Source organism: Aythya fuligula, chromosome 2 (genome assembly GCF_009819795.1).
Source record: "Aythya fuligula isolate bAytFul2 chromosome 2, bAytFul2.pri, whole genome shotgun sequence".
Classification (NCBI taxonomy): domain Eukaryota; kingdom Metazoa; phylum Chordata; class Aves; order Anseriformes; family Anatidae; genus Aythya; species Aythya fuligula.
Genome location: NC_045560.1, coordinates 100,847,823 through 100,919,911, shown reverse-complemented (window position 1 = coordinate 100,919,911; position 72,089 = coordinate 100,847,823). Strand labels below are relative to the sequence as shown.

Here is a 72,089-nt window from a genome sequence, read left to right as displayed (position 1 = left end):
TCAAGAGAATTTAGATGAGTAATTCCCCAGCTGAGAAAATTCTCTCTTTATATTAACCATCCTCTCTATTGCACCCTCTGTTGCTGCATATCTACTGCACCCTCAGCAAGTTTGCCAGTAACACCAAGCTGTGTGGTGCAGTAGACACACTGGACAGAAAGGGATGCCATCCAGAGGGATCTTGACAGGCTTGAGACATGAGCCTGTGCAAACCTCATGAGGTTCAACAGGGCCAAGGGCAAGGTGCTGTGTGTGGATCAGGGCAATCCGAAACACGGTTATGGGCTGGGCAGAGAATGGATTGAGAGAAGCCCTGATGAGAAGGACCTGTTAGTGTTGGTAGATGGGAAGTTTGACATGAGCCAGCAGGATGCACTTCCAGCTCAGAAAGCCAGCCATATCATGGGCTGCATCAAAAGAAGTGTGGCCAGCAGGTCAAGGGAGGTGATTCTCCCCCTCTACTCTGCTCTCATGAGACCCCACCAGGAGTACTGCATTCAGCTCTGGGGCCTTCAGCACAAGAAGGACATGGAAGTATTAGAACGAGTCCAGAGGAGGATGATCAAAGGGCTGGAGCATCTCTCCTATGAAGACAGGCAGAGAGAACTAGGGTTCAACCTGGAGAAGAGAAGGCTCCAGGGAAACCTTATAGTGGCCTTCCAGTACTTAAAGATAGCCTACAGAAAAGCTGGGGAGGGACTCTTTATCAGGGAGTGTAGTGATAGGACAAGGAGTAATGGCTAACTTAAAATGGAAAAGGGTAGATTTAGGTTAGATATTAGGAAGAAGTTCTTCACTCAGAGGGTGGTGAGGCACTGGCACAGGCTGCCCAGAGAAACTGTGAATGCCCCATCTCTGGAAGTGTTCAAGGCCAGGCTGGCTGGGGCTTGGAGCAGCCTGATCTGGTGGGAGGTGTCCCAGCACCATGGCAGGAGGATTGGAACTAGGTGATCTTTAAAGTCCCTTCCAACCCAAACCATGCTATGATTCTATTAATTCCAGAGCCAATTTAAAAGAATCCTTTCCTATTCTGGAGGCCTGCTGCCACCCACAGATTTCTCATCCTTCTCTATTTGCTAGCTGCTATTGGTAAAAGAGTATGCCAGTATAGAAAATTAAAAAATATATATATATAATAATAATAATTGCTTGCCTATCTGCAGTCCATAGTGAACCTACTGCACATATACTGTAAATACAACATATGCAGAACTGTGTGTTTATCACTTTAAATGACTACCAGATTCCTGAAATCAGCATTCAAAATCAGTAGGGTGATAGCAGACTTCTAAAGGTTTCCTGTTAACATCAGTGATGCTGCATATATAAAAACCCTTTCCTTTGTGCTTTTTACAGCCAGGACCAGGTTTTCATTACTGCATTATATTAAAGCTTGTGACAAGATCTCAACAGGTGCTTTATTGTAGATTCTTGAATTTTTATGCTTCCAAATCAGGTACATAGTACCCAACCTAAATGCATGTTACAAATGTTTGTGTTTTCAGCAGTTCAGGTGCAGATTTGGAAGAAGCTCATTTATGAGATTATTAATTTATTGTTTATTATATATTTTCTTCCCTACTGAGACTTTGTAATTTCCTTTGTTTTTCCCTTAACTGGATCTTTTGTGCTAAATTGCATATGCACATATGCAACTGACTTACAGAGTGGTGCAGAAAAACTACTTGTGTATATATAATAGCTAGAAAATTTAATTTCATACAGATTATTGTATTTGGTGAGTCAGTCAATATAAATATAAATATCTACCATGAAAGAGCAAAACAAAAGGAATTAAAAAAAAAAAAAAACACAAAAACATAAGTGAGAAAATCTTTATCATGATGTTTGCTAAAAACATATAAAAGTATGTTTTTTCCATTGCAGGTAATGAACTTCTGCAATTTCATGGCACACAAGGTTGTCAATGCAAATAGTAAAAGTAAGTTCAAAAAAAAAGTAGATGAATCAGTGGAGAACATGCCTGTCCATAGCTGTGGTTTCTGGTCAGGATGAGGCATAAACAGATCAGAGAAAATAGCTTTCCTTAAGCAGTGCCTCAGGTTGTCGCTCAGATACAGAATACTGCACTAGAGTAGCCTCCCCCAGTAAGGCACTCTTATTTTCTTCTGATGTGTGAATTTAGATCCTATCAAAGGAAACATACCAAGGAGAGAAAGGGAGCACAACACAGAGAATTCAGATGAATAAACTGATTAGCCTTTACAATTCTGAAAAGGTCCTCTTACACCACATCAGCTTTCAGCATTTTGTCAGATTCCAAACCCTTCAAATAGGAGATGTAGTACGCAGGTTTTTAGTGACCTTTAGTAAGTATTTATTCCCTCAGAAATGGCTTTAAACTAAAAGAGGAGAGATTTAGATTAGAGGTTAGGAGGAAATTCTTCATGGTAAGGCACTGGAACAGGTTGTCCAGAGAAGCTGTGGATGCCCCATCCCTGGAGGTGTTCAAGGCCAGGTTGGATGAGGCCCTGGGCAACCTGATGTGGTGGGTGGCAACCCTGCCCATGGCAGGGGTGTTGGAACTGGATGATCTTTAAGGTCCCTTCCAACCCAAACCATTCTGTGATGTTATTCTATGATATGAAACATAAAGCCGACTTAGATTGAATGTTGGCATGTTTCTTTTACCAAAATAAAAATACTGAATTAAACTGCTGTATGTCGTATCTTCATCCACTTCACTGATAGGGCTGGCAAGGTGCTGCCTAACATATGTAACTGGATTGCTTTATTTGAGGGCTCAGTGCCTTACATATGATTTCCGGCTCTGGATGTATAATTGCCATGTATATCTTCCCTTTTAAAAACAAATTCTAGTTGCATCATTTAAAATCAATAAACTTCTCTGATGAACCTCTGAATGTTATTAAAACATTGAACATTTTGATTTGTATCACTGAACTTCTTTACTGTTTTCCAATATTCTGACGTAGTGGTTAGCGCACTTAATAAAAATGGTTTATTTTAAAGGGAGCTCTTTCTGCAGTTTATTGATCAAGATGGTCCGCAATTATTGAAAACATTAATTTTTGATAACCATTAAATTGTCATGTAGGTTATCCTTTCTTTATAATATTAATGCTGCACGTCATTGCAAAGGATAAAAACATTACAATAATCAGTTCTTGAATTTGGCAGATACTCCCATTTTAGTCAACATTATGACATTTTTATTTTTGTTATGATGTAACTGTAATTAAATTGCCAAGTCTAGGTCAAAACAGGAAATAATTCCTCTTAAATACTCATAGAGTAATCATGTTATGTCATATTAATTTATACACTAGGAAACACTTTGGGTTGCATTAATAGAACTGGAACAATTTTTGAATATTATTACTGTTAATTAATAAAAATGTTATCTGCAAATGGTACTATACTCTTCATGTGCCTAGGAAAGTGACTTTTCTAGACTCACATCATTACCCACACACAAGTAGGCCACATAGTCGTATTCACAGGTCTGACCTTTAACTAACCATTGCATTTACTTCAGAGTCTCTGGGTTACAGAAGGAAAGACAAGATAGTTGACTGACTGCTTCCCATTTAATTCCTTTCTCAAATGTTACCCTTTCCTTAGAATTAATAAATAACTAAAACCAATTCCAAAGATAAAGGAAAAGTGAGTCTGTTTCCATTCTGTCTATTTGAAAATATACAAAGTTTCTCAAAATTATGGTTCTAATCACACAGGTAGGAGGTGGACTGCTGTTAACACACAGGGCTTGCATCTTGCAAACATAGATTCACGCAATTACCTGAGGCAGAAAGGACATGATGGAGAAAATTACTGAGGCAAGTATTCTAGTGCAAATTGTAGCCTGTCTTAAGTAGGGCACTATTTCTAAAGAGAAAGAAATACTCTCACAGTAGTGATTTAACTTGAGAAGCAGTTGGAATTGTATATTTTATATTCTTAACCTTTTTAGCTTTTAAACAAATGCTGAAAATATAGTGATGTCTGAAATATTTGACTCTGGAATTAGATGCTCTTTATCTCAGGTGGAAGAAATATATTATGAACATTTTCTGTTGCCAAGATCCTTAAAATTATCAAAATACATGTATTTTCATTTCTAATTTGAACACAACTTCAAAATTGTATATGTATGAATTCCAGGTTTAGACTTGATTTTTATATGGATTGTCCTTAATACAGATCTGATTTCTTTTATTTCTCCCCCAAACTTCCTAGACTTTCAAACAGAATATTGGAAACCAGGTATCCTGTGCTATCATTTGTTGTACTCCAACTACTGCTGCTGCTATTGTTATTGGATTTGTTACTGCACATTTTTATAAAGGCACAGTAACTCTCAGTGATTCTAGTACTGCATATTTCTCAGTTGCTGTCTGTGAAGGCAGCAGAAATCCACATGGCTAATCATTGCCCACAAATGTGACATCATGACATCTGCAAGATCTGTAATTGCCTGAATGCTTTTGGGCAGTAATGTGAACAATGTGAGACTCAATTTTTGGCAAGCTTTCAGAGCTTGTTAAAACACTTAAATGGTCCTGGAAAAACGTTTCCCTGGTATTACAAATTAAATGAAAATGAAAAACAAAATGGCTTTGAAAGAAGGTTCAGATCCATCATTGCTTAAAGTATTTTGGGCTCCACAAAGCTAACTGTCAATGCTGTGAATCAGGAGGTTCACAGCTGTGTTGTGATGGGTCACCTCCTCATGGGCCCTTACCAAGATCTGGGCATGAGCCAGAGGCTGGCAATGCCTGAGGCCTGGCGCAGAAGGAGCTCTGCCCACAGTGGTTTCTTGGAGACATTTGAATTCCCTCTTTCCCCAAGCAGGAGGAAAAAAATATGCCTCAGTACAAAGGCAGATTCTCATAGTTTGCCTATTTTCCCACTCAGCCTTTTATCTTCCTCTGAACTGCTAAAAACTGCGGAGTGTCAGCTGGCATGTTTTGAATGTCAACTCTTACTTTTTTTTTGATCCCATAAGCACTTTTTTGAAAGCATCTTACCCAAATTCACCTGCAATACTTGTGAGAGTTGTAGTGTATGCATGAGACCAATTTTGCATACAAAACTTCAGTTCTGTCCTTAAAAACAGGCATTTTTCCAAATATCCTGAGAATATTTTTCAGAAGTCAATTTGAAAATGTAACCATATGTATGCCTTCACATAGCCATATTTTCTTAGTTAACAGACAAAAATAAGTTTTTGTTAATGTCACCCTGCTAAGTTGGGGTAGATGCTGAGCAGTGAGCAGGATGGGTTATATTCTGCCTCCAGAATTAGCTGTAAGGCATTATTAGCAATGAATGACATACAGAAGAGAAAGGCCATGGTCCATTTTCAGGTAGCTGAATATATAGCGTTCATCTACTGACATGTCGCCTAGGAGAATAAATGAGATGCTGATGGAGAGCCACCTCACATGGCTGCCGACTTGTCATTTCACAATTTTTTTCTGATCATAATTTCATTTGGTTAACAAACTAAATATATAACACAGACACTTCAGTCACACTTGGTCATGTGTTAGAATACTGAAGCTTCGATGTTAGTGCTACTTAAAAAGGCAAAACAAACCAAACACCTATGTTTCTCTAGCACTGTGGGTTTATATATATATGTGTGTGTGTAAGTAACATGAGAAGATTTCCACACAGTCTCTCTTCACCTCTCTCTGATTTCCACCTACTGTTGCCTCAATAATCTGAAGTATTGAGAAGCACTAAAATATGGTAAGCACTCTGCCATTATTAATGAGTCAGTTGTGGCTGGTTTTCAAAGTATAAATGACAAAAATATATGTATTTTTGCAATGCCCAGCAATGTCTTTTTCTAGTTTCATATAGGAAAACTTTATTAATAGCAACCTAAAGATACCAGACATATGACACATGCTGGGCTAAAAATATTTTTATTCAGTACTGAAATCCTTACCATCTTGGTTCTCACATTTGTCTTAATCTACCTACTAGCAAATTTTATACAAAATATGCATATTTGGATTTAACAGTGATAAAATTATACAATGTTTTAATTTGCATGTTTTCATGGAAAGACAATTAGTTTACAGTTAGTATCTAAACATTCCAAAGATCTATATTTAGTGAAGAAAAATACACTTTTTAAAATAAGTGATATTATGGTGGCTACTGCTGTTTGTTGGACAGTGCTTCTATTCTTCAGTTTACAGGACAGAAATCTGTATTCCCTAATATAATGGTACTTTTTAAGGTTTTATTTTCAAATTATTGTTATTGTTAGATCGTTTACAATTTCAATCCTATATGTTGAATATAGGCCAGCTTAGCCATATATGCCTTCCAATTCTTAATGTCAGAGGAAGGAGTAACCCAGTATCTATCTATGGCTCTGTTCACTGCCTAAAGGAAGCAGATATATACTCGTCTCTAAGAAAGCAATTTATTATAGAAATGTTCCTTGAAATTGTCTCTTGGTCTGCACTAAGCAAATTTTCTCAGCTGATACGGGAAGAAACCAGGGTTAGACAGCTATAAAAGAGGTCCAGCCAACCTAAAGCAGTTCAACAGCTCTTTTAATAAGAAGGCTCTAGCAGAAGAATGGGAGGACTGTTTCCAGAGCCAGCACATTTCTCTTTACAATTTAATTAGCTTTGCAATTAGAAAATAACTAATTTCATTAAGAATCCATTTGAGCTATGTGACCCTTTCAGAAAGCAGCATGTGGATTCTCCCTTGCTAGTGCTAGATAATCATTTGTCCAATATGAAGCACAAATCACTTTGTTAGGTCTAAATCTTTTCATTCTCTCGAGTCAGAGGTCTGTTGCTGTCTCGCAGCTTAGTAAAAAAATAACTGAGGTTTCATATCACCTCACTATGTACAGATTAAACAACATTTAGCTGGTGATGTTTCAAGATCAGACATTTGGTCCCAGATTGTGCCTCCCCAGATGCCTTCTTTAGCTCCAGGCCACCCATTTAACTATCCAAAACCTGTATCACTGCATAGACGTCTTTCAGCAAAATGACAAGCTGTTAGATAGCATTTCTCTGTAAGTGTGTGCATAGGAATGAGGATAAAGAATAGCATAGTCTTCTGTTTCCTTTTTTTGCTCTTTTCAGAAGTTGATGTATTTCATCAGGACCTGTCAAAAGTGATGACAGAAACCTCATTAGTGGCCAGCAGTAGCCTTGACACTGTTCAAGCAATGATGCTGTTGATGCACAGATGTCCGCAGAACAGGATGGGTACAGAAGAAGGCATGCTCATCTCTCCATAAGGGGAGCAGCAGCAGCTGCTTCATCTGCCCTCCCAGCACAACAGGGAGCCTCACTCGAAACTGTTATTAGTGTACAGTTCATCTTCCTCACTACTAGCCTGAGGACACAGCTACAATCTAGCCCCAGATTACTGCCCGATAGGTTGTACGGTCTAAAATGCCATGATCCTTCTCTCTTCAACTGCAGCATGTTGCTGTATGAAGATCAGCTGCAGCCTCACTCTTTTGTGTTTGTAGACACCCAGTGCTTGATATACTGTTTATGATGTGTAACAACTAATGCAACTAATGAAGAGGGGGGTTAATTCAATGTTTATTTATTTATTATTATTTTTTTTGATAACAGAGAGTGGTCTGGTTTTAAAGGAAACGTTCTAAAAATGGAAGACACGTGAGCCACCCTATATGTTTTGTATAGCTACCTTACAAGAGACTGGTGATGCAGACAATTTTTTTTTTTTTGCTTACCCTGAGGACAGAAGTGCAGCAGAAGCACAACCTGGGAAAATGGGAAACTCTGAGATATGTATGACAGATAGAAGCATGATTGAGCAGTGACTCCAGGAGATATCCAGAAGCAGAGGAATATTCATCAACTTCTATTTGGCCACTAGGTATGTGTCCCTGAAAGACATTTTTCAGATCTCATATATTAAGCCAGCAATCATAGTGAATTCATCCTGCAACATTTCAAAACTGCATTTCCAGATACTTAATGAGTACTCTGGAGCTTGCTGGATTCCTCTTTCTACGCCTAGGCATCACTGTCCCAAGTGACAGCAGTGTCTGGGACACCTGGTAAAGAGCACAACAGACTTTACTTACAGTCAGTAGGTCAGAAGGAAAGCTGATTTCCTTCATGTCCCTTTGAGGAACATTAAGGGAAAATTTAATGAAGTAAATGACTTCGGTGGTATAGTAACTGTCTTAAGACAAATTACTAAAGAAAACAATGCGTGACCTGCATCGCTATCAAAAGAGAGGACAGAACTATCCTTTAGCTCCTCAAAGACTGTAGACTATTTACAAAATCTCCTTTTAACCATGCAATAATGGATTAGGGCTCAGAGTTTTCATGAGCAGCTAAAAGAGCTAGATACCCCATTCCTGTTAACAGTAATGGAAACTGGGCATTCATTGTTGCTAGGCAGTTTTGCAACATCCACATTTAGAAATTACAAATGAACAAAGAAAAAAAGTGTAGAAAGTCTTAGTCTTCCAGTTCATTTTTGCATTAAATGGAAGAATGATCTCTGCAGTACTGATGAAGGATTTAGTCTATATTGACTGTTTCTAATGATTTCTTACTTTATCTCCATGTAATTATTCTGAACTCTTTTTTTTTTTTTTTTTTTTTTTTTTACTTAATATATATTTGACTAAATATTAATCTTGTTTTTCTGTATTGTTTTGCATGCTTACATTTTCATTCCTGACAGACAATAGACTCTTTATTCCCATCTTTGATTCTAACACCCTTTGTACATTTATCAATAGGTAGCATGTTGTTTGTCTCAAATTTTGTTTCTTGATGCAATTCAATGCATATTCATTGTTATTAATTTTCTTAATTCATTAGTTTCCACAAGCTTTTCCTTCTATGAAGGATTTTGTCTTCAGATTTTATCAATGTGATTTAGAAACTATAGTACATAAAAATGGAAGCCCCCGACAGCACTTCTGATTGCACACAGAGCTTGAAAAATTTGGTCTATGTTATTTTCTCTGACTTAGGGCATAGTCAAGTCAAACTGTAATTTTAAATTGTTGTCAAATCACCAACCTAAGACATATATATTGGATTGTTCAAAAACAACCTAGTTCCTTACTCTTAAGAATTTAGATTCTCTCTTAACTATTTTGCTGGCCATTTGGAAAAATAAGAAATGTCAAATCCTGATATCAAAATACTACCAGGATTCAGGACAGCAGGAGAAAAATGTCTCTACAAGTCTCAACACTACTCAGTCCCAAAATATTTCTGTTCCATATTTTATTCAGAGCAAGTGAGAGATGATTTAAGCAATGTTTTACAACTAATTTTTTAAATGTTTTCCAAACCTTAGGCCATATATGATAAACATTCATGCTGAAATTGTGTGACAATTGCTAGCTTCAAAAAATAGAGCTTAACGTGGTGACCCTGCGATAACCCCAACAATTCGGCTGCTTTTAAGACAAAATGATATATTAGAGTAAAATATATAGACATACTTAAAAAATTCCTTCTGAGAAAATGAGCAGTAATTCACTACTGAAGAAATTCCACTGACTTCATAAGCTGTGAAAGTGTGAATACTCTGCAAAAGAATGCCAATATAAATCCACAAAGATCCTGTTACTTAAATATTTCATCAGAATTTATTTGTTATTGACGTGACAGTTTTCATAGTTAGCACAGCAAGCTACCTCATACAGCAGCCATAAAATGTCCTTTTCTAGCAGAAACTCTGTCCTCGTGTGTAAAGGATATTTCAGTAAAATGCACAGGCATGAGGGCATGCACACACATACAGTCACTGGCATTTTTAGTATCAGCCCTCTCCTTCTCTTCCAGTTTCAAGTCTGGCTTTTTATTTAACTGTCTCTGTCTATTTTTCACTTTTTTAAAATAACTGTTTCCGTAGTTCCCATTGGTTTAAATTTGTTGAGAAGAGTCAAATACAGCTGTAGACTGAGACATGCATTTGAGGGGGAGGAAGTGCACAAAGATGCCAAGGATCCAGGCAAAACAAGCTGATTATGGTCTTGCACAGAGTCCTGTGAATTAAGGAAGCCTAGGGGCTCAGCTTATTGTTTGAACAATTTAGGAAGCAGTTGCATCTTCTAATCTCTCAACAGTATTATACAATTATTTTGGAATTTGAAAGAGTAGCCAGACTTCCTTTTTAGATGAAGCATCCCACGCAAAGCTTTAGATAGATTACCAGGTCTAGATAGGATGTTAATCCAGATGTTGATCAGGTATGATAAATCCTGTATTTGTATTTTTCTATGGCACAAATAAAGTTAATGTTTTTCTCTCTATGCTACTCTTTGTTTAATCTGAAATCTTAACATTGCAAAAGTTTTACTTTGAAAGATTCTAAATATTTTTGAAGTTTCAGGCTTCAGTTGTAAAATAGAGGTTTCTAAAGAAGACACTTATTCTTTTGATAACAGATGAGTCAGAGAACAACGTAGACACGGGCTTCTTGTCTGTAAACTTATATTAATAGAACTTCCTTGTTTGAGAAAATTGTTCATAACTTCAAAAGAAGATACCGGCCCAGTTAAAGTAAACACTCCTAAGTGCCCGGATATGACTAGTTTTGGAAAGAAAAGGTATTGATATCAGAGATAATTTGTCTCAGCAGTAGAGCAGAAGACTTGCAATGAACTTCACTTCACAGCATTTCACTTTAGTGCTTATTCCTGGCAAATGGCATGGAAACAACTCTTGTGAAATGTGGAAAGATACAATAAGGTGCTCTGGATTGCCAGATAAGTGATCGCTATGGGCTAACTTTTTGTTTGTCTGGAATGATATGATAATGAAAGCAAAAATAAAAAACCTTCTTAAGGAATTATGAGCTATCTAATCATAACTACAACAGATAGAAAATGTCTACACTGAAATTTCTACTATACTTGCATACAAAGGAGTAGGTCAAACTTTAAAAGAAGGTCTGATTCTTGGCTGGGGTAAAGATCCTTGATACCTTCACTCAAGGAAAAAAAATAATATCTTTTTTACAGATTTATATTTTACCAAAACACTCAGGTGGGTTCATAATTGTATGGAGAGTTTTATCCCCATGCATCTCTGAAATCAATGGGACTAAATCTCATAATGCTAGATGGGCTGGCCTGGCACTACAGCTAAAAAGCAGGAAGAAGAGGTATATATACAAATAAGCATTCTCTACACGCTTTCTTACATTATTGGGAATACGTTATTGAAAGACTGAACATCCCAGTACCTGTGCTTCCCATTTTCTTCTTTTTCTTTCTTTCTCTTTTTTTCCCTTCCTTTATTCCTCCCTCCTTCCTTCCTTCCTTCCTTCCTTCCTTCCTTCCTTCCTTCCTTCCTTCCTTCCTTCCTTCCTTCCTTCCTTCCTTCCTTCCTTCCTTCCTTCCTTCCTTCCTTCCTTCCTTCCTTCCTTCCTTCTTTCTTTTTGAAAGGAATGAATACTCAATTTTGTGGTATCCCACATTATTTCATGGCTTGTGAAATCTCTGTTGGAAATCCTAAACATATGAGAAGGTCTTAAATAGAAAGTCCTAATGACTATATTTAACTACATTTATATAACTGACACGGGAAAATGTTACTTGGGATTTTCAAATCAAACTTTTAAAGCCAAAGAAAAAGGGAGATAAAAGTATTGTAATGAAGGACATTGATTATCTGTTTTTCATCAGAGACATTATCTGTCCTCAACTGTCTATTACAATATTATGTCAATATTTCCCATGCACATACAGTGAAAAAACAATAGAACATAAGGACAAGAAGAACTAGGAAAACAGAAAAAGTTATCTTTGTTATTTTATGTATTTCATTTCTCATTTGCTATGCCAAAATTTTGCATGTCCCACATACACATATCAATGTATGTGGGATCATAATCATAAAATTTAGGACTTTTTTCAATATTATTAACAGCAGAAAATAGATAATTTTTACATGGAAGTGACTGTAATCAAAAGTCAAATTCCACAGGACATATGCTACAAACAATTTTGGCTCAGAGTTCATTAAGTTCTGTATAATGCAAACGTACTTTGTAAACAACTGTTGAGTCACAAATTATGTAAATTATAAACGCAACAAATTTATAAGATCAAACAGCCTATCTCTTTGCTGTTACAGGATTGTTCTTTACACTCACCACTACAGTCCACCTCGTTATCATTAGAAAAAGAGATTAACGTATACTGAGTTCCCAGTATTACACATTTTGCATTTGAATTATCTGTCATGGCTAAATGTTTTGCTATTTTAGGTCAGCCCAGAAATGACTAGTGCCCTCCTCCCTGCTTTTCCCAAGTTAATAATATAGCTTAAAGGGGCATCTTCAGGGGATAACATATTCCCTTTTTGAGGATTCTGACACTTGACTTTCTGGGTGGTCCTGTGCAGACCCAGGAGTTGGACTTGATGATCCTTTTGTCTCCCCATCCAACTCAGGATATTCTGTGATCCCATGATTGACAGCAATTGCCTGCACCAAAATACTCTACAGGATATGCTACACTGAAATCAATCAATGCTGTTAATTCAGCCATATTTAATGCTGTTAAAATATGCCTTACATTAAAATTAAACATGAATCTAAGAACATTTACAGATTCAAATACATTTCCTTTTCAATGTAAAATTTAAATTCCTGCTCCCTCACCCCCAGGATTTTAACAGTTCTGAGCCTTCTGATGGATTCACACCTTTTGTCCCTTCTCCACTACATTTTTCCACTTCATTTTTCCATGGCTCTGAGACCCTTATTCCTCCAAAATGGATTGGCTCACTTATTTTTAGATATTCTTCATATTAATGCCAACAGATATAGAATAACTGGGGAAAATTAATGCTAACTTCTCGTTTCTTTCTTTGCATCTTTGTCTATTTGTTATTTGCATATGTTGTCATATATCTTGGGTTACAACAATAACTGTCCTAAATAGCACGTTGCAGGAGATTTGCATAGATAACAATGAGAAGCAGTAAAGGCTCACAAATGGCTTTGTTTGTTAATTTGTAATGTGGAGGTCAGATATAATGGAATCTGACCTTTGAGGGTAAGAGGAATTGCCTATGTGCTGTTCCCAGATCCAGAAACAAAAGCTCTACACATAAAGTGAAACTATTGTTAAACTGCTGTTACATGGAGAACACTTGATTCTTTATTTCTTTGTTTATTCTGTAAGACATTTTCTCAAAACTTGGTTACATTGGTGCAAATTGTAAGCAAGATCTACTTTAACTTGGGAGCTCATTATCAGCTGAGACAAAAAAATGACAAAGTTTTTGTAGGAAATTCCAGCTGTTTATTTTTTATTTATTTATGTATTTATTTTTCGGGAAGGTGGAAGTCCACAATATAAAATGTAATTTATCCAAGATAAAATTAGGGGAATAATTAAATAAATATAAAATGCCCTTATAAATTATTAGGGCATTATATTTTACCCATTTTCTTCAAAGTATATAGTCCAGTACTGTTTCATTAGATGAGAATACTTTCATTAGTACTGTTTCATTAATAGAGCAAAAGAAAGATTGCCCATTTAAATTATTAATAAAAGTGGTAAGAGTACAGCTGCATAAAATTGTCTTGTTTTCTACAGACAGGCTTTGTGAAAATATTTTTTTGTTTGTTTGAATTTATATTATTTGCAAGCCTGAGGCTCAAAATAAACCAGAGCCAACCAGCTGTTGATTATAGGCTTGTGGATTTGAACATCAGAAATATTATGGCTAGTAAAATAACTGTTATTACCAAACTGTATTAGTACTGAAGAAAAGACAAATTATTTTCAAATGTTTTCCAAAGCTAACTATAAGCTAGTTAACACCAAACTTTACTGAGTCACTTAAAATTCAAGATAATACTAATAAAGATGTAGATTTCCAAATATTTGTGAACTTGTTGGTACAATAACTTAAAGTCATAAGTCTTGATTTTGTGGAGTAGCTAAGCTGCTTAATTTTGTTACAGTTCTTTCGATGTATCTTGAAATTGATTTTTTTTTTTTAATATATATATATTTGTTAATGATCACAATTGACAACTCCTAAACATTATACAGGCTATTATTTTGGTTGTTAGTATGGAATAACTAGATATAAAAAATTGATTTAGAATATCAAGACTTTTATTACAAATGACATCATTAAATTTTAACAGAGTCAATTTCATCTTTTTTCTTTTTCTTCTTTTTTTTTGTTTTCTTTTTTTTTTCTTTTCCTTTTTTTTTTTTTTTTTTTTTTTTAATTGGTGAAAAATACCATTTGAACTCTTGTTTGAGTTCTTATATAGATTAGGTTTTGGATATAATTTAATAAATGCAGAACTCTGTTTCATATGGACAGAATTGATTTTGTACATTACTAGTACATAGATTTTTCCATGACATGTGACTTAGCTTTTCATATGATATACACGTACGTTAATGTGTGTGGACACTCCTTTCCCTCGTATACTTTCTACAGGGAATACAGACTGGTCAAGTAGAGAGAGAGTAAACTTGTCATATCTGTCCAGCATTTGGATCACTTTATGTGAAAACTGATTACTCCAAAAAGCTTCTAAATTTAATTTAAATGTGTGGAGGGTAATAATATGGAAGTCCTAACTCAATCTAATGTGTTAAATTTGATTGGGCAGATATTGACTACTAGCAGCCAGTTTGATATTGACATTAAATAAATCATTGTTTAGTAATTAAAATAATACCTGGACCATACATAATGGTTCTTTGGGAGAAGGTTTCTTACTTCTGTTATGCATCTGCTCAAGCAGGTGCATAACAGTGAATGGAATTATGAATGGGATAAATTTGCTGCCATTTCTAACTACGTTGCACAACAGTCCTGAGAGACAGAAAGGGATATGAATGAATTATTTTACATACGTGCAATGGAAAACAAGCTGGTTAAAGGCAAAAGCAGACTCAGACTTAGTCTTGATGGGAGGATGGCACAGCCTCCTGCCTTCTTCTCTGTCACATCAAGTTGGCAGACATGCACCATGGCAGATGGAGGTATGGCTAGAGTCTCCTTTGTGTTGCTTTTTCATACATAACCGAAAGCAGCATTTTTATGAGTACCTTCAAATGAGAAGCACATGTTTGAGTGATTATCCTTGCTTTCCCTAGGTCTGATTTTCAGGTGTTAAGTACTTCTTGTCTTTGGCTAAGTTTGGAGATGCTCGGGGATCTCTCAAGAATAATTCACAAACATTTAAATCTGAAAATGGTAATGACCAAAATTAGAAGTTTAGTTTCTTCTTTGAGATCTGTAGAGCTGACACCAGGAACAGTTTTTTTGTTGTTGTTCTGTTTTCAGTTTTACTAAAAGCATTTACTTGTAGATGTACCATGTTGAAACACATTTTCCCCCTGCAGTCCACAAAGGACTATGCTGGAGCAAATATCCATGTCTCTGTAGAGGACCCCAAGCTGCCACAGGTGTCCTGTGGCATAGATGTGTCCTGAAGGAAGCTGCAGCTCATGAAGGACCATGCTGGAGCAGTTTGTGAAGGACCCCACTCTGGAGCAGGAGACCAGTGTGAGGAGCATCAGAAAGGGGCTGTATTCCAAATACTGAAACTGTTCAGAGATAGATGAATTGTCCTACCTAGTTTATAGCTCCTCTTTTTGGATTCTTCCAAAGATCCGTTGTCAGTTTACATCTTAGGCACTTCATCAGTGTGACAAACAAGAAATTAAGAAAGTTTTTGAAAGCTATTATCCTTATGCTGCAAGATAGTTCTTTCAGTTATTTTCAAATAACAGAGAAAAGTAGATATATATCTAAGAGCCTAAAGCTTCTGCTTTCTGGTAGCATTCAGCCATCAGTACATCTTGATCTGGTGTCCAAACATCAGACTGTAACAGATAGTTTTTACCCTACCAAACACTATACCTTTAGAAGATAAGCTTAGTAGATGTGAAAGATGGGATTTGCCCATGTGATGACACAGTTTCATTTTACAAGCTGTGTGTCACCTATCTTAAGTTACAGTAGGTGATACAGCAACCTATAGAAAGATTCATACTTCTGAAAACATGTAAGAACAGCAAACATTTCTGCCATTTTTTAAAGACAGCAAAAGCTTTTAGACATATAAAGAACTTCAGCATTTTTTTTTTAATGTTGGACTGTCAGACAAGATGTCACTTCAGTTGAGAACAATTTTCTGTGGCAATTTGAAGAAGCCATGAGAAGTTTTGATAAAAAAGGAAAAAAATAATAATAAAAAAAAAAAGCTATGAAATGGCCTTCTGATGAGATGGTCTCCAGGTAACTACAAATGCCTACTCAGCCAAGATTTCTTTCCTGTTCTGTGTTACTGCTTGAATTCACTTCCATGCCTAGTGGGAAGTATTGCTATTGTTCTTCCTGGCTTTCAATTTTACTCTGATGTACTTTCTCCAGATGCCACTCATCACAATGCTCAATACAAAATGATCATCTCTGAAATAAAAACCTCTGCTCTGTGGAATAAATATGTGAAATAATATGTGAAATAAAAACCACTGCCATGCAATGAGAAAACACCGAGATGAACTTGCCAGAGTAGGAACAAGGCAACTTATTCCATGACACAGTGTCATCTAACAGAAAATGACCTTTGCCAGAAAGCAGGCTGAGGTTGCTTTCTCTTCTATTTATTACTATATTGACAACAAGAAAGTTGAACTACAAATGTGATCTTGAGCCTAGCAAGATAACAATGCACTTAATTCTTAATAAAGAGTATTAACTTTTCTAACTACAGAAATTCAGCAATGAAATCAACATCATTTCCAAATAGATGGCAAAAATGCACGATTTTGCAGAAAGTTTTCTGGCTGTGAAATTTTGCAATTATATACTTCACAGTTTTGCACTATCTGCTTTCTTATGCTGTACATTTATTCAAGATGTATGACATAAATTAATTGGGAACTTAAAGTAGAGTTACTGTAAGCTCTGAATACTGACACCCCCCCCCCCCCCCCCCCCCCCCCCGGAAAGCCCCCAAACACTTGGTTTCTCAGCCTACATATGACTTAACTGCAGATCTTGAAAGAATCTGTTGTGAGGAAAGCAGCTTTAGTTATTTAGAGACTAAAGAGCTGACTAGCTTGTATCTATATTTGATTCTGTGCTTCTAGACAGTTAAAAAAAATCCAAGCCTGATGCTTACACTGTTAAACCTTTCTCACAGTTTTACAAGAACTGACAAGGTCAGAGCCTGAGGTAGTATGGTTGCCAGATGTCACACCATTAGTTACAATTTTAGACAGAATAGGTGTAAGTAGGGAAAAGCAAGACTTAAAATAACCGTTCATGTAATGTTTTTCCTGCTGATGCACTTCTAACAATGTAAGCACTGCTTCTTATTCTATAGTATTAGGTGGATCTTACTATTTCTATTTAACAGACGCTATTTCTACTTATCAGAAGTGAGCTCAAATTATAATGAAGTGGAAATAACTGTAGCAGCTTCTCCTGTACTGTGTTTTTAATTATCAAGCTTTTCATTGGAAAAAATCCCTTGAATACATCAGATCCTACTGGTGACCTAAGATCTCTTTGAACCGAACATTTCCACAATCACTTTCAGATATATTTGTTATCTATTTCACTTTAATATATTGTGTTCAATAGAAAACATAGGGCTTAGTTTTGTCTTGTTTTGTTTTGAAGCAGAGGCAATATTTTTTCAAAACACCCCTCCTAGCTTTGAAAGTCACTTTCTCATACTGGGGTGCACATAAATAAATCATTGCCTCACTTCATTGGCTTTTGATGCTAGTTTTCTGCAGTCCATTCTTCACTGAATGAAAGCTATATATCTTTAGTAGCAAGCTTGGTAATGTCAAGCTGATGGTGGTTAGTTGTTCTGAAACTTCCTGACAGAAGCTGGAAAATTGCAAGTCATTTTCTGTACTTTTGCTTTTGTTCAGCCTGTCTCTCCTGGACAATGCATTCTTACTTCTTAAATAAGATTTAATACAGGGAACTATTTTACCTGCTGAAAATTTTATAGAAATTACTCATCATTGTAAAAAAGAAAAGGAAAAAATGGTACAACTACCAAAACAAGTATATCAATTTTTCTTCTATAAGTAAATTAGCAATTCAGAAAGAAGAAAATAACTTGTACAAAGAAATAAATGTGTGAAAATGTGTGTATATGTCTGTACCTGTATTCTGTTTGCACAAAAATGCTGTTTTGTATAGTGTTATGTACAACCCATTGCATATACCTGCACAGATATGAAAAGTGATGCAAAACATTTAACAGTATCCCACCATCCTACCAGGTGCCATTTCAAAGCAGAATGAGAGAGACCAACGTCTAATATATTCTGCATCATTGCTAGTGCTGCTTCATGACCAATGGACTTGGGAACATATATACTGACTGGTATGGATCCAGTACAGATGCTAGACTGGAAATCACCAAAATCACATCCAAGGTCTGTAAGAATATCCATTCTTCTTCCAACATGTTCTCTAAACCATCCCTAACCAGGCAAATGAGAAAATTCCAGTACAGGGAGTAACAAAAATGGTGGTATTACTGAATGGTAAATCTGAACTTTGAAATAAGGAAATGAGCAAGGCTGACTTAGAAACATTTAAAACTGTTAAATGCTATTGCTCTTTGATGTGTTTAAATCTGGTAAACTATGTATTACAGTATCTATTAACAGAGCAACACCATTAAAAATTACAGTCAGGGTACTATGTAAATTATTGTATGGAGAAAAAAAAATATGCACAAGCCCTGTACATAGACTGACCAATGTAATTTCACTAGCATGTGTTCTGAGGCATGGCAAAGGGACTACTCCATGCATGAAAACATAGTAGACCACTGCATGTAAGTAAATAGTTGTTCTATGCCTGTTTTCATATGGTGGTCATTAGAAAAACAAAAGAAGTGCCTCCAGCAGTTTTTCGTTACAAGCAGACAATGCAGCTTTTGTCTTTTGAATCTGTATAAGAGAGTTACAGACTGGAGAAACATTTAGGTTTTCCCTGTGAATTAATGATATCTTTTTAAAAAAATGCATGAAATAAGTTTTGATTAGTAGATGAATGTTAAAGTGTAAGTAATGCTCTATTAAATTTTATTCTTAGAGAAAAATGACCCTTTCAGATGCTTTGCCTATTTGCTTAGGGCAATCTTACTAAGAAATGTAACAGTAAATTATCATACACAAATTAAGCTTTGATATGAAGGGTGTCCTTAGAGAGCTGGTGAGAACTACCTGCATATAAATAATCACAATATGATACTGATGAATCTAATGACTTACAGGGTAGTGACAGGAAAAGCAGTATAAACTACTATAGAGAAATAAAGTCATCATAGTGATTATCTTATGTGCCAGTAACCTAAAAGTTTTCACTGCAAGGCTCCCATTTACTTTCTACTGCACCAGTGACTGATTAGTAAATGGCTAAAAAACAGACTCTCTGCTAATGTCAGTTACTGTATTTTCACTGAAATGAATTGGTTTTCATCAAAGATCAGTCATTTAGTTTATATCAACATGCAGACTGGAAAAACTGAAATTTCATTCTCAGAAGAGTCCTTCCATGGCATAAAGTAAGTAGTTAAAATTATTCTGATGTTTATGAATTGTGTCCCTTCTGGAGCCTTTTTAGCAAAACCAGGATTTTTCCCACTAAATGCTTTACAGCTCTTACCTGTTAAGGAAGATAAATTCTGGAACCAGAACAGCAGTAGTCAGCTGAAATAAAAAATAAAATCTCTGGAAAGCTGTGTGCTCGTTGCTGCTGAAGTGCTGTTTAACCTTGGTCAAAACACAGCAACTTCCACTCATCCTCTAGCTGTCTTGCCTATTCACACTGCAGTGTCCTTAAATCAGGAACTTCAGGGACTGTCATTTCATGCACTCAAGGCCCAAGAGAGTGAGATCTTAACCTCGGAGCTTCTGGAAGCCAGGTACCAGGACAGAAATGCTGAGAACTGATGGAGTTGCTTCTTTGCATCACCTACACAGGCATGAAGTGCATGTCTCATTTGTTCTGTCCCTACCGTAATAACGCAATTCTCATAGAAATTTCTGGATTGGTCAAAAATGTTGTTCTGTTTTGCGGAAAATGCAAAGAGTATGTAGTAGCTTAACAGCCACCAATGTGTTTCATTTAAAGTATATTTCCACATTTATTTTTATGTGTGTGCTTTTTATGGAGGAACTCGTGCTTTGTAGACTTGCAGAACAAGTGGGATTTTTTTCCCTTCTGTACAAAGTTACACTTCATTAAGTGTGTTATTAAATGATATACAAAGTGATAAAAAGTATCAACACTAATTTATTCTTCTGTAAAAAAAAAATATATATATATATATATATATTCTACATGAAAGAAGTCTTTGAAGAAAACCATTACTATTGAAAACCTGTTTTAAGACACAGCACCTGTAACTTCAACAGCAGAAAAATCCCACTGTGGTGTTCTTAAGGGACAGGTTACAGTTTGTGGCTCATTGTTTGAATTTCATTGTTCCACATGCTGCCCCCTCATCCCCTTCTCCCCAGCAGCACCAGTAACAGCAGCAATGGGCCCAGCAGTGTTCCAGGTTCAGAGGGAAGAACCTGGGGCCCTTTGCTCCCTGGGTGGGGAACAAAATGAAGACGTTTGCAGCCTACACCTCCTGGAGTGTGGCAGCACCTGCCAAAATGCATGTAACTGCTTCCCAGCTCATGGCACTGCCAGGCAAGATCCAGTTGGAGGAGAGCAGCGGCGGGGCCCATGCCGGCTTGGTGCCAGTTCTGCCAAAAACATAAACCTCTGCTTGACAGTGAGTCTGAAAGCAATGCCATGGAGAGTGGAAAAGCCTCCCACTGGCCCCGCAGCCATACCGCTGCACAGTGCTCAGTCCCAATGCTTCTTTCAGGGATGAGGGAGACTGGGAAAAGGCTATAAAATAACAAGCATGAGAGGGGTTTCAGTAAGAAGGACTCAAAGGAGAGAAGTCTGGTTATTTGCAAGACATCGTAGTTTTATATTAAAAAAAAATAAATAAATAAAAATAAAGGTTTGATCAAACTAACCTAACATTTTTGTGTCATCGAGTTGGCCTTAGTGATCTGGAAGGCCCTTAGAGCCTGGAGGGTTCTATTCTATGACTCCACGTCAAATTGCTCACTAGAAATAGGCTGGGTCTTACCCTACTGAGCATACAACTAAGTGTTTGATTAAGAAATGAAACTCCGCTAATTGAAAGAAATAAAAGCCTGCTAATTGATAGATTTGAAGATGTAACAGCAAATAGAGAACAGCCACGGACAGTCTGTTTCACATGGAATTTCACTGGATTCCTCTTTGACCCAATGCAACACATTATCAGTGAGCTGAAAAATAACAGAAAATTCTGCAGATGACAAAAAGACAAGGGAGTAGTAAGTAAAGAAGAGAAAAATATATATGTGAGGCAATCTGAATCACTACATAAACCAGATGAAAACAATAGAAACCAATATATATATATTTATTTAATACAATCAAAAGAAAATGTCGTGATAATGTGTAGATTAACTCTCATGGAAATCCTACACTGAAGTGCAGTTTTTCATTTATCGTTCAGTGCTTTTATTTATTTATCTTCAGAACACAGGGAAATGCAAGATCTTTTAAGAAGATGGACAAAGGAGCTGAATAGCAGAACAATTGGTATTTATTGATACCAATTCAACAAAGAATGGGCAACAGTCAGCACTAATTTGGTGTAATGATCAATAATAGTAAGATATATCTCATAAAATTTTAGAGCATTAGTAAACCAGCACATTTTTATAAGAGCAATGGCCTCCTCTAACATGACAAAAAAGAGCCACTTCTGTCTGCATTAATTTGGTTTTTATGCTCCATTTAGCTAAGTGTGTTGTTTTTAACTAAATTTTTAAAAAGTAGTTTTTCTTCCTCTGAATCAGAAGCAGGAATATTTTAATATTACATTCCTTTAGTTTTGACGGTTTTCTTAGATTAATACAGGAATGGCTTATATTTGGTAGTACATATAATATTGGCCATTCTAATCAGGCTTTTCTCAAGAGTGAGGAAACCACAGTCCTCCTGAAGTGAATGGCAATTCTGCTAAGAATTTAAATGGGATTAAGACTTCATTTTGAACTGCTGGCTAGATAAAACTACATGTTGATTGAAAATTATATTAAAAAAGCATACCTTTAATTATTCTTTTTTTATTATTTTTTTCCCATAATGCAACTACTTACATATTACAAGCTTTTAAAGTATTTTATTATTTTTTATCAAACATGGCTATCGTTATAGCTATATGTATCATTATGGTTATATGTATATGTTTTTGAATAATGTTGCTTCAATTTTTGTTTCAGATCAGACAAAAAAAGCTTTCATTTATTTTCATGTATGACCAAGTAGCCTCTCTGGTGCGATCACAATGAGATTGTAAAGCATTTTTCTAGCTTGTGAATACTATTTAAGTCAATATTCCTCAATTCACACTCTACACTTTTTTCCAAGTATCCTTCAGCTTTACACTGATTAATGTTTTCCATGCTGCCTATCAACACATTTATAAAACCAAGAGAATGTTTTATTTACAGCAAAGAAATTATAGAGATGAGTCATAAAAGGAAAAGAAATTCTGTATTAAAAAACAAAAAAGAAAAGAAAAATCCTAACAGAGCACAGAAGGATATTTCATCAAAGGCATGAAGATCCATGAGACATCTAACTGATGTATCTAAGTGCCCTTCATGTCTTTGAAATGCCCTGAATTCATACCACTTTCACATTGCTTCAATCAAAGTAGGTGCTTCCTTTTCTAGAGCAACATTTGAAATCCAGCTAGAGACATATTTTTACCCACAAGGAAAAAAAAAAAAAAAAAAAGACTGTGGTTGTGCATTCACTATGTAAGCACATTTTGCAAAAGTATCAACCTCCTTTTTCTAAAAGAATAGCCAGTTTCAGATGAAAGCTCTCTCTCCTGGGGCTTAACATTATATCATTCTTAGCGTTGCCTTTACCGATGAAGATTTTAGTGATATATCAAGAAGCGCTCAAATTCACAGTGGAAAGAAGATGCTGCAATGTTATTTTGCATCAGTAATAATTTCCAGCTTTGGAAGAACACATTACATATTCAGTGCTGCTCTTTCCTTTGACAAAGTTCCTGCATGCAATCAGTGAGAGCTGTGATATGATCTTCAGCTGTCCATGCTTTAGCTTTTGAGTCTTTTTTTTTTTCTTCCAAAAGATGCCGTCAGTCATTTCTATCCAGAGCAGGGTAGGATGATTAATAAGACCTTTGGTACTCTATAATCACAGTGGAAAAAATGTACTTTTTCATAAATATAAAGCAGAGAAATGTTTAAAAAATCTGCAAAGCATCTGTGAAAGAAGAAGGCAGGATCAAAAGATCATTCACTTACTGCTGGAACTCTGTCCTCAGTCATCAAGAAGCAGCCAGAGAAGCGGATGGAACATTTTCTGGCTGTTTTACATACTGTTTTGCAACTTACAAAACCAATCACAATCTGAGGATTTTTCACTTTTATGCTACTGAAACTGTGAAAATTAATCTTGTCCTTATATGATATAAATATATATTTAAATGTTCAAGATATTTGACAAGCTATTATTTCTGAAAAACAACTCAAATTTCATGAATTGATTGTAAATCCTCCTCACACTTACATGTAGACTATATTTCAGTGTGTCTCTGTACTTGCAGAGGAGTCTTCATAAATGTCACCAGGAAGTTTTTGATAATAATATGCAAAGGCACAGTGGACTATTTTCTCATGAATGCAAAGCCATTTTAGGATCTTACAGTGATTAGAGACCAAAGCCTATTGAATATGTGTGAGCAACAGAGGCTTTTCCACTCTGCCTTACCAGCTAGCTGTACCTCCACTGAGAGACCAACATACATGTGAGGAACTGAAGCTGAAAGCTTTGCTTTCAATGAAAAAGTAGGTTTCAGGTACAACAGAGCTTTTAATGTCAATATTTTATTACTTGTTGGGACAACATTAATAAAACAGTGTTCTGGAAAATTGTAAAAGTCAGTAGTGTTGATTTTTTTTTTTTTTTGAGAGAGGTTTTATTTTTGAAAAGAACCATATTTAAACCTGTAAGTTCAAAGCACATTTAGAAAAAAAGTTCAGCAATTATGTCCTCTGTGCTATCTACTTCAGAAAAAAGAGAGCACCAACTCTTTTTATATTTGCTATGTAACAGATGTCAGTTATTGATAGTTTTAATTTGCAGGTAATGAAGACCATGCTTGAACTTGTGACCCAAATGTGAAAGGTTTCAATATGTACCTCCACAAGCCATTTAGATTTAAATATTGTTTCTTCACCAATAGGGAATTTTATTCCAGAAAGCTGTAAACTATTTTGCTTGACTGGTATCTGAAGTTACTGAAATAACTTTTTGTTGTTGTTATTTTGTTTTGTTTTTTAATTTGAATGTTATAAGTCTAATAAATAGGAGTTTAAATTATTGTTCTATAGAAACTAGCAGCTGCAGGTACACTCTATAATGATGAGCTCTTGACAAACAAGAGTATTGGAGCAACTCTTGATCTAGCTGAAAGTACAGCATGTAATGATAAGCCCTGGAGAAATGAAAATACTGGATCAAGCCTGGGTCCAGTTGCAGTCAGTGGGAGTTCTGAAATCAAGAGAAATTGCTCATGGCATCAGAGGCACTGTGTTATGGTGTAGCATTAAAGTAAATGTGGGTCTTTTCTGTGAACTGGAAGGGAAAGACAATCAAAGCCATAAGAAAGCTGCTCAGATGACATTGTGAAATCTGCTAGCTTCCTGCAACTATACATGCATCTTAAAAGGCAAAGACTTTTTGTTTTAATATCCCTATGCCCATGAACTAAGTATTGTTTATGCTTTGAGGAATGCTTTTAAAATTTCATTCTTAAGAAGATGGCTGAAGAGAACTCATCCAGCTTTCTCTTTCGTAACCAGGGAAATGGCTGCAACATATAAAGCCAAGAGGAACAGTTCATCATTATACAGATAGCAGAACAACATTAATTTCTAAGAAGACATGCTACATTGTTAAGACATTTTTTAATTTAATGTAATCCTTTGTAGTGAATGTTCCAGTTTGATACCTATACTTTACTTTGCTCTCTTTCATGTGGTCTAATGAACTAGGTATGATTATTAATGTGTAACCAACTTTTATTTTGAGTTAGTTTAATAAAATTTTGGGTACCTAGAATTCTAAACATTCTAGGTATGCTTAGACCTCATATAATTCTGACAGGAGCTAGCTGAATAAAAGTGTGAAATAATATTAACACTTGAGTTTCTAGAGAGAATTATTCATGTGGAAAATGAAACTCCTTTCCTAACTCCTTTCCACTTGTTATTCCATTCTCTATTCCCCCTTACGGTTGCAAAAATAAACTACTGCTGCTTTTCCTTTTAAGCACTTCTGTTTAAGATCAATAGACTTTTGAAAAGTAGAATTCTTTATTCTGAAATGACAGAAAAAGTTTTGGATGCACATTTGTCATGATCTCTACCCTGAAAAAACAATCAAAGTGCAACATTTGCTTGACCACTTTCACCCTCCAGATAGGGAAAATAGGAAATGGAAAAATTAAGCAACACATTCCCTTGCTGCAATCTCAGTCAAATCTCACAAATTTCATTTTGATCCTCCAGACCTATGACAACCACATAGCCAGAAGTTCAGAATGATTAAGTATTATAAAGTGACATCTAGAGTTGCTTTGTTTTTGTCTTCAGTGCTTGGTCTCAAAAATTATTGCCTTGTGGTGAATTCTGTAATTCCTGGGCTGGTTGTGAATACTTATGTAAGGACTACAAAACTAAGCCCATGATCTGTGTTGTAAAGAATGACAAAGAAGTTAAATAGAATGAATTTGGCCACAGGACAGTAGTTGCTAGCTACGTCCTAATTCAGGTTAAAATTCACTTTGCCAAGAAGTTCAGTCAACAGTACTTGATGAGATGAGACCTGAGTCAGGACCAGTTCTCCAGTTTGCATTCCTCTCTCTATCTGCAGATCTACATGATTCATGGCATACCTGAACTAGTATACAAGCAGGTGTACAGGCAATATGGACAATCAATGAATAAGATGCATAGGCTAATCTAACAGTATATAGACCTACTTACAGAGAATTTCCATGTTGCTTCTCCAGTGGGTGAGCACAACTACTCTCATGATTTATTGTGCGTCTTCAGAAAGAGAAAAACAATATATCATTTCCCTGGTTTTAATAGAAATCCATTTGTGAGGCCCAATTTACCCTGAATTCATCCAGCTTTTGGTCCATAGACAATTAAAATGACTCCTCCCTTTCTCCATTACTCAGCAGATTAGAATTTAGTCTTCCTGTGCCGTTATTGTAAATGCTATTTTGCTATACTCTATTGTCTACCATAATATAATTCTCAGAGAACTTTGATCTAAGAAAGTATTGAGCTATTCTCTTGCTGAAAATGAACACCCCTATCATCAACAGAAACCTTGGTAATGCATTTAAGAATCTTAATTTCAGAAAAATTCAGAAAAACATTTTAAAGTACATTTTGTCTTGAAATGAAATGAAACTGGTGAGTGGCACTCAAAAATAGGTGTATATTAGAACAATTTTAAATAAATAAGCACTGGTTTTTTTTTTGACATAAGCATAACAAAGATACAGAACAACAAAACATAGCCACAGTATGAAGCAGAAGCAATAACACCATTCTGGTAAAAATGTGACACATAATCTATATGTTTGTGTTATGGATAGTTTATCCTCAGTAGCTATAAGGTGTTAACGCCTTCAGTGCTTTCATATGATGTGAGTAGTTCCAGTAAACACTGCAAATGTAACTCCAAAACTCCCAGTTGGGAGAAAAGGGGAGGTAAAACAACTTCCTGTGTACTTCACTTTCTTTTTATTTATTTATTTATTTATTTATTTATTTATTTATTTATTTTCCTTGAATGGTACTGCTAAACTGTGTGGAGGGAAGATACTCAAAAAGGAAAAAAGAAAAAAAATATATACTTTGAAAATGTTTACATGTGTTAACTGCTGTAATGGAAACAGAATTTATTTACAGAAAATGTACAAGATTCTATGATAAAACAAAGTGGAACAATCAACCTACTGTGTTCATAAACGATGTGTGATGATGTTATATAGAGAGATTGCTAATACATATTATAATATAGGAATATAAATGTACAATATTTATATGAATAAAAGCAAAGGAATATATAAAATACATATAATAAGTAATACGAGAATTAGAAAATCAGAAAAAAAGGCCATAGTTATCATAAATGTCCAACAATCTACAATGATTTTGTGTGTTTTGCTTTCTTTAAAAGCCTGATTTTCCAAAACTGTTTGAGCATAATTTGAAGATTGCAATACAATAGCAACAGATACACTTTCAAAATTATACTTAACAGAAGTAGAAAAGAAAGCATTTGTTTCCTTAGAATACAACCACATACAGTTACATGCCCACAAAGAGCAATAACAATAAGAAGGCATTGACCTCCAGCCCCAGTTCAGACCCAAGAGCTAGGAGAGTTGTTCTTGCAAGATGACGGCAACCTGTGCCAGGCACGTAGGCAGCAGTAAGATAAAAAGTGGATACACTACATATAACATCATCTTTGCTGTCAATGAGCGGTCATAAGTTAGGTCTCTGACCCGTTCCTCTGATCTGCAGATTTGCATATACACATATGAATATACACATATATGAAATAATTTGCAATCACAGTTTTGAATATATAAAAAAAAGGGGGGGGGGGGGGGAGGGAGATTTAATTATCAAAATGTTGACTATATCAAGTTGCAGACCCATTGAAAGTAGTTAGAATTAAGTGGAGCTCCAGGTTGTAGAAGTTCATGCATACAAGCACATGAGATATGAAAGGTCTGAATTTTGATTCCTAAATTCTAATTTCTAGTCCTCATCATTTTGAATAAAAGATAGCAACTGTGAGGCAAGTGTAATAGGCTCATATAAGTAGAGAACATTACAACAAGATGTCTGAGTGTATGAACTGCCCAATTTAGTTCAATATGTGTTTTTCAGCCAAGAACAAATTTATCTGTGCAATGCTGCTAACTTCCTCCTAGTCTGCCATCTATGTTGCAATGCCAGTGGCACTCTGAAGTGATTTCACCCTTGGTAGTAAAACTGTTGCTCTTACTGGGATACAGCTGCTTGCTGGCAAATTTGGATGGAAAAAGTCTATTCCAAACATGAAGTTACATGCTAAGGCTGAGACAAGCTAGCAGCACCCTGGTAGCACACACAAGAAGCCACCATCCCTGATTCTCTTCTCCCTGTCTCTCTACCACCACCCAATTGCATAAACTGTCTCTTTTTCTTTGTTTAGACTGTGATATTCACCTGATAACAGTTTTCTGATCCAGATGTAAAGTATGGTTTGGTTTGGTTTTGCTTTGTCAGTTTGTCTGTCTGCCTTGATAGATTTTTCACAAACTGCTTAATGCTAACAGTCTGAAAATGCAGCTCTCAAAAACCAATACAGCAACAGATGACATTTCTAACTGAAAAGAGTGAAAATTCAGGAACCTATTCAAATCTATGCCATGATTTATCATTAGCTAATTGAACTCCAAGACATTTAGCTACCTGAGCTGGCTTAGAGAGGTCCATCAAGCACTGGAGCCACTATAAGGAAAATGTATGGGCAGGAGAAGGGAAGGAGACACAGAAAAAAAAATGAGGAAGGCCACTGCTTTTGGTAGTGATACTAATTTAAGCCATACATACATATTCCTTAATAAAGTACGTAAGACACACTGTGAAGAAAGAAAAAAAAGGGGGGAGAGGGCGTGGGGGTGTGGATTCCTTTCCTTTCAACTCTGAAAGTCTATTAGTGCCATTTCTGACAAAAATAGTCCTTTTGCCCCACAGTTTCAGAAACATGAAAACCTTTGGTCAACAAATGTGTGGGAAAAATTTTATTTTTCAGAATCAACATTTTTTTTTTTCTTTTTAACAGGGAAGAAGGCTCTAGAATAAGATTCCAAGGACCAACTTTTAATTTTATCTCACACATAGTATATTCTAATGCAAAAGTTGCATATGGCAAAAGATGTCTGAAGACAGAAAAACATTTTTAGGTCATTTGGCTCCTTCGTGTACAGCAAGAACTCTTAAACTGTGCTTTCCAATACTGCCATCATCCCACAGCTGCTGCTGAAGCTTCTGGTTAAATTAATACTATGAACACACATCAAGCAAGAATACCAGCTGGATCCTGAAATTAATTGCTCATTCAAATGCCTGCTATCCAAAGGAAAAGGAGTCCTGAGAAGCATGCATGAATGTAAAAATCTTGTTTGAGAAAAAATTGTGTTACAATTGAACTAAAATTTTCCTAGTCAGAGCCTTCCTTTCTAGCAAGGTTTTTTCTTAGTTCCTGTTTGGATTAGGTTGGTGAACTCCCAATGGTTTATCTAGGAAAGGAGGAACCTACTCTGTTGAAAGAAAATCTTTTGCTATTTATTGAATTTTCATTCTTTCTTGGAATAACACAGCAGACCAGAAGATTGCTCATACTTCTCATACCAGCAGTACTACTTTTACACACAAGAGCTACGCTCCATAAGGATTCCTAAATGATCCACTTGGAGCTATTCTTAGTTTGTTTGTTATATTACTGATAACGTTTAATCACAATTGTAAAACATGCAGTTTTGATACAAAACATAACAAAAACATAAATAAGTCTAGGTACTTGATATCTGAAAAAGCTAATCATTGTATTAAAAAAAAAAATATATATATAATTTTCTTTTACAACACTAATTAGAGTCATTGTGCCCTGAAATGGTTCTAGCCTGCCAGCAACTGCGGTCGATCAGACACATAAAGAACCAAAGACTCTTGGATGAAACTCAAGAAAAGCCTTTAACTCTCCACAAACATCTGAGGCATAAAAATGTAAATGCAATCAGGACACACTCTGACCTCAGATAACTCAGGCAATTAAACAACTCACAGACCTCAACCCACAGATACCCTCGATTTCAGCAGGACATGCAAGAATATTCTCACAACCTCACGAGTTTCAGTGATTTCTCTTTCAACTTCAAATCAATTGTGTGGGCGAGTCACACAAATAATCTCAGTGACTCTTATGCGATTAGATAGATGAGCAAATTATGCATATCTGTGCAAAATCAGGTTATTGATTTGCATGGGTTATGTGCCACAAGCAGGAAATGAATGATGAAAAAGCTTCTGAAGGCACTGTTTTACCAGCTCAACACCAGTCAGCAAGCATTACTTTCCACGACTTGTATTGTCCACAGATTTGAAAATCTCACCCTCTGCTATTCACTTCCGTCAGTTTCACGCATCCTAAATTAGAAATTGTTTTGTTGCTCTTCATTTTGTTTTTGAAAAAGGGCCGGCCAGCAAGCAAGCAGCCTGCTTGGCTGAAGTTTCTCTGGCACAGCTGATGTGGCTGGAGTTTAGCAGCACTGTGGGCAACCCGCGAAGGAAAGTTCAACATGAAAATGCCTCTTCTCGCACATCGCTCTCAGGCCGAGGGAGGCGAAGGGGGCACAGAGGCACAGGAGGGGTCAGGGGTGTGTGTGTGGGGGGAGCCCCTCCGGGGGTGCAGCACGAGCAGAGTCGCCAAAAATAAGCGGGGAAATTAAGAGACACACAGAAAGAAAACAGATCAAGCAGCTCGCTGTGTACTTTATTTATGAGGTTCCACAGGCAAGGAGAGCCTGCAGCAGCCGGGGGAAGAAGGGGGCCGGGCGCTAGGGAAGGCCCCGAGCAGGCGCCGGCCGCCCCCCGCAGGCTCCCCGCGGCCTGCCCGAGCCCCGCGGCGCGGAGCGGCCGAGCCCGGGGGCGGGGAAGGGAACGAAGGGAAGGGAAAAGAAGGGAAGAAGGGGCCCAGCCGCCCCGGCCGGGGCAAGCGAGGAGGCGGCGGAGGAGGCAGGGCTCGGCAAGAGGAGGGCGGGCGGCCCGGGCCCCGCCGCCCCTGCCGGCGGGCTGAAGGCGGCCTGCGGCAGGCTGCGGCCATCGCGGGCTCGCCGCCCCCGTACGCCCCTCGGAGGACGGAGGGGTGGGGGCAGAGGAGGCGGAGGAAGCGGCGGCGGCGCCAGGAACAGGGAGGCGGCGGCGGCACGGCGAGGGAGGGAGCCGGAGCCGGAGCCGGGCCGGGCCTCGCCGGAGCAACAGCAGCGCCAGCTCCTCCTCCTCCTCCTCCTCATCCTCCTCCGGCTCGGTGAGTCCCGCTCCGCCGCCCGGGAGGCTGCTCGCCGCCCAGCCCGGATGCCGGCGCAGGCCGGGCCGCGCCGCCGAGGTGCCCGGGGAAGGAGAGGCCCGCGCCGGGAGCGGGGCACCGCGGCCTCCGCTGGGTGAGCGTCCCCGGGCAGCGGGCGCGCCGAGCCCGGCCGCCCCCTCCTCCCTCCCTCCCTCCCTCCCCGTCCTGTCCCGTCCCGTGGTGGCCGCGGGGGTACAGCCGGTGACGGGCCCGGCGCGGGGCTCGGCTCGCCCGCCCGGCCCCGGCCTCTCCTCTCCTCCTCTCCTCTCCCTTTGTTTGCGCCGCTCCCCGAGCCCGCGGCGCCGCCAGGCCCTGCGGAGGCAGCGGGGCTGCGGCGCGGCCTGCACGGCGGGGGGCAGCGCCCTGGCGGGGGGCTCGGCCCCGGCCTCGGCCCCCAGCCGCTGCCCGCAGCCCCGCTTTGGGGCCAGGCTGGGTGAGGCTGTGTCCTCCCCGCCCGCCCGCCCTCGGCTTTGGGGTCCCCGTCCTGGGCAGGGCGGGTGGCCAGAGGTGGCATTTTGTGCCCCTGCCGCGGGGGCTTGCGCTCTGGAGGAGCTGTGGGGAAGGTGAAGCTGTGAATGTCATGTTATTGTTAGCCGAGGGTACGCCAAGGGCTCCTGAAGGGGCGGGAGGAGCGTTGCTCTCTGTGACAGGCAGCACTTAAAAGCTTAAAAAACTTAACACTTTTTTTTTTTTTTTTTTTTTTTTTTTTTAAACATCAGCAACCAAAAACCCCAAAACTTTTCTGGCTTTCATTGTTCTTCAAACTGCCTCTTGCATTCTCTTTCCCCAGTGGTGCCACTTCTGTCAGAAACAACTGGTTCTGGCCCATGTCCACTCATGTGCCTGAGAACAACGCCTTTCCAAAACACTGAAGTTTTAGGAGATGCAGAGAATGTTGCTGTGATGTGAGATGCGTTGACCACGACTTTCTTTTTCCTTGGTTCTTTCATCTTTTCTCCCTGTGTTTTCAAAATCACATTCACTTGGAAGGTGGTGTGTTCCAGCAGAGAATGTTACTTTGTCAAAGGAGGAGGCACTGGCAGTAGAACACACTTCAGATAGGGAAAGTGCCACTTCCAGTTATGAAATCCTTGGGCCCTTTCACGATTAGGTCTCTTTCCTACCTGCCAGTAATGCTTACACCACGTCCAACCTCTTAATACACCTGTAGTTAAAAATACCTGCTGCAGGCCTCCTTTCTTAGGGAGCTACAGGAGTACTTGAGGTATAATGCATCTGCATTTCTGCCGTGGGTAGAAAAAATAGCATTATTTTGTTTCATGTTAATAATCCTGTCCTTGGATTGTAGAAAATGTGGAAGCTTCCGTATAGCTATGGGATAAATTACTCTAGCTGGGCCAGAAGACTTAAACCACTGGAGAATATCTAGGTATTTTTGGAGTCTTCTGCAGCAAGACAGTAAACGTAGCTCACACTTTTCTATGTAACTTACCAAGGCAGATTTCAGTGTTTTCAAGTGCTTACTTTCACGTAGAGAATCTTTAATGGAGTTTTCATTTCCCATTGTATATTTCTTATTATGGCATCACACGATGGAACTGAGCTTTTACTTAAAGCAGGTTCACTTGTTGTGTATGCTGAATTCAGCACCTATTCCCTATAATCCTGCCTTATGACATTGAAACAGACATATTTTGCCCACCCCCAATTAAAATTCAATGAAACTAAGCCTTGAAATTAAGTATGAGTGATCACAGTGTAGTGTTATGTAGAGATATCTGCATTTGCTAACTTGCAAGGCTGTGGAGTAGTAGGGAAGAAACACTGTATTGTTTCCAGAGCTTTTGTGAGTGTCTTCATTGTGCTTCATTTGTGCAGCATCAAAGTGTTCTTGCGTTTTCAGGAAAATATTGCATAATTCAAAAAGTTGACATTATGAAGTCAGGAAAAAAAAAACACAACCATGTTAATTTATATTGTGCTGTTAGTTTATTTATTCTGACATTGTGAAGTTGGTCAATCAGATACCTTGGGTTACTCCTAGAGAAGGAAGTTTTGACAAAATAATAACTTGGTCCACATTGTTCTGCAGGTGGATTACACATCCCAGCTCTGCCTAGCGTGGTGGAGTGAGAGAGTGAACTCTTAATCAGGAGTTCTTCTGGAGAAGAAAGTTAATTCTTTGTGCTATTATGAAGACTTATATTCATACAGTAACTTGCACATCCCTGTTTGAAAAAGTTTTCCTAGTAGTGTTGCCTTGAGTTGACTACATATTTGCTACATATTTGCTGCAACACTGCTAGCAAAACTGAGGCCACAGTCCAGAGTAATTCCTTACTCCCCTGCCTTATTTGCTGTACTTCCTTCCTAGGGCTACACTGTGCTATTTTGGTAGCATTTGGGTAGTGCAGTGTTGTAGGGAGGTGAGTGATAACATAAAGTAGATGAAAAAGAGACTGGTCTTAGCTGGTGTGTCCCAGCTTTCTCTTGGTAGTGCTCTAATGTGTATTAGCAACAACCAGAGAGGCTTGTGATCCTTCAAGGAGGCAAATATAGTATTAGGAGTATGAAAGTAAACATAATGCAACTTGGGAGTGCAAATACTAAAGTGTACTGAGTAGAAAGTGGGCAGGATGGGGATTAAAAAGGAGAATAGAGAGTTCTTATGCAATTTAACTCTATATTTCTCAAAAGTGTTCAAAGAAGTACAGAACTTGGAGTTTGCTTTCTATTATTTTTTAAGTGAAATAGCAATATCTGGCAATGTACCTCGTCTTTGTATTTCTGCCAAAATTTAATTTCATTCCATTTTAATATATGCTTATTTTCTGGAAATACTAGTCTTCAGAAAACAATAGATGTACAGATGCAGAGCTCCCAGGTTCTTATGAACGCCTCTTGTGAGACGCTTCTATGATTCCTAGAGGCTTCCTAGCAAAATAAAAGAGTCTTGAAATTTTTCTGTGAGAATTTCAGATGGTGAGATGCATACAGTAGTGTGTTTTTTTAGAAAAACAAGAAGATTGTGCTTGTAATGGAATATTCATTGTCCATGTTTAAAAGGCAGCTTCATACCACTTAAATATTCTTCTGGTACAACAGGGTGTAAAGACAGGTGATTCACGGTAGATTCCTTCTGCTATCGATATTTCTGCATTTTTGTTTAGAAATAATTGGATTACAAATAAAAATATGAACATGTTCTAACAGAAATTCGTAGAAATTCATTTTTAAAACAATTAGTTTTGCAACAAATATTTAAAATGCTGTAACTTTGCATTTCTTTAGTGTTGCAGCTTTTTGTTTCTCCCAGTAGCTTACTAATATACTAAAACAAAAACGGCTCACCCACTTTACCCTCTCCTGATGGTTAAAACCAAAACCAAAACCTCAAGAAACTGGCCTTGAATTATTGCCCTGGATGAAAATGGGAAGCTAATAGTGTGTGAGATGTTGTCTAGTAGATCAAATATGTAAAGAAAGTTGCACAAACGTTGCTAGAGTCTACATAGACTGACATTAAAAAGGCAACGAGGCAGAATCTGATTTAGACTGCCTATTGTGAGAATTAAAATTTTCAGATCAGAGTTAGAAATTTAGCTTTCTGACTTCTTAAATTGGCTTAAGTAAAAGTTATTCCAGATTTTTTCTTCTACCAGTCTTCATGGTCTTCTGACTCTTCTGTCATGTATGGGCATGCAAACAATAAGCATCTGCAGCTCCAGATAATTTCAGCAAGGTTTTAGGTGTATGGCTTTGTAAATCTGACTGCTGTTCATTAAAGGCTGTAATAGAGTTTCAAGGACCTATCTTTACTATTAGGACTTTATTTTTTCTTCTTTTTTCTTTTTTAAAATAAACTATTATTTGTCATTATTTATTTTTTTCTGGAAAATATTGAGATAAAATACTTAGAAATGATTTGCCCTTTTCAATGTCCTTAATCACTCACGTAACACTTTGAATTCTCAGGAACTCTGCTTCATTTATGAAAAAGATGTAAGCCACATGTTACCTAAGAAATTGTTCCTGGGTTGCTACATTGCCAAGAAAAGTATGTAAGTTAAACATAAATCTTTGTTTAGTGCGGATGCAAGCATGTTAGCTCTGTCATTGTTCCTCTGACTTTAAAACTCCATTGAAAGAGTATGAAAAATAATCTTGTTTGCAGTTAATCCCAACCTGAAGATGTCATATGTAGATATCCAGGTGCTGCTCTCCAAACATTGCTTCCTATTGTGTATACACGTATATAGTGCACACAGAGCACATGAACTTTCTGGTCTTCTGATGAAACAGTCATTTATTTTGTGATTTGCCAAGTGCAGTAGGTTGGCAGTTCTAGAAAATCTTAGATTTGTAAAGTAAGTGGGCTTTTTGTTATAAACACCAAATAATTTTGCTGTAAACTGCTGTAAAAGTTTTGGATAAGAGCCATTTTCTCTGGCAATGAAGGTATAAATAGATGTTACAGTGTTGTTTTCTTTTCATAGCTCATTAAGTGGTCTCTAGTTTAAAAAAAAAAAAAAAAAAAGTTAAACAATGAAAATGAACCTCTGAGTATTGTTAGGTAAACCATACGGATATGTGGTATTTTTCTTTGCTTTCCAAAGCAGTATTTAATCAGCAGTTGTATTTGTATTATTTAGCTTGCACGGTATGAGATACAGATCTGTAAGAGGACTTGTGTAAGGTTTTAATGGTCTTGAGATAATGTGGTGAACACAGCTAGCAGATAAATTGATGAGTGTCAGGATTTGAGACCACAGAGTTAATACCTTGGTTATTGTTCCTCAAGGACATTCGGTATTATTTAAAGCAATACATAGATTGTTTCTCTTGATGACAAAATTGTTGGAAATGAGATTCTAGTCAGGCTTGGTTTTGCAGTGTGTGATCTCTGTTTTTCTTGAGTAGTTTTATTCTTAATTAATCCTGACGTTCTGTGGTAAATGTGCTAAAACAGCAGTTTGTAGGAGTCTTGAGTAGGTGATTTTTTTTTTTCCTTCTCTAAAGCAGTCTGTATTCCTCAAATAAGTTGAGAATAAATTACTAGGCTACTCCAAACGTTTCCAAAGTGTGCTTGTTTGATCCTGAGCTGTGTCTGATAGAGTGGTCAAGCTTGCTTTCCTTTTTGTTCCTTCTGATTTAGGGAATCCCCAGACTTTGCCTTGGGAAGTGCTATAAGACCTGGGCGGTTAAAAGCTGTTAGTGTTAACTGTGTTTCTGGCATTAGTAATGGGTTTGAATACTCTTAAAATCCTTTACCTAATTACCAACCAAAAGAGAATGTATCAGATTAGTAGGTTTATTAACCGAAATAAAGAAATGGAGACTGGTAGCATCGGGTAGGTTTTTGATTACAGAAAGTGTGCCTTCCAGGGTGAGATTTGTAGAAGCTGTATGCCAAAAACAGGATAGGCAGCTTTTTCAGGATGACACTCGTCTTTCAGGCACTGGTGAGAACTCTGTGACTGAGGAATTCTCACTGGATTCACTGAACAGAAGCTGTTTGTGCAAGCATATTGGTTTTGATGAAACTTGTACTTGGAAAGGCTTCCAGGCTGGAATTTTGGTCAGCCCAAGGAGACTGATTCCAGAATAGTTGGTTTGTGCATTCAGAGGTACAAGTCTAGGTTTTATGTAAGATCTCAGGTCTGGGTCTGTATAAGGTAGGAGTCTCATGGCATTTCCACCCCCCCCCCCCTCCTTTTCCCTGTTCTCTGTTTGGTGGAAAAGAGGCAAGAACCAAATCTCATCCAATGCTTTCTGAAACTTTGACTTTTCTCCTCATCTTGGCTTTTGAAAAGAAGAGAGCTTTTGGCTAATAATAAGTAATGCTGAGAAGTAATAAGGGATTAACCATTGACCTTTGGCATGATTTTGTGCAAAAAACCCTAGCTTCTTGGGGGAAAACTTAAACGCAAATGTAATTATTCTTCAGTCCCTTGCTGAAGGGTTAAAAGAGCCTGTGCTGACCAATGTATTAGCCTTATTTACAATTTAATCCAGTGATGGTAGAACAAGGTGAAGGGGAGCTATGTTAGTACTGAATCAGATGCTTTATATACCCCCCAAAAACAAGTGCTTTTTGGAATCTGCTCTATTTTAAATGGTTTGACATGGAAAACAGGAACAGAAAGTGTGTGTATGAACATTGAAAAGTGTGTGCCTATTCTCATGTTTTTTAATTGGGTTAATACATTTTTTATAGTGTGTGTAAGTTTAAATTTTTGTCAGAGAGAACAGGAGAAAAAACAGAGTCTGTGTGCATTTATATGTCTGTCTTTTTTTTTTTCATGCTTGAAATTTCAAGCTTAGCAAGCTTTTGCAGCAGGACTCCTATATTCCTGGCTCTGCAGAAATTTGACCTTAGTCTGGAGATAGCTATCTTAAGGGCTTTGAGTTTGTATAAATTTCATGTAGCATGTTACTTCGTATAGACAGTGAAAACTTTATCTTTGATCCCGCACATGAGAATTTATACACCAATGTGAAGTTGCCTGGTATAAGACCCCAGTTCTTCAAGTGCAAGCTAAGAGTAATGTACAGTGAGCATTCCCATTGAGTTAAATGTCTGCCCGCAGTTAATTAATCTTTGTTGGGCTGAGTGTTAATATTGGGAAAATCAGTTTGTTTAGGGCTGTGTGGAAAATTGTTATTAAAAAAAAAAGAAACAACAGCTACCACTGACAAAACAAACTTTTAAAAAAAAAAAAAAAAAAAAAAGGAACACAAATTCCCCTCCCCTCTGAGCTTTCCAGTGCGCATCATGACAAAACAGTGTCTGTCTAAAAACTTTAACATATGCTTTCTCCATTTGATGTGCTGCTTGGGGTAGCAGGATGTCTCTGTCTGCAGGTGATTAGAGTGTAGGAGGGGAAAAAAAAAAAAGCAATCCCTGATCTTAATCATGAATAATTAAAAGTTTCTCTAGTTTTGACCCCAAATTAGAGAATTTACATGTAGACCAAGCTTTGTCAGAACGGGTGTAGTCTTGTAAAAAGGTTTTATTCTGGCAAATTGGGACTTCATTAAAAAGATTGCTAAGCAGCCTTCCCCAGGCAGACAAAATTCCATTCCTATTCTGGTCAATGGGCTGGCTGTGCCCTGTTAATGTATGTGGGTTTTGCTGTTGTTCTTTCCAAAAAGCACCCTCTAGACTTTAAAGGATTGTCAATTGTGAAAACCTGTTTAATGTTTCTCCTCGTGTTTTAAGGGAAACAAAGTAGTAAAGTAATTTTACGAGATTATATGGAGATAATAATCTCTGTACAGGTGTGTTTACCCTGTATATTTGACAGTACTTTGAGCACAGTATTTCTACTGTTACCCATATATGGCTAGGGTCTAAACCATAAAAAAGATAATTAGCTTATTCTTTGTTCTTTTTGGGCCTTCTGCCAGTGACAATGGGAAAGAAAATAATTCAAATAAGTTATGCTTTACATTCTCATTTTCCCAAATGTAGCATTTGGATTACTGTCTGCAGTGGATCCTAAGAACTTGGAAAAGCAGTCAGACCATCGGCAGGAGGTGCCAGGATCAACTTTCTGGTCAACAGATCCAGGTTCTGGGTGTTCCAGGAGCAGCTGCTCACTTCGGGAGGTACCTTGAGTTTCTTGGGGCCCAAGAAACTTTCCTCTGGGGCCCCAACCTGACTGGGATCCCACAGTCACAGAATTACAGAATTGTAGGATATCCAGGTTGGAAGGGACCCACAAGGATCATTGAGTCCAACTCCTGAGTCCCCAAAGGACCACCCAAAAAATCAGACCATGTGTCTGAGAGCATTGTACAAATACTTCTTGAACTCTGGCAGGCTCTGTGCCATGACCACTTCCCTGGGGAAGTCGTCAGTCATCAAACATCAAGAAGGAAGTTTTCTCCTGTTCTCTGTTTCTTTCTGCTGGCTTGTCTATGAAATAACCCTCACTTTCATTTCATGATCTGGATCTGCCTTATTGACCATGAGAGACTCAGCTTCAGTGCCTGATTCTCTTCAGTACTGCTTGTATAAAATTGGTGAGCTTGAGGTTAAAAGTGATCCTAGCCTAATCTTTCTGTATGCATTTTAATACAGATACCAATTTTATTTTTTAAGTAAGGAATATGCAGTTAATAAAAGAATCACAACAGTTTAGAAGTATCATTTTCAAATGTCTTATTAGGGATTTCATCTTTCATAAAGCTTTAAAACTGTCTCATCATTGTTTAGCAGTTGACAGGCTAGTTTATGAATCATGGAGAGTCCAAATAAAATGGTGGAGATACCGGAAATAGAATATATGGGAACGAGGGTTACACTAAAAACAATTTGGAATCTTAGTAGTGGAAAAGAGAACAGCATTATGAGCCTTCTTCAGTCTTGTTTTCATGTGCTGTACTCTAAGGAACCTGATCATCCATGATCTTTCTCTATGTGGAACATTTTCTGGTCCTGAAGATTCTGAAACCGAATTCAAATCAGTAGTGAAGCTTTACATGTTGTTGTTGTTTTACTTAAGTATAGGTTCACTAGAGCACAGTGGGAAGAATGTGATTAGCTATGTTAAAATAATCTTAGTATTTCAGTGGTTTGATGCTTGAAAGAATGACTGAGCATTTCCTCCCAACGCCTCCAAATTTGATTTTATTTAGAGCTTAAAATGGTTACTGGGTTCCTTAGAAAGGAAGATGTGGGCATTAGAGAGTTTGCGTGCTTATTAAATATTATCAGATCTAGTAATTTTATGATAAGCACTCAAATAAGAACAAATGACAGGGGAAAATCTTTTGAAGCAAAAGGAATGCTTGGGTTTACTTTGAGATTAATTGTTGAAAGGCAGTTTAAATTTGGTCTTGCTCACCAAAGTTAAGAGATTTTTTCCCCTTGCAGAATATACCAAGTAAGTCCAACCTAGTGGATCACTTTCCATATACTGTTAGCATAATTGATTAGTAAAATTGGATTAAAATTAATATTTTTCAACTTTACGAATTAAGTTGCTTCTGTATTGTACTAGCTTGCGGTGACCACAATTTGTAAGCCTCTCAGTGTTTATTACTGCCTTTGTCTCTAAAAATCAAATGCTTTTGTTTAGTAGTAATGGGAAATGGTAAGCTTTCTTCGTCAGTAAAAGGCATTAAGGCATATGAGAGAAGTCAGCACTTCTTTATTTTGTTAAAAAAACATTTGGACTTTGGTTTAAAGAAGGTTTAAGACAAAAATTCTTATTCAAACCTTCTTTTATAATACTAACTGCTAATATGATTTGTATGTAACCAGCAAGATTGTGGGAGGTACTCATGCAGTGTTGCACATGTTTATTTTTCTGAGCGTAGCGGCTCTTTCAGCTTTAAGCTCTAGGTGCTAAAAGGCATGGTGAAGATGGAGTTAAGAATCTGTTTGGTAACTATTTTGTTTGGATAGAGCATTCCTACTAACTTGGAGAGAGAGAAAAACATATTCACTTGGGAAGAAATTATTTAAAATGTTTTTCCAATAATGCTATATATGTAACCTTTTCCTTGGGTTAAGCTTTTCCCTTCTGTTAAGTAGCCAGAACAAACCAACATTAATCTCAGTTGAATTGCACCTTGCTAAAAAGCGTAGGTGTTCCACAATAGAAATGATATGCGAACATAACTATGTAAGACTGGGTTCTTTACACTTGATGTAAAATTCTCTTTTGCCTTTAAAATCAATTCCTAAGTGAGTGAGTGGAGTTGTTGTTACTGGTCTTTATTGTGGACCATGTATTAGATAAACATTGGGTCCACATGATAAAAATAATCTACAATACAATATAAACCTAAATATATAATTATCTAAAACTTGCCTTGTTTGTGCATACAGGTTTTACGGGCTGCAAGAAGTCCAGTCTGCATTTCCCAGTGATGTGAAATACCGGATGTACAGCTTGGTAGCTAAAGCCTTTGCTTGGAGCATAAGAAAGCCAAGTTACTCAGTTCTGCCCCTTCTGTAACAGCGGCTGCCTCAAACACCATCCTGTTGGTTGCTCTGAAGTACAGAAAGCTTTCTGTCTGTTCTTTTAAAGCTCTTCTTGTCTGCAAAAGGTTAATGGAGCTGAAAAAGGAAGGGCTAGGGAAGGTATATATTCTCTCAGCCCAGTGGCCTAAGGAACTGCGGTGGAGGGGGGAAACCTGAGGCTGACCTTCTGGTCCAGTTCATCTTGCATCTTACTCTATCATGAAGAAATAGTTTATCATAATCAAGAATAAGTGAGAATTTAGCCCTCCATGATGGCTGGGACCACTGTTCAGGTTGCTAAAATTTGTAGTTTGGTTTTCCCATGGAGCAAAGTCTTTATGTGATGTGGAGAGATACAGTGATCATTTATCTACTTACCACGGTGTCCAGAAAAAGAAGCAGTTGACACTGTCCTTTATTCAGCATGATTCTGTGAGGTGCTTCATGTTTCCCTTCCAGAACGTGCCTTAGGAGCTATGTGAACGCACAGCCATGAGTTAGGCATTGATACAGTTCTGCTCAGATGAGGTACTTAGGGGGATTGTTTTTTTTTTGTTTGTTTGTTTTTTCCTTGCAAAAATAAGGTTAAGGACTGCAGAGGAAGTTTCAGCTAAAAAACAATAATAATAAATTGGAATTTAGGTACTTCCTAATAAAGCAGTTCCCCACATGTGAAGGGTTTTAATGAACATTTTAAATATCAGGTCCTAATTTCTGTGGGCACCTAAGGAACCTGACTCTTCTAGTATGCCCTGGGTATTTGAAGTGATTTTTGGAGAAGTTACTTATTCTTCGGTACTGAAAGTAAAAATCTTAACTTGGACAAAAATCAGATGCTTTATCTCTATTTTAGATAAGACTGGTTTTAGTTTTGACCTTTGCAGTTTGTCAAAATGTACTTTGCTTTGAATTGTATTTTTGGAAAGCAGGCCACCAACCTCAGATCTGTTGTGTCATAGGCAGAATGTGGTAGGAATCGTGAGAATACTCTGTGCCTTGCTGGAGTCACCAGTTAGCAAACGCAGAGTATTTTTCATGTAAGACTTAAGCTCTGGAGAAGAATGTTGTTGGCCTATTTGTCAGTCTGAATTTACTTTCTTTGCAGGTTGCAACTTCGTTAATGGTTTAGATAACCTTGTATCTTGGTATCTTGTTCTTTGTTTTTCTGCATCTGTATAATCCCTTGAGATATATACTGCTGGTGGATCTTCTGATTATTATAGGGTTACCTGATAATCCTTTGTACTGTAAGATGGGTAATTCATTTGCTTATTGCCTTGATAAACTTTAAGCAGTTGGGCTGAAAAGAATTTAAAATTCAGCAGGCGTTTTATAAAGTTTCGAAGAATATCAGGAAATAGAATCATTACTAAAGAGAGGACAGGGATAGAAGCTATCCTGAAAGGTTGGGTATGTCTCCTCAGAATGATGAAACCCAAGGTCCTGTGTTCGCCTATTTCTGTATTGTCAGCAAATTCCTGAAAAGGACCACGGGCTTAACTGATTGATCTCTTGCAGTGGATGACAGTTGGCTGCTGCTGCAATTAACTACTCGAGTCACACCCATTTTGTTCTGTTGTCACCATATACTTCCATGGAGAAATGAGGGAGGTTTCAGTTTTGAGTAAGCAATTGTTCAAAACCCCCTACAGGTCAAGCCCTCCCTGTCCCAAATCGCTCCACGTCACAAAAATTCAAAACTCAGGTTTCAGAATGAAAGGGCCTTAATTTGGCCTGCTGGTGCACATATATTATTATTCAGCTTATGAATCTGTCTAAAAGAGTGGAAATTGAACTCTCCATGTTCTGTCTCATGAAATGCTGAACAGAGCATTGAATGCTTACGTATTAACAAGTGTCAGATACAGAGACAGAAAAAAATTCCTTAGTGAAGCCAATAATTCTGTTTGTGAGCTCTGGAATTTGGAGTTTAATTAGTATGCTGTAAGTAAATGATGGGATCATACACTTCAAAGGGTGATGAAGAGTAAAATTAATGTAAACATTTTTATTCTGTGTATGAGGCAAGGCAGAAGAGAATTGCTCAGGCAACTCTTCTGGCTTTTCTCAACTTCACAGTTCTTGAACTCTGAACCTTTATGAAGTTTTTCTACTATGTTTCCTATATAAATAGTTCAGATAAAGGATACAAAAGCAAGTTTTGCAGTATACTGTTTAAGATTGAAAACAAAGGATTTTGCTCACCATTAGAAGTTGTTATAGAAGTTGCCTTTGATTGGTTTAGTGTTTATTTTTCTGGGAAAGTAAAATTGCTAGTGCAACTGACTTTACTATTTATTTCTATTTCAGAAATAAAAATCAAAATTTGAATTCATCTGATATATAGAAAATGTTTTCAATTCTTAATGTTCTTGCCTTATTACATTGATATAAAAGGTATTGCTTGAGCCTTTCTCGTTTTGACAGCTGCCTGTAATATCTTGGTGGTTGGGGGTAAACATTTTTTGTCTGTGCTACAGTGAATGAGGTTTGTGAAACACATGGCTCTGTAAGGAATGGAACTGTTTAATCCCAGTTTCCTCCCTGGTTCTGGAGATATTTCTGAACTGTCAAGAAACCTTTTCCTGTATTTTGAGATGTCCGTTCCTTGGATTTTATATATAAATATAGATATATGTTTCATATATAAGAATATACGAATTTTTGCTGTGGCTGCTCCCTCAGTTGAGGCTGTCTGCTGAATTGATTAAAACATTGTTTGGCAGTCCTGACTGGGGATGCAGTGTATACAGACAGAAAGAGCTATGCTTGCTCAAGCTTTGTTTCTATAGGAAGCAAGGCAAAAGCAAACTATACATGTATTCATTGAATTTAACTCTGAACTTTTCACAGCTGGTTAGGGAACTCGGTTGCTTGAGTAGTAGCTGTACTTTTTGAGCTACTGTATAACAGTGTTTTACCTAGTTGCTGTTTTTTCAAGGATTGGGAAATCCCAGCTTGACTAAAAGTAGTTACTTAAATTTAGCCAATGAATTTTTATCTCAGGTGAAAGACTTCATGTTTCACTTAACATATATTTCTCTTTAAATCTGTCTTACAAGGAGTGGTGGCATATACTTTCATGTTGTTTGTGCTAGTGGTGTGCATTCGTAGTAAAACAATTGGTTATTGCTTTAGAAAAATGTGTTTAATAAATCAATGAATAAAAAAAGGTGTGTGGATTTTGCGCACACAGAAATTAGCTTTCACTTCACACGCTTGGGAATTTATAGAACGTCAGCTGTCAATTTTTGTATTGTTTCAGAATTTTCCACTGTGAGAAATTAAAGGAACCAAGTGATATAGTGTGCATACAAGAGCGAAGGTATGGATATAGGAGTCTGCGTAAGTGTGAAACATATTAAATCATTGAGCTGTATGGAAAATGAGTGCCTTCTTATGGGGCAAGTGTTGTGTTGATATTAAACTCTTTTGTATAGTCTGGAGGAGAAGGGTGCTATCTTTGTGGTGTCCTTGGACCAATTAATTGTATTTATCTTTCTAATAATTAAGTGAAGAAAGTCTGGAAACAGATCAGTTCCATCCTCTCTGTGATTCTGAGGAAAGTCTTTATTAATTGCTGCCTCTTCCTTTGCACACTTTGAGGTCTCTCCTGGTTTATGAACTTTATATGGGTGCTATAATGAAAGATCTTCCCACTCTTCTCTTTAATCAAGGCCCTGTGCTCTCTTTCCCCTCAGACCATAAATGGGTCCACTTAATCTTTCTATTTATGTAGGGGGTTAACTGCATTATAAAGGATTGCTGCATCTTAGCCTAAATTGAGAGGATGGAATGGTATCTTCTAATGAAAGAAAGCTTTTATTGTTATTGAAAGTGGCAGCATGGTAGATGTGGCGAGGGTGATAGCTGTGAAGATCTCAGAGAGCCTGCCTGGTCATGTGGATTTAAAGAGTGTTTCAGCCCCAGACAGAAACTAATCTAGTTGAGGTTAATTTGAAGCCACAGGTGCAGCCTTAATGAATTGCAAGATCCAAGACAGAGTGGTGGGTACAAAGTGGTGTAAGACCACAGTGTATTGCCATTTTCACAAACCTTCTAGACAAGCTGAAAATTGGAAAGTGAGTCTTAGTTCAAGCACAGGTCCTGAAAAAGCCAGATTTTTAAATTATTATTTCTTTATAATACATTTTCCAACTAGTCTCTATGTTTATTTTAAAAGCTAATTTCAGCTTCTTTTGTTCCAACTTGTGTATGTGTTAAATTTCTGTGGAATAAGAAAATTAAAGAAAAAAGGTATGAAACTCTTAAGAGTTTGTTACTAGGGGAGTAGATTAGATATCTAAATTTGGATTATTGCTTGAAGAAAATCATGTTCTTACCATTTAATTAATAAGTTCATGAGATATTTTGACAAAGTTGATTTTTCTCCCTGACATTTTGCAACTGATTGTACTACCTTGAAAGAATTGTTACAGAATGTTTATCTGTTTTTTCACATCTTTGAAACCAGTTGATGTCCTTTGTAGGAGCAAAGTTCAGTATACCTACATATATTTCCTCTTTGTCTGTCAGATAAGTATAAAATAAAGTGAGAAAGTGAGCAGTTTATAACTTGATGCTCAAGATGTTAGTCTAGTTTTTCAAATAAGTGCAACGAAGCCATCACTTGACTAGAGAACAGGCTTAAAATAAAAGTTAGTTTTAACTTGGATTTTTCTATGCATGTGACTTCATACCTCTCCTGACTTGTTCCTTAGGTTTTTCATTCCCGCTTGTCAAAAAAAAAAAAAAAAGAGTATCCTATGTTGTGATTAAGGAAAACATCATTACTGTTGCCAGTCAGACTTCTTGCTTGGTGCTAGAATGTGTAAACACTACTTCCTCCAGATTTCAACCTATATTTCATTTTCATGTCAGGTGAACTAGACAGGCAGAAGCAAATGTGATTATTATTACAAATTATTAGCTCTTAATTTAAGGAGAACGGCAACGTAAAATCTTTATACTGGCAAGTAGCGTATACATTACTTTTGTCATGTATATGGTGATCCTGTGTAAGTGCTGTAGGTTTTAACAGAAAAATGGTCCGAGGCTTCTGTTTTTGTTACCTTTCCTGAATTTTCCTCCTGCTCCTCATATTATGTTCCTTTCTTTTCTAGTACTATTTTTGGGGATGCAGAGAAACATGCACCTGTGTTAACTGAAAGATGAGTTTCTGTATTGTCCTTTCAATACGTATCTAGTGGAGTGGATTGGTGATGGAGATTTGGTCTAAGAAGCTGAATGTTTCCTCTGATAATGTAGGAAAGATCATTTTTGGTACCTGTTTTGTCTCCTCATCAAAGTGATCTGGCAGTAGGCCCTTTTCAGCTGTTTTTGTGCATGTTTAAGGAAGTTACATACACTGATGATGTTTCCCTATTTGTAGTAATACTAGCATGAATTAGCCCAATGTGTAAAGGATAAACTTATACAAAAGCCACTATCAGCACAAGTGAATATGAAGTGGTAATATTAAGCTGTTGCATGTCTTCTAAATGTTTTTTTTTTCCATTTTTGGGGGGGGAAGGACTTGAAAAGTGTACCTCACAATCATGTTATTTAGTCATTAACATTAAAAGAAAGGGTCAGATTAATTCTGACCACAGCATCACTTTGAGAGAACGTTCCAATCTATTATTTCTGTCTTCTGGCACAGGCTTTAAATGGATAGACAGTGTTTCTGAAGTTACTTTTGAAATGCATCGAGATTTAAAAACAAACTGCGCTGCAAATTGGTTTGTGGTGCCTGCATCCATATGATGAGATAGGTTATGTTCTTTTTGACGTATGTTCCAGGATTCAAGCATCTGTGCGTGCTCCATAAAAAGAATCGCAGAAGTGCAAATTTTTTTTTGTGATTGTCCTTTCCCTTCTTCCTTTTGTTGTCACTGTTTTCATTTCAAACACCCTTTTTCTCAAGTAAGTAGACACAGAACCTGTTACTTGCCTAAAGCGTTTTATTACTGTAAATTGTATACTGGTTTCTACAGGTAACTTAACATAAATCTTCTAGCAAATTTATTTTAAGTTATTCCTTTTTACACAGCATGGTGATAGTCCATGGCACTGGTGCTGAGAAGCTGGTTTGTACTGCATTGCAGTCCTGCAACTTCTCTGATTCCTAAAGTAATTGTTTTAAGGTTAAAGAAGATTGCGTAAATATCTTTGTTAATCACAAAGTGTTCCCTGTTATCATGCTGAGGGTACCAGCATACCTTACAACAGAAGAGAAGCATTTTGGTGTTCTCAGGAAGAAGTGGAACAGAGGAGCCCTATTTGAAATTCTCATGTATCATCTCCCAGTAAATCTAACCTTTGCTTATGAAGCTAAACTTAATTTTTGCTGACAGTCTGCTGCAAGGCTGGCTGCTGCAGGCTTGTAGAATAACAAGAGATGAAAATTGAGCCTGACTGAGCATTATTCTCAGTCTTGGTCTGCTTCCGTACAGCTATGTGAAAAAGATTTACTTGCCCTCGACGGATTTGATTTCCAACAGTGAAACACATGCTATGCACAACAGGTTTCTTTGGTGATTTCTCTCATTTGATTCAGCAGAAATGTTTCACTTCTTCTCATTTTCAGTGACTTGCTATGCATTGATTTGCTCAGTTATTTTTGTTTGCTTGTTTTCTTCTCACTGTTCATCAGGGCCTGCAAGCTGGTTTGTAGTTTATTTTTTCCTGTATCTTCTCAGCTGTTACCAGTATACTTTGTTATCAGATGCCTGCTTAAAAGAGATTGATGGGAGATGACACTTGTGCCACTCACAGTAAGCACGGAGCAGGTAACAGTGTGCACTGTACCCCTTTGGGTTGCTGGTTCCTTGCTGGGTGCTGAGAGGTTCAGCAGCAGTGGCTGAGTGGCTGCTGCCCTGTCTGTCACCCACCCCATCCTACAGGGTCCCCCTTCCACCAGCAGTGCCGCTCTGGCAGTGCCCAAGTGCTGCTGAGCGGTTGCAGTTTTGGCCAGCTGCCCGTGTGTCAGCCAGTGCCGACTTCATTTTGCCGTGCCAGGTGAATGTGCCTGCGGCTGCCAAGGAGCAGACAAGCAGCCCAGCCTGCCACCCTGTGCAAGGGTGATGTGACTTTGGCAAGGACGGTCGCTGTTAGTGGCTGGCTTTGGCTATTGCAGTTATGCGATTATTGTAGTTACGAGGCTGTATGTACACAGATGAACTGGAATACAAAGATGCCATTTAACACTCCGCAGTTACTCCCCAGAGGAAAGCTACCAATCAGATAGAAATATTCCCTTCTGCAACCAAATATGGGAAAGAAGAAAGAACAGGACTTAGTGCGAGCAGGCATGGATTAAGTTTTAAAAAAAGAAAAAAAAGTCCAGATGTCAAGGGACATCCTTTTCCAACAGAGGCAAGCAGAGTCAAGGTACTACTAGGATTTCTTACAGGGTTCTGTTGCTGGTTATGCATAAAGTTAATTCCAGTGGTCATGGCGAAGAAAAGGCACGTAGTGTTAAGTTTTCATTATTACTTTACCCTACTTTTCTGATTTTTACCAAAGGCATACCTTGCTTATTCTTTGTTAGAAATTAGGGTTTCTCTGTGTAATACCTGTTTGGTTATAATGGCCTTTAGGGAAGCAAGCATAACTTTCCTTAGATGTTCAAATCTTAGAAGGTAGAAGTTTAAATTGGTGGTGAATAGTATCTACTTGCTGTTCAGGTTTTTGACTTGTTAACTTAAAAACAGAGGTGTTAAGTATTGAAAAGAGTACAAAATATGGCAGATGATTTCTATCTGTTCTTCACCTTGCTTATTTTATATGAAGGTGTGCACCTGAGCTTCTTCATAGTCAAGAGAAGATCAGGTATACAGGAGAGGATAAGACGGACTTTTATAAATTTCACCCTTCTGTGCTAAGACAGCATTCATCCATTACCAACCAAGTTACCACTAAAACCTGTTTTGTTGCTTTCAAGGTAGTCTAAACTTTCAACATATGAGTATGCAAAATGGAATTTACATTACTTCATTTAAAGACTCCTCATATTAAAGAATAATATAGGAATTTACTTAAAGCTCAGGGGAAGGCAAAACCTCACCATCCTCAATAAACTAATGGCAAGTCTAGTCAGAAAGCTGAAAGCTGCTATGTCATTTATATGTTCAAGAGTCATAGTGTTTTAAATAGGTATTTAATCTCCCTACTTAACGAATATTTTATATGTATGTAGCTTCTGTGACTGAAACTAGAAATAGATGTAAGGAAATATCTTGAGTTTCTTTGAGCTTTATGTTACTGGCGTGAAGAAATAAATTCCAACACTACAGAGATTTGGTTATTAAAGTAAAAGGAATGGGAAGTGTATGTAGAACAATTTCCTAGTAATTTACATCAATGCGTTTGGAATAAGTATAGATATCTGGATATTTCCAAAATACATCTCTTGAAATCTGTGTTACCTTAAGATGCTGCTGCCGAGACACCCTGCCAAATAATGTATGAATATATTTTAGCAAGAGTTTGGATGACAGTGAGGGAACACTTTCATATTTCTGCAGAAAATTAGACTAGGTTCCACCGGCTGACTAAAATGAAAATGCAGTGGCTGTTAATGCTCAGAAATGCAGAAGCTTTTGTTGTGTTTTGCTTAAAAGGATCTTTACTTTATGTAAAATATATATTTATATACTTTACAATATATAAGTGTTGTTAATAATGTAATAAATTATAATATAGTATATTACTTTTGAGTCGTGCTATGATTCTGTGGAAGAGAAACACCTTGTAGTAGTAGTACAACATTTACAGTTAATTCTAGCTTTTGTGTTTTCTTTGTAAGCTGAATTCTTTTCTACAGAACAGCAAAAACAGAATTAACAACTCTGTAGTACTGCACAAAAGCTGGAAATTAAGTTTCTAGATGTTTTCAAACATGAATTTTGATTTAAGGTGCATCTAAAATGTTAAGTTTTAAACTTCAGATACCACACAATGTTTAATGTCACAGAACTATAAAATAGCTCAGTTTGAAAGGGACGTGGGGACATCTCAAGTCCAGTGTCCTCTCAGTGCTGAGATCAGACAAGGTTTCTTTGGGCTTTATGTGGTTGGATCACGGAAAGCTACGAGGTGGAGATTACACAACTCTGGGGAATGTGTTCTGCTGCCTGACAATTCTCATGGTGAAAAAGCTTTTCCTATATGAAGTTGGAACTTGTAAATTTCGAGATATGTATTTTTCATGATTGTTCCTCCACTGTCTATGTTATTCTCTTCACATCAGCTCCATGTATAGTTATGCCAAATGTTCTGAAGCAAGATGTGCTTAACTTGAAGTTGTAAATGATGCAAGTTTTACTGTGACTCAGTATAAAGAGTAAAGATTATTATGTATTCTGATTGCCAGACTCTTCAGGAATCTTGTAGCTATGGGTGCAAAACAAAAACAATTAAAAACAAGTTTAATGCTCAACTGTTTCCCTTTATGGAAATAAATAAGCAGATTAACATTTCTTTTAGGGAAGTGTAAGTTACCTGAAGCAGCATTGATTAATAGTCTAAAGCCATGTATTGTGATGGTATTTTTAATAAAAACCTTTTTGTGACAATTCTTTGCTCAGTACTGAGTTGCTGTATATTTCTAATACGATGGGCTTTGTCACAGCTCTTAAAAGTTAATGCTGTTTTACTTTGATAGTAGTGTGTTCTGACAGCGTTTTTCATGGTATTTGTCTTGGGAAATGAGTGTATCTAACCTGGAAGTGTGAAACAGATAAGAAATGAATAAAGGCCATATAAATATAAATAATCACTTTTGGTTAGTATACTTTTGCATACAATGCATTAAGATAGGTAGGTATTTGACTGTAATTCATTGCAACCATTTTGTAGCATCAGACTGAAACTCCTCTGAAATGTTTTGAATATTCCAATTAGATTTGCACCGACTGGTATTTTTAGCTTTCATAACTTTTCATAAATCCAGCGCCACTGTAATAACAATGTGATCATGTGACTGGCTCTTCAGATAAGCATCCTGTAAAGCTTTTGGCTTTAAGTCTGTTCATTAGTAGTTCATGTTTGTGACTATATGTGTTTTTTGTCGCTTTAATATGAGGCATTCAAACTTAGTTTTGATTATTTTTATTAGGAGAAAAGGGAGCGTGGTACTTGCCAGATAGTAATCTAGTTGTCCTGACACTTCTTGTCAGGAGGCCTGTGTTTAATCAATCTGCATAGTTTTAAGGATTCTGAGATGAATTTGGGATGAAAGTTAATAAGCCAAAATTTTATTCTGACTCTTCAATCTGTGTTAACATTTCATTCTCTTCCTGAATCTGATTAATGTTCTTCTGCTTTAAATCGCAGTGTTCCAAGTATTTCTGCTTACAGTCATCAAGCTTTGGAATTGCATTAACATCCTTCAGAGTCTTTTTATAGTTACAAATACCTGCCAGAAGACTTTCCAGAGGTGTCTGTAGTTAGGCTTTTTAAATGCACTGTACAGCAGATGGCACTGGAAGAGCACATCTGTGGGAGACTTCATTGGTGCCATAACTCTTACAAAATGCTAGTGAAGCTGTTGCAGTGCTAAGAGTTGTGATGAAATTCAGCAGCTCATTTTAATGTATTCCAGGAAGGAATGCATGCTGAGCTCTTCTGTTTCAGCTCTTATAGATGCAGACAATGAAAAATTTTATACTTGCAAGTACATGAGTGTATCTTACATTGAGGACTGTTTATAAAGTGTGTTTAAACACATTATGTAATGCAGAATCACTGTGTTTTTTTGTTGTCACTTCTTAAAGTATATGCAAAGGAGAGCGTCTGGATTGATTGGATTATTTGACTTCACAGTATTTCTGCTTTTTCCTGTCTTAAATAAAAAAATATGTAAGAGATGTTGTAGTGTACAGTGATTCCCATTTATATAAGACTTACTTAGAGGCTTGCTAGGTGTGTTCCGTTTGCTTCAGAGAACTTTAACCAGGACGGTCATTCACTATATTTTATGGTCTTTTCCTGGATGAATGGGCTGGACTTCTGGGTATATGCATACTATATCTGGTTTATATTTGACCCGCAAGTTCTTATTATTCTTTATATGAAAGGAAACACTACTTGTATACTTGTAACAAGCATTTAGATGGTCAGACATTTAGCTTGATTAAAAATACTGGCTGGTAAGGTAGGCTGACAGATACAGAACACTTTCTTCTCAAGCATACTCAGTAGTCACTCTCAAACTGCAACATTTACATTTCTGCATATATGCTGCTATAGAGATTTATCTGTTGAGTTTATTTTTGGATACTGGATTTTCATTTGTAAGAACACATTTAGATACAGATAGACTAGTATGTGATAAAAACGCGTTCTTTCAAATGATTCATATTTTTGTCTAGTTATGGCTAAACCTAAAGAAATAGGTTCTTTTAGCCAATTTTTTAAACAGTTCTAATTCTCCAGAACCACTCCAATCAAAAAAATTGGTGAATTGGACAGCCATGTTCCCTCTCTAGTCAGCAATGTGATTGTTCTTTTATTTTCCCCTTGCTTAGAAGGCAGATTTGACTTTGTTTTTTACTTGTTTTTTCAGGGTTAGGAATTGCAAACAGTTTGATATATTTCCCACAAGGATGTGGGAGTGAACGTATTTCATAAAATGGAAATAATTTCAATTTGTGGATGTCAGTCAGAAACAGTTTGAGAACAACGTGGATTTTAAAAGTGGGGTTAATGTGACGCTTCCAAGACTTCTGATATTGCATACACAAGGGCACTTCATCAAATGAAGACATCTGTGACTTAACTCCATCAGTGTAGGAACTGAATAAAATCCCAAAGTTATATTTTTTTACTCATATAACTAAATGAATGTATAAAATAAGATGAAAAGAGTACTGTAAATTGCAAAGATGCCAAAATCCAAGTGGTTTAGGAATAGAAGGTCAACAAGGCATTTCAAGTTTGCTTTTAATTGACATGTAACTCTATCTGCATATGTAGCTTTTTGTTAATTACTGTATGTTTATTAGTTCTGATACCCCAGCTTTCAGGCATACAAAAAATCTGAAATGTTCAGTGTATTTGTGGTGTTTTGACACTGCTGAACAGCTGAACTCCTCCATACCGCTCTCTCACTCCCAAGGAGCAGGAGGAGAAAATATGGTGGAAAAAGCTCAAGGGCGGAGATAAGGAGAGGGAGATTGCTCACCAGTTACTGTCTTGAGCAAAACAGACTCAGCATAGGGAGTTCAATGTAACTTATTGCCTGCCACTAGCAGACTAGAGCAGTACGAAATCAAAATCCAACTAAAATCTTTCTTCCCCCCATCCACCCTCTTCTATCTCCTCCTCCTGAGCTGTGCAAGGAAATGGGGAATGGGGGCTGCGGTAGTCCCTAATGCTTTGTCTCAGCCACTCCTTCATGGTCACTTTTCTGCCCTTGCTCCAGCATGGGTCTCCCAACACAGGGTCCATCCCCCAGGAGCAAACTGTTCTAGCACAGGTCCCCCATGGGCGGCAGCTCCCCCCAGACCCCCTGCTCCTGCGTGGGCTCCTCTCCACGGGCTGCAGCTCCGGCCCAGGGCCTGCTCCTGCGGGGGCTCTCCATGGGCCGCAGCCTCCTCCAGGCCACATCCACCTGCTCCACCGGGGGCTCCTCCATGGGCTGCAGCGTGGAGATCTGCTGCATGGGGGACCCATGGGCTGCAGGGGGACAGCCTGCTCCACCAGGGGCCTCTCCACAGGCCGCAGGGAAACTGCTGCTCTGTGCCTAGAGCATCTCCTGCCCTCCTACTACAATGACCTTGGGGTCTGCAGGGGTGCTTCTCACTCCTCACTCTACCAGCTGCTGCTGTCCAGCCGTTTTTTTTTTCCCCATCCTTAAATCTGCTCTCCAGGGGGCCCAACCAGCGTTTCTCACAGGCTCAGCTGTGGCCAAGCAGCGGGTCCCTTTGGAGCTGACTGAAACTGTCAGCCCTTTTCTAACATGGGGCAGCTGCTGGATTCTTCTCACAGAGGCCACCTCTGCAGCCCGCTGCTACCAAAGCCTTGCCACTTAAACCCAATAAAGTATTCTACTCATGTTTGTTTTTCAGTACTTTCATAATTTCTAGTTCTTCCAAACATACGAAGCTCATATTAAACAGGTATTTTAAAACATGAATTTTCATGGTTCTGCGTGTATCCATCTTAAGAAAATGAAAATTAGCGTCCTGCTCTCTGGAAATACATATTCATATCACTATATTCCCTTTGAATTTTGTAACAGAAATGTTTTTTAAGGTATCAGGACTCCTCATACCCTAAGAGTTTTGTTACAATGTTGAAAATAAGTAGTAGTGAACTTCTAATAAAGTACTGGTCTTTTTTTTTTTTTTTTTTTAATTTAAGATTCTATTATTTCTTTATAGCAAGGATTGAGTCTTAGTCCCTTGTTTGTTTGTTTCCTGAACAAGCTTTTGTGATTTTTTTTCTGGTGGCATGTAAATTAGTTTACAGGCAAAAAGGAAAACGTTTAGTACTCCCCATTGAAAGAAAGTAAAGGAGATGTAGTGCCATTTAGCTTGGTAATCAAAAAGGAAGTGGGATGAACTGCAGATATTCCAAAGATGGACTAGGGGAATGTCAGAGGTTATGGCTGAGACAGAACAGGTTTCTGAAGCACAGTTGGTGGAGAGGACAAGGATACAAATCCACGTTAATCAAGCTTTTGCATTTCTGCAGTTTATGAGAACAGTGTTCAGCACCCTAGCAGCAGGCCTTTACTTCTTTTTTTCTTTTTTTTTTTTTTCCCCAAGGTATTTTGAAGTTCAGAATCCTTAGATTCCCTTCATTGTCTTTATTTAGTTTTGGATATGATTCTTTAGCCTTTGTGTTCTTAAGGTCCACAGAAGTTGGGCTGGATCAGAATAGTAATCAGTGGACTGCTGCTTGAGTGTACTAATTATTTCCCTTACATTTTTTAACATAGTTTTTGAACAGTTACTTAAGAAAAAACACGTTCGGTTGATTAAAAATGTTTCTATTCACTTTACTGTGTTCCTGTGTTGTGTGTATTATGATATCATGAGAGAAGTGGGAAGTGCACATCTCTTGCTCTATCCCCAAGGGTGCAAATACTTTTTTTTTTTTTTTTTTTTTTTTTTGAATGATTCTTGGTCTCTTCCAGCTTGCCATACGTTGCCCAGAGCCAGGCTTACTGTTGCAGTTTGTTCTGTTTGTAAAGGTATTTCTGCCATGGAAGTAGAGAATAGCTTCCCGCTCTCTCCTCTTTCCCTTGTTGTTCTTCCCTTCTCTGTGCAGAGCTGCTTGCTTTGATAGGTCTGAGCAACACCAAAGAAAAACAAGCTGAAAACTCAAGTTCAGGGGAGGGGCAGGGGGGTACATGACTTTAGAAGATGCCAGGTTGTCTGGGATGCAGTTATCTGGGAATTGAAGAGATTTGTCCACGTAGCCTTAGCAGAAGTACTAGAGAAAGAAAAACAGCAGTAGTATAAATAGGCAAGGGAAGCCAGTTATGTGGCTTCCTTTATGTCTAAAACAAAATTTGGAAATAATTTTTCTTTCATAGAAGTTTAGGAGGGGACTTCCATTGTTTGCTCTAAATAGATGTTATTTTGCTGTTTATTTCCCTCAGTTTTCTTTGACTAGAGTTAATTTTCTTATAATTATATATGATAATTGCTCAGCTGTCCTGTGTAAAGAAGGTATGACCATGGCTGATCACAGTTTTACCTGTATGTAGAAAACATGTTGGGTAGAGTATCTTAGTTTTATGTTTTCTAGTTATTTTTGTGGGGGGCTTTTTTAGATGCCTTCTGAAAAAGAGGGGTGTTTCTTTGCTTGGAAATTTTGCATACGTGCATTAAATATATGTGCATGTGATGTGTGTGTATTAAAAATAGTATAGTAAAAGCTGAATAAATTGTGTAGATCAAGGCTCTAGTAGCACATTCACTTTTTAAGCCTCATTGATTTCCAAGTCAGCTCTCTATATTTACTTTTATTTGATGCTCATTACTTAAGTACTTCAGTTTTTGTTTTGTTTGGAGGAAAAAGAAAACACCCTTATGGGTAATTTTTCAAATATTTCTTTTGTGAAGTTAATTGTATTTTATTTGCTTCCAGGAAATGGCTCTTGAAGTTAAATGAGGCTGGATAAAACACGTAAATGAAGCAGAAGCTGCTCTGCGTGTGTTAGGGCTATATCACCACGAGCACTGCTGATCAGCCAGACTTGGTAACTTGTCATAATGAAGAAAATTAGTCTCAAAACAATTCGCAAGTCCTTTAACTTAAATAAAAGTAAAGATGAAAGTGACTTTGTAGTGGTTCAGCAGCCATCGTTAAGTGAATTTGGAAAAGATGACTCCTTGTTTGGCAGCTGCTATGGTAAAGATTTGGCTAGCTGTGAAGTCAATAGTGAAGATGAAAAAGGAGGCAAAAATAGATCAAAAAGTGAAAGCTTAATGGGTACGTTAAAAAGGAGGCTTTCAGCAAAACAAAAGCAGAAAGGCAAAGGCAGCACACCATCTGTAAGCTCTGCAGATGATGACACCTTTTCTTCCTCATCTGCTCCAATAACCTTCAAAGATGTGCGAGCTCAAAGACCTCTGAGATCCACTTCCCTCCGTAATCACCATTACAGTCCAACTCCGTGGCCCCTTCGACCTACAAATTCAGAAGAGACTTGCATCAAAATGGAAGTCAAAGTCAAGGCTTTGGTCCATTCTTCTAATCCAAGCCCAGCACTGAATGGCGTTCGAAAGGACTTCCATGACTTGCAGTCAGATAACGTGTTCCAGGAACAAAACAATGCATTAAAAAATACAGAATCTCAGAATGGGGACTTGCATCTTCATATTGACGAACATGTGCCTGTAGTTATTGGATTAATGCCTCAGGACTACATTCAGTATACTGTGCCTTTAGATGAGGGAATGTATCCTTTGGAAGGATCACGTAGTTACTGTCTGGATAGTTCCTCACCCATGGAAGTTTCAACTGTTTCTTCTCAGGTGGGGGGAAACTCTTTCCATGAAGAAGAGAGTCAAGTGGATCAGGATGTAGTCGTTGCACCAGACATCTTTGTGGACCAGGCGGTGAACGGTTTGTTGATTGGTACCACAGGAGTCATGTTGCAAAGCCCAAGAGTTAATCACAGTGATGTCCCTCCACTCTCACCTTTGCTACCTCCAATGCAGAATAATCAAATCCAAAGGAACTTTAATGGATTGAATGGCACAGATGCCCATGTGGCTGAAAGTATGCGCTGCCATTTGAATTTTGATCCTAACACTGCCCCTGGAGTTGGAAGAGTTTATGATTCTGTACAGAACAGTGGCCCTATGGTTGTGACAAGTCTAACGGAAGAACTGAAAAAACTTGCAAAACAAGGGTGGTACTGGGGCCCCATTACGCGTTGGGAGGCAGAGGGAAAATTAGCTAATGTGCCTGATGGCTCGTTTCTTGTTCGAGATAGTTCTGATGATCGTTACCTTTTAAGTTTGAGTTTTCGTTCACACGGAAAAACGCTTCACACTAGAATTGAACATTCAAACGGTAGGTTTAGCTTTTATGAACAACCAGATGTGGAGGGGCATACATCTATAGTTGATCTAATTGAACATTCAATCAGGGACTCTGAAAATGGAGCTTTCTGCTATTCGAGATCCCGATTGCCTGGATCTGCAACTTATCCAGTGAGACTAACAAATCCAGTATCTCGGTTTATGCAGGTGCGTTCTTTACAATACCTGTGTCGTTTTGTAATACGTCAGTACACCAGAATAGACCTGATTCAGAAACTGCCTTTGCCAAACAAAATGAAGGATTATTTACAGGAAAAGCACTACTGAAAGCTTATGGGAATCTTGCATCTTGCACTTTGGGAACAACAACAACAAAAAGAGATTGAATTACAGTTTACAGACTTTCATTATTATCAAAATCTTTTGCTGCCATAACAATTTCATTTTTTGTGTGTTAAAGAAAATTAATGCATTTGGATTTATGTTTGTTTTTGGGTTTTTGTGTATTTTGGGGGGCTTTTTTTTTTTTTTTTTTTTTGAAAAGAATGATCTCAAGTTTATTTTTAGAAGTGTGAAATAGCTATCTTTCATCAATGTGCAGATTAATCACAATGTGAATGATCAAATTCTCCTTAATTTCCCCCAAGTCCTTTGCTGCTATCCACTGTGATTTTTATGCATTGAAAGCACATTTCATGTGTATTCAACCATAAGTAAAAGTCAAATGAAACTTGTTGAATGGATTTTTTTTTTTCTTTAAAATAACCAGTTTGAAAAAGATGATCATGGATAAAAACATATAGGTATTCTAAACTAAAGAATTTACATCTATGCTAACAATGATTTCCTAGTATCTTAATTATAAATTTCTACAGAGATATGCCCTAATGTAAAATTTAAAGAGTTGTGGGATAAGAACATGGTTATGCAGCATATCTTTCAAAACAAACAAAGAAACCACAAAACCAACAAAAATAACTACAACAACAACAACAAAAGTAAAACAAAAACACCTTTCTCTTAAGCCTTGTATTGTCTGTACACTACTTTGTGTTTGAGAAGTTTGGTTCAGCTTTCTTATTGTCTCAGTATTTTGTCCTTCTAAAAATGGCCTTTAAAAGAGAAGTCTGTGAGAGTCAGTGCTTTGCACCTGTAAGAAAATTGCAGTATCATTGCAACTGCAGGATCATGTCAAATATTACCTTTTTAAAATGCCATCAGTTAAATAAATGAACACCTGCCAGGTACTCTCTTTGTCATTTTCCCTCCTGCCTCCCCTTGAGAAGAAGAAGAAAAAGAAGGGAAAATTGAAAATAAATAAAAAGGGGGGGAACAAAAACGAAACAAAAAAGCCTGAATTTGTAGGAAGACTCTAGGAATTATTATTATGGAAATACAAATTACTAAGCCATTTCAGGGATTGGGTAAAACTTCTAATAGGAGGATTTCTACAATTTATTCAAAGTACTTGGGATTTCAGTATTTTCAATTTTTCTGCATTTTTCACTTCTGAAATGCAGCAATACACTAATGTCCTTTGGATCATTTATTCCTTTTTGGATCTTCTTTGGGGAGGAAGGAATAGGACTAATGATATTTTGGATGGAAGATGCTTAAAGTGAATCTCCAATTCTATTCTCATAGTCTCTGAAATTATGGGGAAGAGAGGTTTGGATTGACTGTAGAAAGTGTTTCAGTTAACTGTTGTGAAATACGTTTTGACATATGAAATATTGAAACAAGTAAATGTTTATGATATCTGTCAAAGATTTTGGCATTTGAAAAGCTTACAGTTATTCTGACCTTCAGGAAAAAAAAAAAAAAAAGGACTTTTATTTGGGAGTACAGGTAATATTTTCTTCATGCAAGGTTAATCCATGTCATTTTTTTTTCCCCTCTCCATGATTCTGTCCCTTTTATGATTTACTAGTTGTTGCTACCTTGCTAACTGGCATGGGAGGAAGGCTTACTCTGCCTTCCTATGCCCCTGGATTTGTGTTTTAGAATGTCATCTTCCAAATCTGTGGTAGGAGCTGCTAGTTAGTAAACATCAGTATAGAAAGGGCTGTTGATACAGCTTTCTTATTTAGGTCATTTTATTCTCTTTGTTTTTTATTTTCTAGCCTTTTGTCCCCTAAGTGAGTGTTAGTAATGAATACAGTATTGCTGCAAGGTGGTGCAATAGCACTACATCTTGGGTTGCCTGAATTGATAGACAAAATTTATATTTTTTTAATTTATTTTTTGACCATAATGTTTAGCAAAAAATAAAAAAAAAAAATCAAAGGTAGATAAAGGCTGCCTTTGCTTTTAAGGGAGGGAGAATAAGGATTTCTTTAGTCTGATAAAGTTTTAAACTTAAAAGAAAAAAAAAAGTAGAACTGTCTATATATGTAATTTGTTGTCTCTGCCATTGAGATACATGTATGCAAGTGTGAATTTTGTTTTCTTTTTTCCCCTCTATTTACCCCCACCCCCTGGTGAATCAGAATCACTAACTTTATTCAAAAAAGGCACAATAATCTATAGTATGGTACAGTGTTCTGATTCTGTCTGTGGGGAGGAAAATTAAAATCATTTTTATAGATTTCAGACTCATACTTGGAAGAAAACCTCTGGCATTTTCTTCACTTTAAAAATTCTTTCCCTGTACAAGCTGGAGGACCTATGCATTCTACAGAATCTTTGAAAGATTACAGTATATTAAATATTTTCTTTGCTATTTAATACCATTATTGAATGCATTAAACTTATACTATGCCACTTGCATTAATTTAATTTAGCAGTTACTGTATTGAAACAGAAATATTTGAAGGTATAATATCCCAGTTTTATTGCTGAATTGAAAAACATGTAAGAACACATGCTAAATTTCTTGCCCATGCCTTTACAAATTTGTTTGTTCGCTCATTACACGTTATTGCTTTTTGAAACTGTAGTTCAGCTATCTAGTTCTTGAATTGCCTTCCTTGCTGTGTTCTTCATTTGTGAACTTAATCAGGTCAACTTAGCATTGTCATCTCCCCCACTGCCCCCAGTAAAGCTTCCACAAAAGGAACACTTTAAAATAGTGGAGGCCTAGGATGTGAGAACCATATAGCACTTTGATAAAAAATGGTGGTGATATTTCTACTAAGCTTGAAATACTTTAAATCAATAGTAAGTAGACAAAAATACTTATTTTTACAGGTTTCATTATTCAAAATCCCTCTGTATGTTTTATACTGAGGTAACTGGCCAGCCAGGAGAAAGAACCCGGAAAAAATGACTTTGAAAGCATTAAGGATACTTACAATTTCTTACAATAATGATTAATATAGAAGAAACACAGTAACATTTAGTTATGAGACAATTTAGAAGTATTCAGAGAAAACATAAAAGTTGTCTTGACTTCGGCTTCATAAAAATTAGTGAAACGAAGTGTCCTCGGTAAACAAAAAGGAAAGTAATTGAAGATATTTTGGGAACCTTTGGAAGTACATGTAGGTACACTAGGAAAAAAAAAAAACAAAAAGGAAAATAATTGAAGATATTCTGGGAGCTTTTGGAAGTAGATACACTAGGAAAAAAGTTAACTGACTATAATCCTTACAGAGTAGAAAAATGACTATTTAATCAGCACAACAGTTTAAGGGTTCAGAAGGTATGCTTTTTATACAATTAAATTGTGAAACAATGCTTTTCCAAATGAGACTTTGAAATAAAACTTTTTTGAGCATCTGAAATAATTGAAGTTATTGATAACATTTCTGTTTTACCTATTAATTTGAAAAGTAAAACAACACCTTTGGACATATAGAAATAAATTTGCACATTTTTTTTTTGTAGGTCAGTGTTATAAACAACTGAAAGTGATTTGTATTCTTTGATCTATTTGAAGGATATAGCACTTATCCTACTGTTGACATAGTGAATGCCATCTTTTGATAAAAATGTTTTTCTGTCAGAAGGATCAGAAATGCAATTATTAGTTAAACTCTGTTCTCCGATGAGCTGACTTCACATATTTTTTAAAGCCAATTTCTTTCTATGAATATTGACTGCTGGGCTAAGTGCAGTAATCTGTGCAGATTTTTCTTGTGATGCATTTCATCTGTGTGAATACTGGAATTATAACTTTAAAACAGCATACCAGCAATATATGGGCTATGATTGTTGAGAAGTATTTCTCTGTTACTGAACTTTCAATTTCTGAGCTAAGCTATGGATAAATTTCATTTCTTTCAATCTTTTTATGACTGCAAAGAATAAAAACTAAAAGCATTCTTTTTAAATAAAAAATGGACAAGATGGTAGTTCATAATATTGGAAACGTGGCATCAATGTGTCTGGAAAACTCTAAATTCTACAAAGATGATGAAAAATTCTTAAAGAATTTTCTGTGACTACATGTTGGGTTAAAGAATTTTTATAGTGATGATGATGGAGTGCCATGAAGTTAATACTTGCAATCCAGATTGCTGTAGTTTACACTTTTCTCTGTTTCAGACCTGGTGTGTGCTATTTGTACTCAGCACGCCACAGAGTGAATTATCCAAAGTCCATTGATTTTAATGTGTTTTGATTTGTAAACAAAATTATAGTAATTTCTTGCACATTTTTGAAAAATAATTGTATAAGGATTTATGTATCTGCTTCTGGATACAGTGTGTAAATAAAAATTTCATTCACAAGAAGATTTGTGGAGTGTTCGTTCTATAACTGAATTAAGTTCTAAAACAAAACAAAACAAAACCAAAAAATCAACACTGAAAGACAATGTAGAATTTGGGCATCTTACATGTAAATTTAGATTTTGTTGGTTATAATTTAAACTGTTACGTATGTTCTTACCCCAGTTGATTGACTTTTCAAAACAAACTATTTCTATATACTAATTGTATTAATGCTTACTTTACAAAGCAAGAAGAAAATTTGCCAGAACACGATTTTTAAAAGATCAGCATGTATAATGTAACTTTTTGATGTATTTTTTTCTTAAAAAAAAAAAAAAGAAAAAACAACAAACAATATAGAATTCGTAAGTCTCCTTTTCCTCCAGATGTATGTCAAAGGTAATATTGCCTTCCTGTATGTTTTGAATTAGAATATAGTTCTTATTTAGTTCCAAAATAAGAAATAATATATGGTGTTGATCTTCAAATATTCACTTGATGCTTTTTAGATTCTAAAATTTGATTCTTGGATTTTAAACAAGGAGTGACATTTTAAAATCTGAAAAATAATACAAATAAACCAGAAGATCAAGTGTTATGTATTCGTATGTTATGAAGGACTTTCACAGTTGCATATATGTTTTTAAAACAAACAAAAATACCGTGGTAGCAAGTAATTATTGTTCATATTGTCCACAGCTGATAACGTACTTTTTGAGTATTCTATCACTTAGGTCCTAAACCCAAATCCAGTAATAACCAGTTCTTGCCATCAAAGGGAAGACCCTTCTCCTCCCTGCTCTTGGGGCCAGTGTTACAAGCTCAGTACAGTGTGTGATTGCTCCCTGTCAAGAAGCTTGTTGGGATTCTGTTATTACTCCACTCGTGCTCTTCTCTAATTTCATTCTATTGTTGACTCCAGTAAATTTGGCAAGAAAGAAATGCATTCTTAAATGTTTCACTGGTAAGTGCTGAAAGGAGTTAATTTTACAGCTGCCTGTCATGATCCAAGCAGGGCTGAAATGTTTATAGTTAATATGCCTGTAATGCTATTTACTTCTGCTTCATGTTCACGTTCAGCTTAATAGCGGTAAGATTGAAAGAGAAATGCTAAAACACTGTGAGATGCAGAAAACTTGGTGTGTTATGTCTGATAATATAACAAGACCCAAAGGCAGAGCTTGGTGGGGCAGGAAGGTGAATTAAGTCATCCTCTGCAATCAAGAGAAGACCTCAGAGTTTACAAAGCTGTAGAAAACGAGTATAAATCCTTAATATTTAGGAAGTAATGTTCCATTACTTCCCTCCAGCACACACAATTTGCTTGCAGTCTATGCCTCAGACCTATTCCTTTTTTCCCTTTTCAAACTCTGAGCTTCAGCCAAGCATTTCAGCATCTCTTGCTGCATTATTAAGCACATCTTTGGCTTTCTTGTCAAGGTAGTATCTAATACTTCTGGTGAAAGCAATGCAAAACAGAGATAGGATAACGTGGAAAGCAGAGAAAATAATTGTTTGTTTTGAGGTATGACTCAGAAGTAGGAAGTGTCCTGCCTCTGGAGTCTGGAGCCTGTGATCATCTTAGGCCAACTTGCCACATGCTGTCAGTAAACTACTGAAACTCAGACTGCGAGCTTTGAGGATAGCGCTTCTGAGGGCTCAGGGTAGGCAGAAACGGGCTTCAAAAATGAACTTAAAGGAGTGGTTTCTTGCTTAGAATGAGGGTGGAAAGAAAAATTAGACTTGTTTCAATTTCAGAATGTGAGAAGATGACTAAGCTTGGAAGAACGCAGGGGAAGGATGCGTGCTGGTGTCTGCACCGATCCTGACACTGACGATTCAAGTGTGTTTGGGCAGCTGTTACAGGGATGAGTTACCAGGCAGTGAAAGAGAGAGGACCTATAGCAAAGGTAGCCCAAGTTCTGTAAAACTAGGGAGCTACTGTGTCTGACATTATATGTGTGTTAGGTCTCCATCTGTTCTTCAAAATAAAATGCCTATCTAATTCTCTAAATTCTCACTCACAGCACTCTTTAGTTCTAATTTACATGTCTCTCTGATGTGAAATAGTGTTCTTGGCTGAGTCTGCTGCCATAAGGGCAGGATTATTTTAGTTTGGTTGGTTGGCTCTCTTTGGTTTTGTTTTCCTAAAGCAACCCTTGTCAGCTATACTTATTTAAATAGGAAATCTTGCTTAAATAAATGAAACAATTCAAATATGTTTGCCCAGAATTCTTGATGAAATATCTAGGGCACCTCTCATCATGTGATCAACATCATATCTATCTAATGATACACATGTTTTCAATGAAGAGAGAAAGGAAAACACCTGAATTTCTCAGATGATCGTTGGATGCTTCTGTGCTGGATCGTGGCTCATCAACCAAGGTGGTGGTATCTGGGCTTGAGATTTTTTGCAGTGCTGCTTGCCCACAGCCCACATTCAACACTCCAGCTTTACCCCAGCCCTCTGCTTCCACCATGTTTTGGAGCTTGTATGGATAGTCAATAAGTTTTTAATGTCTACTTCTACATCCCCAGATCTCCACTGAAAGCATACATTCTATTTTCTTTTAAATATCTTTCTTTCCTGGTTGTCTGCCCCATGTCCCTCAGAGAAGAAAGTAAAAACAACTACAGAACCATTGTCAAATGAAACTGTTTTAAACAGTTTCATTTTTAATTCAAGCTAGAAATAAAGTAATGGAAAGTTACCTGAACTGGTTTGTGCCAGTAGTGTTTTTTGAATCAGTCTTACCATACTGAAACATCTAAAAGTCTGAATTTCAAGACTTCATTGTATCACATTTTCTAAGATACTTTTATAGTTCCATGAGTGCGGAGTAAAGCTTGGAAAATGTTTAGATTAAAAAACCAAAAGTCTGAAATACATTCCATTATTATTAATTAATTTATTTATTTTGAATTTCTGACTGGAGGTGGTGGGGACACTAGCAAAACAAAAAATGAAAAGTGTTCCTTCTCAGGCTTGTAGCTTGCCAAACTGAAAACTTCTGTTCAGCTCTGTCAAACAGAGAAGATGTAATGGAAATTCTCTAATAGTAGACAGAAGCATGTACTTCCTGAAAAAAAAACACGAGCAATTGCTGCACAGGGTGGATGGCACTGCAGATGTGAGTTCTGATGTGCTTTCTGTCTACTCTGAGAGAGTTCACGGGATGTTTGACCTCTAATACAGAATCACAGACTGGCTGAGGTGGGAGGGGACCTCTGGGGGTCATCTAGTCTGACTCCCTTGCAGTGCCTTCTAGAGCTCTGACACCAAAGTATACGTTCATGACAGACTTGCTCCCTTTTGTCACTTTTATGATAATGACAATTTTTTTTGTTTGTTTCTTTGAATGAAGGAGTCAAAACCAAAACCAACTGAACAGACAAATAAAAAAAATTTGGAAGAATGCACAGGTTAGAAATTGTTCCTATCTCTTTATGTACAGTGGGAACTTTGGTATGATTACAGGTTGTAGAATGAAATTTCATATTGACATTAACATCTTCACACCAGTTAGATGATAGGAAGTATTTATTAAATAATCATTTTAACTGAGAGCTAATTAACTGCTAGTGTGGGTCAGTACAATGCTGGAAGTGAAGATAACCTCACCATCATACTTTGGTACTTAATTTGCTGCATATCCTTGTTTCTTATGAAGATTGAATATGAGGAGCGGCTGAGAGCACTGGGCCTCTTCAGCCTGGAGAAGAGGAGGCTGAGGGGGGACCTCATCACAGTCTACAACTTCCTCACAAGGGGGAGTGGAGAGGCAGGTGACCTATTCTCTGTAAACACCAGTGATAGGACCCGTGGGAATGGTGTTAAGCCGAGGCAGGGGAAATTTAGGCTGGACATCAGGAAGAGGTTCTTCACCAAGAGGGTGGTTGCACACTGGAACAGGCTCCCCTGGGACGTAGTCACTGCACCAAGCCTGTCTGAATTTAAGAAGCGATTGGACTGTGCACTTAGTCACATGGTCTAAACTTTTGGGCAGACCTGTGTGGTGCCAGGAGTTGGACTTGATGATCCGTATGGGTCCCTTCCAACTCAGGATATTCTATGATTCTATGAATACTTAAAATAAAAGTTGTAGCCTGCCATATTTAGGTTGCTATCTTTTCTCCAACTAATAGTTGTATATGGGAAAAAATATTTAAATTCTATTTTTCTTCATACTGTTAATTTCAGAAAGCATTTACTTACATGTGAAAAAAAAAAAGTTTTTGTCACTGTTACATCTTCAAAAGAATATAGATCTCAATAAATTTTCTAGTATACTAGTATAATAAATCTTAAGTGGAATCCTGGAACAGCAATTTCCTGTGGATAGTCATGAAGCAGAACATTGGAATACGGGAATGAAATAATATTTTTCAGAAACAATAAGTGCAGCCATAATGGTTAAAGACTATTTTCTAACATTTCAATAATATGTTAAAGCAGCGTATTGCTTTTTTAACAGAATCACAGAATGGTTGAGGTTGCAAGGGACCTCCAGGGATCATTTAGTCCACCCCCCCCCACTCAAGCAGGATCACCTAGAGCATGTTACACAGGATTGCATCCAGGTGGGTTTTGAATATTTCTAATGAAAGAGACTCCACAACCTCTCTGGGCAGCCTGTTCCAGTACTCTGTCACCTGAACCATAAATAAGTTCTTGTTATATGTCGAAGAAAACTCCTGTAGTTCAGTTGTACCCATTACCCCTTGTCCTACCACTGGCCACCACTGAGAAGAGTTTGGCCCCATCCTCTTTACATTGTCCCTTCAGGTATTTGTAGGGGTTGATAAGATCCCCTCTCAATCTCCTCTTCTCTAGGCTAAGCAGGCTCAGCTCACTTAGTCTTTCCTCATAAAATAGATGCTCCGATCCCCTAATCATCTTTGTGGCTCTATGCTAGACTCTCTCTAGAAGTTCTATGTCCCTCTTCTACTGAGGAGCCCAGAATTGCACACAATTTTCTGGGTGTGGCCTCACTACAGCTGAGTAGGGGAAGAGGATCACCTCTCTTGACCTGTTGCCCACACTCCACCTGATGCAGGCTAGAATCCCATTGGTCTTCTTGTCCACAAGGGCACACTGCTGCTTCATGGTTAACTTCTTGTCGACCACAACCTCCAGGTTCCTCTCCGCAGAGCTGCTCTCCAGTAGGTCAGCCCCCAACCTGTACTGGTGTCTGGGGTTGTTCCTTCCCAGGTGCAGGACCCTGCAGTTGCCCTTGTTGAACCTCATGAGGTTCCCCTATGCTAGCTGTCCAACCTGTCCAGATGTCTCTGAATGGCTGCATGGATCTATGGTGTGTCAGCCACTGTGCCAAGCTTTGTATCGTCCACAAACTTGCTGAGGGTGCACCCTGTCCCATCATCCAGGTCATTGATGAATAAGTTGAAGAGCACTGGATCCAGTACTGAAGTACTTGAAGAGGGCTTTAAAAAAAGAGAGCAACTTTTTGCTTGGGCAGATAATGATAGGACAGAGGGGAGTGGTTTTAAACTGAAAGAGGGGAGATTTAGGTAAGATGTTAGGAGGAAATTCAGTGATGAGGCACTGGCACAGGTTGCCCAGAGAAGCTGTGGATGCCCCATCCCTGGAAGTGTTCAAGGCCAGGTTGGATGGGGCTTTGAGCAACCTGATCTAGTGGGAGGTGTCCCTGCCATGGCAGGGGGTTGGAACTGTGTGGTCTTTAAGGTCCCTTTCCAACTCAAACCATTCTGTGATTCTGTGAATAATAATTTGAAGATATCATTGCTTCATAGAAAAACAAATGTAAAAGTAATATTATGAAAATGTAAAGCATAATACAATTTTCAATGAATTTGAGGAAGCACACAACAATGTGCATAAAAATTTGTTTCACGTAACTTTTCACTGAATTAGTTATCCCTCCAAGAACCAATTGCATCTTAGTCAATAGAGGCTGATTTTTAGGTAGGTAATTGTTCCTAGTTAACACCCAAATTATTTGGTAAGTTTATATAGGGATTTAATTATAATACATCAGAATTTAACCTGTGCTGGGGTATAACATTTTTTCCCAATATTATCAGATCTACTACTACAGAAATGTGAATGTTATATTTTGCATGGGCTCAGTTAGGAAACTGATGTTTGGTTTAGTATAGATCTGCTCTTTTAAAATTGTAGGTAGTGTGTTCAGTCATTGGAACAGTATCGTGCTTGTAAAACTTGCAGTATTTTGTAGTGTGGAATACGTGATGTGCACTGCAGTGCAAGGGAAAAGTAGTCTGAGCTCCTAGAAGAAAGCCTTGAAGAAATGCCTTTACATATATATATATGTATATGTAAAATGTTAATGTTCTGTGTTTGCTTTCTTTCAGAAAATGTAATTTTAAAATATAAGGAAATCTAATTGAAGAATGACAATATTTTAAATTGATGATTTTCTCTAAAAAGTTATTGTTATGCATTATGATGCCTGACATTTCTTTAGATCGATACCTACATTGGACATGTGAGTGTGTAGAGAAGTCAGTTCTCTTCAGTGCTATAACTCTCAATTCTGACACTTCTCTCCACATGCACTTTACCCAACATGATCATTTACAACCCAATCTCTCCCCAGGCTTTAATCACTCTTTTTAGTGTCATTTTCCCCAGTGGCCCTTGCAGTTTCACTGGCATGCTTGCTCTATGGGATATGCATATTAAGACCTCAGTGGGGCTTAAAGATAAACCACATTCTTTGATCTCTGTCCTTTTATACCAGAAGAAATAACAATATAAACATCATCCAGTATGCTGCTATTGTATATGCCATCAGCTGCACCAAGGCTCTCACAGCTCTGTGCAGTGACTCTCTGCAATGCCTCTGGGTTAAGTCTTTGTCTGTTTTCCACAATGTGCTAATGATTGCTGCTTGACAGCTTGAAGGAAGCTACCCTGCAGTTCGAGAGAGCAGCATAAGTATTTGTTTCTAGAAGTCTCTGTAGAATTCTTCCATATACGTGTTAGTGCCTGAGGCTTTTCATGATTTAAGACAGGAGTTCACAAGAGTTGTCATAACAAGAATAAGAATAATATGGCAGAGAAGTGAGCTTCCATTTACAGCCAGTGCTGCTAATCACACTCTGCCTGCCCCAAGCGTGACCTGCAATTACTCAGCATCTCTGTGACTAGCCCCATGTTGAAGCAGCATGCAGGTCCGTGGCTAGGGGGAATGAAACTATTTCACCTAACAAATACAGGGTGTGAACTGGGATCATTCATTGTCTTTCCCTTAACAAGATTTAGGGGTCAAAAAGTGAAGGTAGGTTCAAAACAAACAAATGGAGGAAGTTCTTCATATGGCAGATCTGCAGGTGTGAAGCTATTTGTCAGCAGATTTGGTGGATGCCAAGAATGTAGTCAAGAACATGGTAAGGTCATGCATTAGAAATACCTCAAGTTTTAGTAAATGCAGAAATGGCTCAGGATGGCTGGAAGTGTCTTTGAAGGAAGCATTGATTATGTTTTCTCTGTGTTGTCATTTCCAGAATTTGGCTCTTATTGAACAAATACAGTTTTGAGCTGTGAGGATCTTTGGTATGACCCTGTATCTGTGCTTGTGTTCTTACTTTGGGTGGGAGATTATAAAACTTGAAATCCTGTCCATCAGTTCTTTCTATATTTTAGTGTTAGTTTCAGTGTTAGTAGAAATTGTGAGGTTGAGTTCATACTTGAGTGGAAAGTTTTTTTTCTTTTTTTTTTTTTTTCCTCGTTCTTCAAAGAAACATTAAATAAAACAGTAAATAATTTGGCATTTTCAAGACAAAGGATTACTCCCAGCTGGATCATCTAACAGATTTTTCATGAAGTTCTTCTGTACTTTTCTAGTGCAAAGCAAGTGTTAAAAGTAATTCTGAATCTGCCTCGGATTCATTCTAGTACTGAGAGCTTTGAAAAACATTATATCCAAGAGAGAGGTTTGTATTCGAACCAACATAAAATCCAAGTAGTATAAATATTTCAGTACATAAGAAGAGCAAGAGGAAATCTGAACTAATGCTCTTTTGCCTGTGCTTGCCAAAGCTTCCGGGAGTGTGTTTAGCTGCACATAAATTCATTAAAATCTCTGTACATCAATTTATATGAGAAATAACAAATTCCAACCTGGTCATCCTTATGATTGGAGTCATACTGACATATTTATTTCATGTAATATTGCAGGTTTATTTGAGGTTGCAGAGGTAATGAAATTGCTGGGAGTGAATGAAAAAACCAAACGAAGGAAGTAAAAAGCGAAAAAAAAATCATCCTTCTGTTTTTATATGCATGTAAAAAAGAGAAGAAATACCATTGGAGGGGTTGGAAGCATCTTGGATAAAGATGAACATCAACTTTATATTACAGGAATTTTACTTTTTTTTTGTTCTTATTGTGTAGCAGAGTTTTCTGATGATCATACTCCCTATGTAAATAATGTTTAAGCTGTATAAGTTGTCATCCATGTATCTTTTAAAATATTTGATAGCTTGCTTCTGAGGTTTTTCAAAGATTGTGTTTTCAAAGACCTATCAGGGAACTACTGCTTTTTTTTTTTTTTTTTTTTTTTTTCCCTCTCCTGTCCTGGATAGACTTAGAAAAGATCAAATGCTCAGCTAATGAATGGATTAGTGCTTTTTCTCATTGCTTTATGAGTCTCAGATATTTCCCAATGGAAATATATAAATAGATTTTGATAATGAATAAAGGGAAGATATATTTTAGTCCAAAAGTACTAATGCTGAAGGGCATGTCAAATACTGTAAGTTTTTTTTCTTTAGGAAAGAAACTGAAAACCTCCAAGGAGTTTGGCTAGAGATCTTTTAAAATGGTGGGAAGTAATTAAAAGAAGTAAGTGCATAATGAGTTATTTTCTAACTCTAAAAGGATATTAGAAATACCTGAATTTTCTATCTGCAATACTGGGAGGTATAAGAAAATCTGGGGTCTCACACATTTAAAACTGTAAAAGTTTGCGCATTACCTGGTGCATTATTGAGGTTGAAATACATGTAGATTGAAAATGTTGCATATTTGGAACTGAGCTTGGAGGCAGTATTACAGGAAGAGAAATTAGATATCTTTTTATAATTAAAAAAAAAAAATTAAAAAAAATCTCAAATTCTAATTTGAGAGGGTGGATATCGTGAAAATGTGGCAATCAACTGAAATTCTTCCCTTTCTCTAGAGATCTGTTGGAAACATGCTTATTCTTTTGATAACAGGTGATAGTCAGTGTTTCATTTTAAGCACAAATTATTTTGAGGGGCTGGGGAAATTAAGAAGAAACAGAATGAACTCAAGCTTTTTTCTCCTCTGCAGACTTTTTACGTTTCAATTCTTATACTTGAAAACATACATACTTTAAATAATCATGAAGCTCTTGGCACGCAGCTGAGAGGATGACAAGAAATAGAAAATGCTATATAACATATAGAGTATATATATTATTAAAACCTCATCTATCATTAATAGTAAGATAATATACTATTATATCTCATATTTCCTTAATAGTAATGCATGTTTTATTTTGGAACTATAACAAACACATTTTGAACCAATCTTAAGCTTTTCCATGTCTGAGGCATTGACCTTTCTTGACATTTTTTTCCCCAAATCTTTTACCTCTTTTTTTTTTCAGACCCACAGTAATAGTAATATAGC

General features: G+C 37.3%; 1 protein-coding gene across 4 annotated transcripts; it reads left to right on the top strand.

Moving 5' to 3' along the window:
• The first annotated feature begins 31,333 nt into the window (after nucleotides 1-31,333).
• SOCS6 (suppressor of cytokine signaling 6) lies at nucleotides 31,334-58,230 on the top strand. 4 transcript variants are annotated; one of them, XM_032182588.1, is made up of 2 exons: nucleotides 31,334-31,419; nucleotides 56,368-58,230. In XM_032182588.1, exon 2 carries the CDS (start codon nucleotides 56,493-56,495, stop codon nucleotides 58,095-58,097), a length of 1,605 nt encoding a protein of 534 aa, XP_032038479.1. In that variant the 5' UTR covers nucleotides 31,334-31,419; nucleotides 56,368-56,492; the 3' UTR covers nucleotides 58,098-58,230. The 4 variants fall into 4 exon arrangements, with proteins under 4 accessions (XP_032038479.1, XP_032038482.1, XP_032038481.1 ...); XM_032182591.1 differs by lacking the exon at nucleotides 31,334-31,419 and adding an exon at nucleotides 35,238-35,343; XM_032182590.1 differs by lacking the exon at nucleotides 31,334-31,419 and adding an exon at nucleotides 44,289-44,587.
• Nucleotides 58,231-72,089: the final 13,859 nt, after the last annotated feature.

Bases quoted from the DNA above. Each gene is read 5' to 3' on its own strand.
- SOCS6 (XM_032182588.1), top strand. From the start codon at position 56,493: ATGAAGAAAATTAGTCTCAAAACAATTCGCAAGTCCTTTAACTTAAAT.